The sequence below is a fragment of the Zea mays genome, chromosome 9, assembly GCF_902167145.1.
Source record: "Zea mays cultivar B73 chromosome 9, Zm-B73-REFERENCE-NAM-5.0, whole genome shotgun sequence".
NCBI lineage: Eukaryota > Viridiplantae > Streptophyta > Magnoliopsida > Poales > Poaceae > Zea > Zea mays.
Genome location: NC_050104.1, coordinates 110,619,576 through 110,691,280, shown reverse-complemented (window position 1 = coordinate 110,691,280; position 71,705 = coordinate 110,619,576). Strand labels below are relative to the sequence as shown.

The 71,705-nt window shown below is 46.4% G+C and overlaps 2 protein-coding genes, 1 long non-coding RNA gene and 1 pseudogene across 3 annotated transcripts in view; 1 reads left to right on the top strand and 3 right to left on the bottom strand.

Annotated features, from left to right (window-relative positions):
• LOC109942282 (uncharacterized) overlaps positions 1 to 936 on the bottom strand; it is an 11,360-nt gene extending 10,424 nt beyond the window's left edge. Inside the window, exon 1 of the long non-coding RNA XR_002265004.2 lies at positions 689 to 936. This is a non-coding gene — a long non-coding RNA (uncharacterized lncRNA). The remainder of the gene's footprint in view (positions 1 to 688) is intronic.
• Positions 937 to 33,687: 32,751 nt separating this feature from the next.
• Positions 33,688 to 35,888, top strand: LOC100280569 (diphthamide biosynthesis protein 3). Its single transcript, NM_001153488.1, has 2 exons — positions 33,688 to 34,074; positions 35,684 to 35,888. The coding sequence occupies exon 1, from the start codon at positions 33,806 to 33,808 to the stop codon at positions 34,049 to 34,051; it is 246 nt and encodes an 81-aa protein (NP_001146960.1). The 5' UTR covers positions 33,688 to 33,805; the 3' UTR covers positions 34,052 to 34,074; positions 35,684 to 35,888.
• Positions 35,889 to 36,522: 634 nt separating this feature from the next.
• Positions 36,523 to 41,209, bottom strand: LOC100279771 (Ypt/Rab-GAP domain of gyp1p superfamily protein). Its single transcript, NM_001152729.1, has 5 exons — positions 40,859 to 41,209; positions 40,232 to 40,335; positions 39,602 to 39,778; positions 37,507 to 39,158; positions 36,523 to 36,890 (listed from the first exon to the last, which is right to left on the bottom strand). The coding sequence occupies exons 1-5, from the start codon at positions 40,999 to 41,001 to the stop codon at positions 36,744 to 36,746; spliced, it is 2,223 nt and encodes a 740-aa protein (NP_001146201.1). The 5' UTR covers positions 41,002 to 41,209; the 3' UTR covers positions 36,523 to 36,743.
• Positions 41,210 to 41,904: 695 nt separating this feature from the next.
• LOC103638850 (probable RNA-dependent RNA polymerase SHL2) lies at positions 41,905 to 46,136 on the bottom strand (annotated as a pseudogene).
• Positions 46,137 to 71,705: the final 25,569 nt, after the last annotated feature.

Below are 71,705 nucleotides of genomic sequence, written 5' to 3'. Positions count from 1 at the left end.
TGTAATTTGATATCATTTCTATTCCGTCATCATAATAAAATAGAAATGAATTGTTAATAATTCATAGCTGTTCATGTTAACTTATATGATTCATATAATCCCTTCTTCATTATTATATTTTATGCTGATGAAGGTACGTCCTTCATAACCTTCGTCCGAAAATCATTATATCCTTAGGGAAATAATGCTTCGAAGGGCGAAGGATATTAACATTTAACATTTTATGTTGCCTTGTTCTTAATTCATAGCATTTGAGAACAAGTCCCCAATAGGTGGGAACAATTTGGTGGACGCTTAGAGTTCACATTGCGATGGACAAGAATGTCCTTGTGTTCGTCAATGGAGAAATCCACCCATATCAAAGCCCTAGGATGCTGCAGAAGCTTTTGGGGCAAAGCTGAGCAGAACAATCAGTATCATTTGCAAGCACTGACGAGTCTGATCAAGTACAGAATCAACGGGAAAAGTACAGGCAGTGCGAGCGCGAGGCGGAGGTTAGTGAGTGCGTCGACGAAAACATCTCCAAGGTAACGTGGGACTGGGAGCAAGCCCACGAGGAGGCGGAGGGACGCCCTCCTTAGGTCTTATAGAGTAGTAGAGAAGAGTAGTAGAGATTGAAGGAAAATAATAGACATGGGGAGTAATATTCATTAGACAGATAAAGAGGATTTGAACAAGCGATGCTGACCTTCTCCTTCTGAAGGGATTGCAGCTCTTTCGTTAGCTCCTCTAGCTTTCTTAAAGACAGATTAGACTGATCCATAGAAATTCTAAAGGGTACAAAATCTGCAGGCCTGATTTCAGATGCAACCTTCTTAATTTGCTCTATGACATCAACAAATTGGTCCCATCTTTCAACTTTCTTCTTTCTCATCTCCTCCAAGTATGGGACAATCGCATTCAATTCTTCCCTTAAACCTTGTAACTTCTGATTTGACTGCCATTTAAAAGAAAACAAATTACTGATGGAGTCACTACTGAAACATTCAGTCTTCATACCAGAATGCATGCAGTTCCTGACTTCAATACCGGACAATTTTGTTCGGTTACTCCCTTAAACCATTCACGTTCTTACTCTACTAACATTTTTCACTACAAAGGGTAAGAATTACCAGTAGATCACACTATAGTTATTTTTGTAAGCCTTCGATATAGCAGAGTACAAATAACCTGCATATCTAGACAATAGCTATCACACTATCACAGCCCTAAAGTTGCAATGACAAAAAAGATCGTGAGAGAAAATTCTGTAGAATATCTTTCTGCAGTACAGCAGTAGTACTCAAATGTTACTTGTTTCTTTCATGGTATATGGTACTTCAAAGCGCAGAAACTAGAGGGTCCAGCTACGACTACTGCTGACCTTGAGGAGCCACAGAGAGGTTGAGGGGCTCAGCTGTCTCCCTCTCCGGCTGCGGCTACTGCTGGGCCATAGAAGCCTTGAGCGGCAACACCAGAGGGTCCAGCGGTCCCTGAGGAGCCTAGATGTGGCCATCCCGATAGGGGCAGGGGCGGGTGAGGACGAGCTCCAGGAGGCGCTGGAGCGAAGGGAGGCGGCGGGAAGCCGCGAGGCGGGCGGCGACAAGGGATGTGAGGCTGTGGTCGGGTCGGAAAGTGGAGGACGCATCTGCGGCGGCCAACAGGATGTGGAGGTCGAGCGTCGCGAGTCGGGGGTGGTGGCGGGCTCGGCGGAGGAGACGAAAGAGAGAGGTGGGGGAGGAAGCATGAGCGGAGGGGAGCACCTGGAGCAGGTTAGGCGGCGCGCGGGGGGAGGAGCAGGGACCGGCGGCTCGCGCGTAGGCGGGATAGAAGAGAGAAGCGACCCACGCTAGGGATTTAGTTTGGGTTAAGTTCGACGGTATCGACGTGGCCCACGAACTTAAATTAAGAACGTGGGTACCCACGTTCCTAATAGGTTAAGTTTGACGGTTTTTGCTAGGGCCTACGAACTTAATTTCAGAACGTGGGTACCCACGTTTTTAAAAAAACCTATGAACTTACCTAATGTAAGAATGTCGGTACCCACGTTCTTAACAAAACCCACGAACTTTTATCAGTTTCTTGTAGTGTGAATGACATTTTTCCTAGGCATATCTCTACCATGCACATAGGAAGAACTTGAAGCAAACATGGCATTTGAATCATAAGCATTACAACTCCTATCATGATGAACATTTCTAGAAAATTTCCTATCATAAATAAATGCATGATTCTTTTGAGCACTATTAGCCATAGGGGCCTTCCCTTTCTCCTTTGTGAAAGTGGGAGTCCTTTGGCTTGTTAAGTTCTTGGCTCCCCTTTTGAAACCAAGTCCATCCTTGATTGAGGGGTGTCTACCAATAGTGTAGGCATCCCTTGCAAATTTTAGTTTGTCAAATTCATTCTTGCTAGTCTTAAGTTGGGCATTAAGACTAGCCACTTCATCATTTAATTTGGAAATGGAAATTAAGTGTTCGCTACAAGCATCAACATTAAAATCCTTACACCTATTGCAAATCACAACATGGTCTACACAAGAGCTTGATTTATTAGCTATTTCTAACTTATTATTTAAATCAACATTAATACTCTTTAAGCTAGAAATAGATTCATGGCAAGTAGATATTTCACATGAAAGCATTTCATTTCTTTTAACTTCTAAAACAAGAGAATTTTGTGCACTAACAAATTTATCATGCTCTTCATATAAAAGATCCTCTTGCTTCTCTAACAATCTATTCTTCTCATTCAAAGCATCAATTAATTCATTGATCTTGTCAATTTTAGTTCTATCTAAACCTTTGAATAAGCTAGCGTAGTCTACTTCATCATCACTAGACTCATCGTCACATGAAGAAGCATACGTAGTGGTACTTCGAGTACTTACCTTCTTCTCCTTTGCCATGAGGCAGGTGTGGTGCTCGTTGGGGAAGAGAGCCGACTTGTTGAAGGCTGAGGCGGCGAGCCCTTCGTTGTCGGAGTTGGAAGAGGAACAATCTAAATCCCACTCCTTTCCAAGGTGTGCCTCGCCCTTCGTCTTTTTGTAGGTCTTCTTCTTTTCCCACTTTCTGCTCTTTCCTTGCTCCTGGTCACTATCATTTTTGGGACAGTTAGCAATAAAGTGACCAATCTTACCACACTTGAAGCAGGAGCGTTTTCCCTTTGTCTTGCTCTTGTTGGGATGCTCCTTGCGACCTTTGAGCGTCGTCTTGAAGCACTTGATGATGAGGGCCATTTCGTCCTCATTTAGCCCGGCTGCCTCAACTTGCGCCACCTTGCTAGGTAGCGCCTCCCTGCTACTTGTTGCTTTGAGAGCAACGGTTTGAGGCTCGTAGATTGGGCCATTCAACGCCTCATCAACGTATCTCGCCTCCTTGATCATCATTCGCCCGCTTACAAACTTTTCGAGTATTTCCTCGGGCGTCATCTTGATGTACCTAGGATTCTCACGAATAGAGTTTACAAGATGAGGATCAAGGACAGTGAAGGACCTTAGCATGAGTTGGACTACGTCGTGGTCCGTCCATCTCGTGCTTCCATAGCTTCTTATCTTGTTGACCAGGGTCTTAAGCCTATTGTACGTTTGAGTTGGCTCCTCTCCCCTGATCATTGCAAACCTTCGAAGTTTGCCTTCCACCAACTCCATCTTGGTGAGCATGGTGACGTCGTTCCCCTCATGCGAGATCTTGAGGGTGTCCCAAATCTGCTTGGCGTTGTCCAAGCCGCTCACCTTATTGTACTCTTCCCTACACAAAGATGCTAAAAGAACAGTAGTAGCTTGTGCATTTTTATGGATTTGTTCATTGATAAACATGGAGTTATCCGAACTATCAAATCGCATCCCATTTTTTACTATCTCCCATATACTTGGATGAAGAGAAAAACAAGTGACTACGCATTTTGTGACTCCAAAATCCATAGTCCTCTCCATCAAAGTGTGGGGGTTTACCAAGTGGAATGGAAAGCAAATGAGCATTGGAATTATGCGGAATACGAGAATAATCAAAAGAAAAATTCGAGTTAACCGTTTTCTTTTTCTCCTCGTATTCGTCGTCCTTTTGAGAAGAGGAAGATTCATCACTGTCGTAGTAGACAACCTTCCTGATACGCCTCTTCTTCTTTTCGTCTTTCTTCTTTTGACTCGAGCCGGAGTCATTGACTTTGTCGTCCCTTGGCTCGTTGAAGATGGACTCCTCATTGTCGTTGACCACCATCCCCTTTCCCTTAGGATCCATCTCTTTGGGTGATTAGTCCCTTTCTTGAAGAGAACGGCTCTGATACCAATTGACAGCACCTAGAAGGGGGGGTGAATAGGTGATCCTACAAAAACTTAAAACTTAAAGCCACAAACTAGATTAAGTGTTAGAGCAATAAAGCCAAGTGGCTAGAGAGGAGTTCTTGCAAAACACAATAACCACAAAGATATCAACACAGAGAGGCACAGTGGTTTATCCCGTGGTTCGGCCAAGTTCAACACTTGCCTATTCCACGTTGTGGCGTCCCAACGGACGAGGGTTGCAATCAACCCCTCTCAAGTGATCCAAAGATCCACTTGAATACCACGGTGTTTCTCTTCCTTTCACTATATCCTGTTTGCGAGGAATCTCCACAACTTGGAGTCTCTCGCCCTTACAAAAGATGATCACAAATGAACACGGAAGTAAGGATGGGATGAGCAACACACACAAGTCCACAGCAATACGCACACACACATGGCCAAGACTTGAGCTCAAATGAATATCACAAAGTTCTCACTAGAACGGAGCTCAAATCACTAAGAATGTCAAACGAGTGCGCAAAGACGAAGTGTGAATGATCAAGAATGCTCAAAGTATGCTTGGTGTACTCTTTCATGCGCCTAGGGGTCCCTTTTATAGCCCCAAGGCAGCTAGGAGCCGTTAGCAATCCAGGAAGGCAAATCTTGCCTCCTGTCGACTGGTGCACCGGACAGTCCGGTGCACCACCGGACACTATCCGGTGCGGATTTCTTTCCTATTCTGGCGCAGCCGACCGTTGAAGAATTGGAGCCGTTGGCGCACCGGACACTGTCCGGTGCACACCGGATAGTCCGGTGCCCCCTTCAGACCGTTGGCCCGGCCACGCGTCACGCGCGGATTGCGCGGCCGACTGTTGGCTCGGCCGACCGTTGGCTCATCGGACAGTCCGGTGATTTTTAGCCGTACGCTGTTGACTTGATTCCTGAGGGCGGCGACTTCGCCGCAGCCGACTCACCGAACAGTCCGGTGCACCACCGGACAGTCCGGTGAATTATAGTCGTACGCCGCCGTCGAGATCCGAGAGCAGGCAGATCACCAGACGTCAGCCTGGCGCACCGGACACTGTCCGGTGCACCACCGGACAGTCCGGTGCACCCAGACTGAGCAGAGTCTTGGCTGCTCGAGCCAAGTCTTTTCCATTTGTCTTTTCTCTGATTCTAGCACTTAGACAAATATGTTAGTACACACAAACCAATGTACTAAGTCTAGAATCATACCTTTGTATTGATTTTCACTTTGTCCACCATTTGTCATAGTTTAAGTACATAACCATTTGTGTTGGACACTTAATCACCAAAATACTTAGAAATGGCCCAAGGGCACATTTCCCTTTCAGCGATCTAGTTTAATTAAACGGCACAATGAGCTCCACAGGATGACGTAGAGGCTATGTGAGCAGTGAATCGGAAAATGGCGCAGAGACTCACCCGGTCCACGTGCGCCGGCGGGGTTCCGAACTCCGGCGAGCGTGATTGCGCCTTTCCGGTGGCGGGGGTCCTTGGTTCAAGCTCTGGCAAGCTTCACGGCCTCCTAGGGAAGCTACCTAGGGGCATGGATCGAGCGGAGGAGGGCGGGAAATGGTTCGGCCACGGTGGTTGCCCTCGGGCGGCTCTGGCGGGTCGCGGAGAGGTCGCTGGAGCTATGGGCGAGCTCCGGGGAGTTTGGCGCGGGACAGAGGATGCAACGGGGAAGATAGTCGGGCACTGGTCGGGCTTTATAGCCGTGGCGCGGGCGTGGTCACGGGCGGCCGCGGGCGCACGGGGGTTCGCGCACGGGCGTGCTCTAAGTGCACCCCCGAGTGTCAGCCCGCGTTGAACACGTGTGTGCTTGCTTCTGCCATGGTTCAACGACCGATTTGAGCACCTTAGCGTGCAGATCTTGGCAATACCACTGTGTACGGTCTCTTCCCTGCACCATATCCTACATTTTTTATGTGAGTCCCAAGCCAAGATATGGTCGGGGTAGGGAGATATAGGGGTGAGAAGTTGCCTCTGTCCTAGCTGTCCAAACCGGGACAAAAGCTATGCCAAGTCATGTCAAACGACTTAGGGTGGGGTTCAACTTTCTCCAGGGTATTCTAGAGGTATTTTGGCGCCACTTTGTCAATTGGGTCAAATGGTTTTGAAGTTTGAATGAGGGTGAACATGTTTGATCTTTGGCCAAGGGTTGGTTTTGGACTTAGAAAAATTTTGATTTTTCTTTGGTGCTCAACCCTTTGGTGAACCTTTTGGGGTTTTTCTGAATTCTTTTTGGGGTCACTTTCTTACTATCATTTGTAGGGTATTAAGTGTACTATATCTTTTATAATTGGCCCAAGTCATGATCATGTGGTTTTCATACCCTTTTGTTCATACTTACTTCTAGTGCTCCACTTGCCCAAAGAGGTTTGAATTAGGGTTTAGGCAATTCTCCCCATTATATGTGCATGATAAGTTAAGGCATGACATCTAAGATGGGTTGCACTTACTTAGGGTCTTGAATTCCAAGTTTGGTGTACTTTGCTCCAGTTAAACCACATGTGATGATGGGCTTGGCTTGTGTAGTCTTGAGTGAAGACCCTAAGTAACACCTGGGGTGTTACAGCCCTCCCCCCTTAAAGGAATCTCGTCCCGAGATTTTAGGTAGAGTCCTTTGGAGGGGTGCCATGACTATTTGCTCTTGTAAGGTGGGCTCCACTGAGATATAACTCAAGGCACCAGAGGAAACAACCTCTAGGTTTAGCTTGCACAACTCATCACATAGGGTGGTGACTCTTGCATCCATGTTCATACAATTGCACTGGGCCTTCCTGCTTAAAGCATCTGCCACAACATTGGCTTTACCAGGGTGGTAATGCACCTCCAATTCATAGTCCTTGATAAGTTCTAACCATCTCCTCTGCCTCATATTAAGATCAGCCTAGGTGAAGATGTATTTGAGACTCTTATGATCAGTGTAAATATTACAGTGAGCTCCCATCAAATAATGTCTCCAAATCTTGAGAGCATGAACCACAGCTGCTAACTCCAGATCATGTGTGGGGTAGTTCTGCTCATGGGGTCTAAGTGCTCGGGAGGCATAAGCAATTACTCTGTTGTCTTGCATTAAGACACATCCCAATCCAGTACCGGAAGCATCACAATAAACCTCAAAGGGCTTGGTGTTGTCAGGTTGAGCTAGCACTGGTGCGGTTGTCAAATGCTGCCTTAGCGTATGAAAGGCATCCTCACACTTCTGGCTCCAATCATACTTGACTCCTTTCTTCAACAATTTAGTCATTGGCTTGGCAATTCTGGAGAAATCCGGAATGAATCGTCGATAATACCCTGCCAATCCCAGAAAACTCCGAATCTGCCGCACTGTGGTAGGAGGTTTCCAATCCATTACTTCTTGTACCTTCTTAGGATCAACTGATATCCCATCCTGAGAAATTGTGTGACCCAAAAATTTAATTTCCCTCAGCCAGAATTCACATTTAGACAACTTAGCATACAAACGATGATCGCGCAGTCACTGAAGCACGATGTGTAGATGCTCAGTATGCTCGTATTCATTCTTGGAATAGACCAGAATATCATCAATGAAAACCACCACAAATTTGTCCAGCTCTGGCATGAATACTGAGTTCATTAGATACATGAAATAAGCCGGGGCATTGGTCAGCCCAAAAGACATCACCAAAAACTCATAAAGCCCATATCTGGTAGAGAAAGCTGTCTTGGGAATATCGCTGGCACGGATCTTGATCTGATGGTAGCCTGAGCGAAGGTCTATCTTGGAGAACACTTTGGCTCCCACCAACTAATCAAACAAAACATCAATGCGGGGCAGTGGGTATTTGTTCTTGATGGTCACCGCATTGAGAGGGCGGTAATCGACACACATTCTCAGACTCTCGTCCTTCTTCTTTACAAACAAGGCTGGGCATCCCCATGGTGAAGTACTTGGGCGAATAAACCCTTTGTCCAACAACTCTTGCAGTTGCCTTTTCAATTCCGCCAGTTCTGCTGGAGGCATCCTATAGGGTCTCTTGGATATAGGTGCAGTTCTAGGTTGCAATTCTATTGCGAACTCTATGTCTCTATCGGGTGGCATCCCTGGCAATTCATCCGGAAAAACATCTAGGTAGTCACAGACCACAGGGATTCTCTCAACCGGGGACTCTATCATAGTGAATGCACAGGAGCGAGTACAACCCTGATCGGGCAAATATAACGTGGTTTCACCACAAGTCAGCGAGTGCACCTCAATGGCCCTAGCTGCAATATCAATTACTGTCTGATGTCTTGTTAACCAGTCAGTTCCCAATATGATATCCACACTATCCAAACCCAATATGAGGCGGGTGGTTTTAATTATCAGACTACCAAACCTTATAGGCACATGTCTGTTGATTTGATAGGTGGCAACCCTGCCTCCTGGTGTTGACATTGTAATACCCCCATTGGTGTGGTGAAAAGGTAATTGGCACTTGGCACTAAATTTGGCACTGATAAAACTATGTGATGCACCAGAATCAAAAAGAATAATAGCAGGATAATTCAAAACTGAAAAGATACCAGTCATGACGGGTGCTCCCTCTGGAATGTCAGCCATGGTGGTGAAGTTCAGTCTGCCTTACCTCACTTGCACCTTCTGCCTCTTGCCTTGGTTCTGGTTGGCATTCTGTCCCTGCCTCTGCTGGTTTCTGGAGCAATTCTTAGCATAATGTCCGGTGTTACCACAAGTAAAACACCTATTGTCATTGGCCTGATGGTACTGCTGCTGCTGATTGCTCCTCTGCACTGGGGGCTGAGGGCAGTTAGGTGCTTGCTGCTGTTGTTGGGGTCGAATCACCCAACGTCCTTGCTGTTGTTGAGGTCCCCTGTTCTGAGTGTCAGATACGATCCGGAAGCGCTGTGGCTGAGCTGAGGGTCCTGCCACAGGGGTCTTCCTCTTCTTCTCTGCCTGACGAGCTGTGATACAATCCTCCTGAGAAATGGCCATGTTGACTAACTCATTATAGTTGTTGGCCCTGACTGTGTTAAGACGGTCACAGAGCTTAGTGCTGAGCCCCCTCCTGAACCTGTCCCTCTTCTTCTCATCAGTGTCTGCATGATATTCGGCGTACTGGCACAGGTCATTGAAGGCCTGAGCATACTGTAACACTGTCCGGTTCCCCTGAGTGAGTGCCAGAAACTCGTTGAGCTTGCGGTCCATAATGCCTACTGGTATATGATGCCCCCTGAAAGCTGCCTTGAACTCTCTCCATTCCACCTCATGGTCAACTGGCTGCATAGCAAGAAAGTGGTCCCACCATGTCCGCGCGGGTCTGCGAAGCTGCTGGGTGGCGAACCTGACCTTAGTCACCTCTGAACAAACTCCATGGAGTAGCAGGAATTTGGATTCCACTACTCTCAGCCATACATCAGCATCAAGTGGGTCCTCTGCCCTGGTGAACAACGGTGGCTGGGTACTGAGGAACTCCTGATAAGTGGCTACTGCCGGGTGACGCTGATTATCACCACCACCATAATGCTGAGGTGGCGGTTGATGCTGCGCCAACTGTCGCAGAATCTCGTTCTGCTGAGCCATCAGCTCTTGCAGAGTAGGAGGCGGTGGCGGTGGTGGAGGAATGTGCTCATTCTGTCCACGACGCGCTCTTCCTGCCATCTGAAAAATCATGTATATTTTCAATATTATATTTCCGAGGTTCAATGTTAAATCGTGGTGAAAGAGTCAAAGGGGTAAAACCAATATATTCTTGCTTAATTTAGAAAGGATTTCACATGGCATAAACTTTCCTTCTTAAATTTAAGCTGGCATCATCCATCATCCATACTTCCAAAAGAGTTTATCATGATTACATCAGTAACTCAAAAGACTCAACTCTATCTAGCCTAGTACCCTAGGGGTGCAAAAGCTAAGCTAGCCTCGAGGAGTTCTACCGTCACAGACTTCTAACTCTATCCAAGCGACCTAGTGGGCAAACGAGGCGACGCTCGACTCGGGGGAAGGTGGTCTCCCTGAGCCAGCAGTGTCCAAGCTGGAGGCAGGCTCCTCTCCTCCCTCGATGTTGACATCCTCGTTGGCCTCCATGTCCTGGATCTCCTGGTGGTGCATATCCAGATGCTGGTTAGCCTCCGTGAGTTGCTGCTGAGTGTTGATAAGCTGATCCTCGAGAACCTCAATGGTGTTCTCCCTCGTTCCCACTAGCTCCTCAAGCTCTTGGATCTCATTTGACAATTGTTCCACTTGTAGGTCTTTTTCCACCATCTCAGTGGACAAGTCAACCACAAGTTCCTCTCTGTTATCCAAAGTGATCTTGGTCGCCTCCAACAATGCCATCAGATGGGACATTGCCTCTCCACGCATCACTTGCAGACGATACAAGGCATTCATGCACCGCACCGTCAAGTGGGCAGTCTGATCTGGGTAGATAGCCCAGATATCCTTGGCATGCTCCACTTGGTCCTTCCACATTGGGTTGTCCTCCTTCTCCGCGGGGAACAAACCAATGGGGTGAGTGGACAGCTCCAAGGGGTGGAATCCGCAGAAGGTGGTCAGTCCGTGAAGAGCAATTGCCTCCATAGTATCCTTAGCCATGTATCCAAAAGACTCTGAATCCAACGAACGCCATCCTGGCTGCAGGGGATGAGGCTCTAGGGTCATCCTCACCCTACAGCGGGGCACTCGGTGCTTCTCAAACAGTTGCACCGCGTACTAGGGAGGCGTCGTGTAACCAGCTCCCTGAAGGACCTCCCACAAGATACGGGGGAAACCCTCTCGTGCAAGCCCGTCAGTGTGGGACTATGCATTCCCTTCATCCGAGGATCCGTGAGAAGTCATCTGTGTACGGTTAAGCGTAAGTAAAAAGAAAAAGAATTATAAAATAAAAAGGGATCAAACTCAGCCTTTCCATGACTACGACAATGACACTGGGTGCACTTAATCTGTTATTATGGTGTATTAAAGTTCTTACCCAATCATCAAGTAGTTTAATTAAGGATGCATGCATGCTCGTCCTGGACGACCTCACATCAACTTAGAGGGAATAGGGAAGAACTCCCATCCCTTATAGTAGCCGGTAGGGCTTACTCAAATAGCCACCTAGCTACCCCTCTATTATCCTAAGGCTTCACGTCCTAGGTCTATCCTTATCGTCCTGATGATCTATCCAACATTTGTTTCTAACCAGTTTTACTTTGAAAAAGGATGGTATTTATAGTTTATTGATTCCTCTGTGGTGGTACGAGCTCCGATACCAGCTGTGGCGGAACCACCTGAATTATTCCAACTTAAGTGCCTAAGTCCCGCCTTAGAGGCTAGACCACACTTAAATAGAATAAACACGTCAGTCCCTCGGATCTAGTACGACGAGGCCACTAACAGGATCAAGTACCACATACTCACTCGATGGTGAGGCACAGAGCAAATACAATAAAACATAAAACCATACATTAAGGAGTATTAAATTTATTACATCATCATCGGAGTTTTTGCAAAAGTAGTCATCATTGTTCGGAATGCAGCGGAATAAAACTAACGATAAGTAAACGGAGGGATGGGGAAGCCTATACCATCACTCCTCGTGCTCCTCCTCAGCCGAGGTAGGGTCCCACTCGACTGTCCATCCCGGTGGCAAGATGGACGGCCAAGTCACTCCAGCAACCATGTCCTCCAGAGAACCTGTAAAATTATGCCACAAGCAAAGATGAGTATACTAATACTCAGCTAGACTTACCCGGTGTGAGGAGTCTACTCCTCTACCTCTAGACATGCAGCTGTTTGGCTGAGGGGTTTGGTTGCCAAAAGCACTAGCTGAGTCTAAAAATCAAGTTTTAGCTTTGTCAAGTTTTAGTGTAACTCTCTTAAGACTAAATGTGTACTATCTACTCATTCATGGTATCAAGCAATTTAGCAATCAACATCTTTTGCCACACCAACACATTTCTACTTGTTACTCAATGTAGTACAATGGATCAAGCAGTCTCATTAGCTGCGAGAAGCAGACGATTCGAATCGAGTTTTTATCCTTGCAAGGTAAACCTAAACACACGATGTGGCGAGGCACTCCGTCCCCACACACATCAACCGTCCCCATCAATTCCCCATCAGCAGATCAGGGCTCACCGCCTTGGCGTATAATGCCTCACTGACCTCGACTGCCGTCGTGCAGTGACCGCACTTGTACCCACCATAACCGGAATGGGAGACCACGTCTCAGGTCACGTGAGGGGTAAAGTCCACTGCCAGGTTCAATCAGGTACTAGGCTTATCGATTTACCATATTTCTCGGCATGTGCTTAGTACGTTCAAACGCTTGACACAGGTATCCTCACGTTAATCCTTATTCCAATTTCCATCTTGTAGCCCACGCATCCCCATGGATCTGTGTCTACCGACCAATATCAGTATGATATGAAAGTAGATGCAACCAAATTCCTGACCTCGTGCGAGTGCTAGAAAAATCACTCGACTTCTACCGAGATCCCTAATTAGCAGAGCAGCTACTCGACCTAGCATACTAGTATCCATCTCAAAGGAAATCCTGAGGTAATGCAACTAGGGTTTCAGGCAACTCCTACACCTAAGTGCACAATACAAGCCTACAATCATTAAGTGCAGTAAAATAATATATAGAACTGGTTATGCATAAACCGGGGCTTGCCTTCCAAAGCTGGGGCAGGCAGATCCTCTGTGGCAGGCTCTGGTGCTGGATTCGGGGTTACCTCCTGAGCAACTCCTTGCTCCGGCACGAGGATGTACTCTTCGTCCGCGAGGTTGCAATCTATCGAATGCAGTGAATAAGAATATGTATGCTATGATTATGCAGGATTTAGTAATTATTATGCTAAGTGAATAAAAACTAAGTTAGTTAGTAACTTAGGGTTTCCTGGTCATACGTGGCTCTTAGTGGTTTATGCTTATCAATTTAGGTTTGGGTTTTGTCTAGGGATAAGCATAGTGGATTGAAACTTGGATTGCCCCTTAGATGTTTTAGTAGGCATTTAAGGGGGGTTTTGCTGGTTTGGTTAGGGTAACATTAGTTTCCACCATTAATCCCCCTTTTCCTTTTCCATTTATGATTTTTGAGTGTGTTTAAACTACAACAGTGATTTAAGTTTTTCCAAAAATTCTATAAAAATTACAGTGGGTTACTAGTGGTTACTGTAGCCTGTCCTATAAATTTGGGGTCCAGAATAATTAGAATAATCCTGGGACAAAATAAAAAAAGTTGGGGCAAAGGGGGTCACTTTGCACTACAACTCTTATCTAGGGGTGGGTTCTATCCTAAGGGTCATTTTTGCTGGTATCTAAAGGTAATAACATGCTTCTGTGCCAAAAATCACAGAAGGTTATTTGGTGGTTATTTAGTTGTGATTTTCTAAGTTTAATGTTAAAAAGGCACTTACTACTAACTTGTTATTTGAGAAATGTCAAACAACAAAACTTATAATTTTTCTAGGTTTATAAATACAAAACATTTGTTATCCCAAGGTTTGGGGTGTTTTCTTCTCAGGGTTATTTTTCTAGGGTTTTTTCTAAGTTTTCCTTGTTTTCCTAAAATAAAAGGTATCTCATTTCTTTTGTACTAAACAAGGGTATAATAAAATTTTCTAGTGAACTATACTGAATAAGAAAGCTAACACAAATGTGGGTGCTCTCTGGTTCTTTATTTAAACCACCTTTTATATTTTTTCAACTTTAAGCAAAAAGTGATTTAAATGGCAAACTCTACCTTAATGGGGTGTACAGAGGGGTTTCTTATTTTTAAACAGGTTAGGAAGTGATTAAGTACTTCTCTAAATTTTCTTAACCCCAGTCTAATAGTGTATCTATTTTCCCTTATTTTCTTTAGCTTTTGACCAATTAATCAATTAAATCATAACTTTAAAGTTTTCTGCAACACTTAGGAGTTTTATATTTTTCCTAAGTAGTTTATATTATTTAGAATCTGGCAAAATTGATTTGACTTGATTTGGATGAACCAAACGGAAGTTATGAATTTTTCAAGTTCTGTTGTCATTTAAATCAGAATATTTAAAAAAAGTTTCCTCGAAATCCACTTTGCACCGAAGACCCTGGGTTCTTTCTAAATCAATCCCTTCATTTATACTCATGCGCTACTATTCCCCTGAGTCGCTGACAGCGCACAAAACCCCCTGACCTTTTCTTCTTCTCCCCCGAGGTCCCTCCCATTATATAAACAGTAACCGCGGAAAGGAATAGGGCGGTGCGGCTTACCGGCGTCGAGAGAGGTCCGGCGAGGGGCGGGGTTGACTTCGGGAGGTCCTGGCGGTCACAGCGAGGTACGGCTTGGCGACGGGGGTGGCCGGAATCGATCGGTCCACGCGCGCAGGCGGGTGAACTCGTCGGCGGCGAGAGCTCCGGCCTAACCACGACGATCTAGTTCAATTAAACGGCACGATGAGCTCCACAGGATGACGTAGAGGCTATGTGTGCAGTGAATCGGAAAATGGCGCAGAGACTCACCGCGGTCCACGTGCGCTGGCGGGGTTCCGAACTCCGGTGAGCGCGATTGCGCCTTTCCGGTGGAGGGTGTCCTTGGTTCAAGCTCTGGCAAGCTTCCGTTGTGAGATAGCTCACACTCCATTTAGGACTTTCAAGAATGAGATTGGATTTCTCACCAGACCTCTTACTCCTTTCCTAGATGATGAGGAAGAAGATGGAGATGATGAAGAAGTTGCTCCTGAGGCTGATGCAGCTGAGCAGATGCCTCCTCCTCCACCTCCTCCACAGCCTGAGCAGTTCTGGCAGCCTAGTCCAGGCTATTTTGATCCTTACTTCTAGCACATGCAGCAAGGGCTCCAGACACATATGGATGGCCGATTTTAGGGCATGTTGACCCATATGGACCAGCGCATGGATGCCATGCAGACTCACTTTGATGATAACTTTGATGGGCTGAACTCTGAGCTTACTGAGCTTCGCACTCACATCCAAGACACTGTTCATGATCCAATTATGACTAGAATGAACAACATGCAGCAGAGCAACAGCAGCTCCAGCATGACTTAGAGCAGTTCTCCTCTGTCTTCGACACTTTCAGCACCCATTACTACAGCATGTACCCTCCACCTAGTGATCAGTGAGACCCCTCCTTCATGGCAATTGATGCCAAAGGGGGAGAGAAGAAGCTCATAATCAGGGGGAGCTCATGTGGACATTGAGACTTTGCATATGCATGTTTAATATTTGAACTTTTTTGTCTTATGTATTTGTTGAACTATGACTTGTGTTTGTGGACAAATGTCTGGTGATATTTTGTGGATCAAACTATGTCTGTTAAATCTTATGTTTCTATTAGTTCGAATTATCCTGTGAATGGTTGATCGAGGAGTGATTAAATTTGTTGCGCTTATTTCACATAATACTTCTTGTATGCCTCGATAACCATGATTGTAGGAAGATCTCCATCAAAACTCCGATTGATTATGTGTGTCATATCTTCAACTAGAAATATCATGCACACATATAGGGGGAGCTATTCCTACACTCTGAGTTTTGTTGAGACTTATCTATCTCTCAGATGGAACTTCAAATCAAGATAAGTCTTTTGAAACTCATCTCTAAAATCCTTCTTATACCTAGGGTATGAGGAATATTTGAAAATCAAAAGCTCTCTTGGATAAAATGTGTAGTGTTGTCATATCAATTACCAAAAAGGGGGAGATTGTGAATCATCTAGGCCCCTTAGTGATGTTTTGGTAATTAATGACAACTATTTGTGGACTAACAGTTCTTAGAGAAATAAGAATGCAGGTTGGACCACAGAGAACAGAAAATCTTGGAGATTTATAAGCATTGGTTGTGGATCAAGTGAAGGCAAAGGTATAACATAGGTTTTTGTTTTTGCCGGTCTCCAGGAGTTTAGAGAAGACATTTGACCGGATTAGTAGGCTAGATGGTCATACTATTAAGAGGGGTCAATGACTCTGGTTTGTGTAAAACTTAATGCCTCATAGAGCATCAAGTGTTTGCATTTGCATGAGGTCTAACAACGCTTTTGGTTTTGAGAGTTAAAAATCTTTTCGAAAACGTGTTTGAAAAGTTGCTAAGTCATGGGGTTGGCGGACCGTCCGGGCCAAGTGGCCGGACCGTCTGCGATCTATCCAGAGGTGTCCAAAGTTTGTTCACTTCGGACTGGTCCTGTATGTTTGTACTGTGGACCGTCCGGGCCTTGGGGCCGGACCGTCCGTAGTCCTGACCAGAGAGGATCGCCCTCTGCACTGTCCCTGTATAATTGTGCGGACTGTTCGGCCGGGGTCGGCGGACCGTCCGCAGGTGCCAAATTAGTTTGGGCAGGGACTGTGTGTTTTTGGGTACTTGTACTACGGACTATCCGGGGCCTGAGCCCGATCAGTACTAACTCCCAGGTCGCGGACCGTCCGGCCTTGTATGGCGGACAGTCTGCGTGTGTTAGCTCATCGTGGTCAGAGCTCTCGTGCTCCATGTTGCCAGGTCTCGGACGGTCCGGCCAAGGTTGGCGGACTGTCCGGACTTCACCTTTTCAGACAGCTCTGACATATTTAAAACAGGAAATCTAGCGGACCATCCGGCCTAAGGGCGCGGACCATCCGCGTGTGCACAGAAGTTGTGCTAGTTGCACATAACGGTTAGAAATGTGAAGTGGACTATAAATAGAAGGGGAGCTCGTGTGTGAGGGCTCTCTTGGCCATTCCTTGCACACTTTGAGCTCATTTGTGATCCTCCTACTCATTCTCTCACACTCCTTGCTTGAGATTGCATTCTAGTGAGATATTGAGAGCTCCTAGTGCATTTGCATCCATTGGTGATTCTTGAGGCACTAGGTGGTATACCGGGAAAGCGTCATCAACTTGTTACTCTTGGAGGTTGCCGCCTCCTAGACGGCTCGGGTGTTGTCTCCATCGAGCTCTTCAAGAAGATTGTTGAGGAGCCGCAGTGTCAATTGTGAAGGGTTCACGCCTACCTCGCCGGAGCAGCAAAGGCGACTCTAGTGGAAACGAGGTATTGAGAGATTTCTTGTCCACTTGGCTCAAAGATCAAGCCGTGTCTTGGTAGAGGAGCAAGTGAGAGCTTGAAGTCCACCTCAACGGGGATTAGGGGTGATCGGTAAATCACCGATACCACGTGATAAAATCTGGTGTCTTTCTCTTCTTACATTACTTATTACCGTGCAAGTAATTAGTATTTCATGTATTGTCTCTCTTTTATACAATTACCATAGTTGTTTCTCATAGATTGCTTACTTGTTGTCACTAGAGAATTTGTACCTCTTGTCATATTGATTAAATTTCTCTAGTGTTTTTTATTTTAGTCAAAACCGTCTATTCACCCCCCTCTAGCCGGTGTCCTAGATCCTACATAAGATTAGTACCACATTGTGTGTTGTGGAGAAGCAAACATGGTTTATATGGTTGAGGGTGCAACCCCATAACGAGCTACCTTTTTTGGGGAGGAGTGTTGGCCCAAGAGACCTAAAGCCCATTGTTATGCGTTTAGGCGCGTGTGTCGGGCTCGACGGCCTGGGTGGGTGCGCCGTGTGTGCGGGTGACCCGATAGGCATGCCATGTGTCGGCGGCCCGGTCTCAACAGGGGTGTGGGCGATGAGCGCAATAGAGAAATAGGGTGACATACGTGGGCAGAGGAGCAAGAAAACGATTGAAGCAACAATTTGTCCTGATGAACCTCTATTTTCGCCTTAATAAGCCTTCAAATTTCGTTTTGACGGCTCAACTAGTTGTCTTACTAGAGTTAACTTAGGTACTGTTCTAAACCTCTAAAACTAATATTTAGCAGCTAAAATTAGCTGAGAGGTTTAGAACGAGTCAGTTAATAGACCAGCTAATTGTTAGTTATACCTCTTAGATAGCTATTAGTTGTTAGATGTTGCAACCCAGCTAAAGCCAGCTAGTAACTTATTAGCTAACTAATATTTAGCTCCAATGGAGGACGCAGGACGAGAATTCACGAGAGGCCAAGAAGACCGTATAACAAAATCAAGCAAACCCGTAAAGCAACTAGTGTTACATAGAATTAAAGTTTTATATCAATACGCGACAAGTTTAAAGAAGAAAACCATATGATCAAAAGAAGCAAACGTATCGCTAAGTTCTTGCTGACTAAATCGAAACTATATGTACCTTATCGAATGTCGATCTCCTCAAAGGGTGGGGCATTCGAAAGGGGCCAGGTCAGGCGACCCCTCCGTCAGAGAGCCAACGCTCACTAGTTCGCTAAGCTCACTAAGTGTTGGGGATGGGTCGTGATGAGCGAGATCGGGCCTATTGAGTGGGCCTGCATCGTGACAATGATGAGCAGGGTGGGGCATCGAGAAGGGGGTAGGGGACACCACGTAGGGTGTGGGGTTGGGGCATCAAGGTGGATTGGTTCGGGTGGTGTCGGGAAGAACGAGATCAAATATATAGATGCAAGGACTGGACCGAGGAGGAGGACGAGAATCAGGAGGACTAGACTGATCTAACTAGGAGGCCCTAGACGGAACTGGTTTAGTCAATCCAAAACTTTTATTTTTTATAATTAACAGTAAATGAACATTGAGTGTAAGAAGCATTAAAATTTGAGGCGGGCCATGACCCCCTTTGCCCCCCATGTGGATTCGCCCCTGATTAGCTCTAGAGGCTTGGCACAGGGCCTTGGTCTCTACTTCTCACGACTGGCAAGCTCAACCTCTGCTAGAAAGGGGTAGCTACAAAATGGTCTGATTATACCATTTTTTAGTGGTCAAGGCGGCCATTCCTAGATTTATTTAACCATTCTTGGTCAAAGAATTACATTTACATCTTTGCTAGATAAAATCTCAACTTAGACCCTAGGGCCTAGGGGTCGACGACTTAGGCCACGACGTGGAGATAAAACAACTTAGTGCCATGGTCTATGGTGACATGACAGTGATGTGGCAGCTAACCTAGTACATTGATCTTGGTGTCAAGGTGTGACATCCGCAACCAGCCACGACATCTTCTTTCTCTATCTCTCCCAACAGTACGCTCTCTGCCTCTCACTGATGCTCCTAGCCCCACCCCACACCAACATCGTATGTCGGTCCTATCCACGCCACTTAAGCCAGCAACATACACGCCATGGTAGATGACTGCCTGTCATGCCATAGGAGTCATCCGCCTGCCACCAGCTACGCCCACACAAGCACTCTTATGAGGATGAATGATCTGCTAAGTGTAGAGGAGGGTGAATAGGCTTGTCAAAGATGACACTTCAAAAAATATTAGCAATAGGATCAACATTGATGTGGCCTGGTACTCAGACTTGCACATGTTCACAATTCAAAAACTACCTAATGGAAATTAGATAAGGTAAATTTCTAAGCAATCTAGGGTAGAATATAGTCTAATACAATGGTAAAATGTAGTGGTAGAAGCATTAATAGAAAAGCCCCAAGGCCCCTCGCACACTAGGCACATTGCAACTAAGCTCCTAGGATTTCTTATGCCCTGAGACACTTAACAGATAAGCCCCTGGTGTACTAAGGTGCCTAGCAATAAGCCCCTAAGGCCTTCACACCCTAGAGCACCTCACATATAAGCCCTCAAGCCTCTTGCGCCCTGGGCATTTAATAGATAAGCCCTTAAGGCATCTGATGGATAAGCCCCTAGGGCCCTCGTGTCGTGGGGCACCTAATAGATAATCCCCTAACCCCATGCCCTAGGACACCCAGCAGATAAGCCCCTAGGGCCACTGATGCCCCAGTGTGCCTAATGGATAAGCCCTCAAGGCCTCTTGTGCCTCGGAGCTTCTAGCGGATAAGCACCTAAGGTCCCTCGTTCTCTAGACATTTAATAGATAAGCGCCTCGGCCCCTCACACCCCAGAAGGCTTGGGTTGGAAGCGCACTCGGGCTCATAATGGGTCATAAGAGTACTAGGGCCTTGCTTAATGAAATCTCAAAAAATGTTTTGATACTGTAAGGAAAATGGACCCCGGGCCATTTGGCTCAAAAGGTTTTGGTGTTTGATGATCAACATAACCTGTGGACTAATGTGTTTGCTAGTTTTTATGTTTGTAGTTCACAGGATGCGAAGAGGATTGGACTAAGGCACTGAGGATGAAACACCTCAAAAGAAGACATAAAAGGAGCATAGAAGTCCAAGACTCAAGAACAAAAGAAGCCTAAGGAATCAGCAAAGAAATCCATGAAGTGGGCAGTCAGCCAGCGCCCTGGTGGCGCACCGGACAGTGAACAGTACCTGTCCGGTGGGACACCCAGACAGTCTGCGCTGAGAGGCCCACAATAGGCACTCTTGGGCTATAGCACCGGACTATCCAGTGTGCACCGAACAGTCTGGGTAACGGTCAGATCCAATGGTCGACTGCTACAGACCCAACGATCGGCTGACGTGGCAGGCACCGGACAATGAACAGTGCATGTCTGGTGCGCACCGGATTGTCCAGTGTACCCATCGACAGAAAGTTGCTGCTTTTTTCCAACGACTATATTTGGAGGAGGAGGCTATAAATACCCCCAACCGACCATTTGGAGGCGTGGGAGCCCAAGCAACATACCAAGGCATAGTATAGACATTTCCAAGTGCTCAAACACCCAAGTGCTTAATAGAGTCACTTGGTGATTAGCGTAGGTGCTTTGCGTAGTGCTTAGGTTAGTTAGACCGCATTAGCGCTTGCTCTAGGTGAATCCTAGTTAGTTGAGTGAGTTTAGAAAAACCACACAACCCCTCGGGTCTTGCATGAGCCGTTGTAATTGTACCGAGTGGGGTGAGAGTCTTGCAAGATTGTGACAACCACGTTTGTGTCACGATCGCCAGAGTGTACCAGAGGGAACGAGGCCCACGACGTTTTCGACCGGAAGCTCGATAGTGGAGACGGCGAGGAGCGTCCGAGAGGATCCAGAAGTAGAGCACCACTTGCGCGTGGAGAAGGCCCACGGCTCTCTACGGAGTTACTCGACCGTGGTGCTTGGCCCTCACGTGGGCTACCCTTTGCGTAGGGGCACCAATGAGGATTAGTCGGAACCTGTGTGGTTCCGGATACCTTGGTAAAAATACCGGTGTCATCCAAGAGAGTTTTCATCTCTACCTTGCTCTTTAGCTTCCGCATTTTTATTAAACATTTAAGTATCAATCTTCTCTTTATACTTAAATTGTTTAGGATTGAAACTTATACATTGCGGTAGAGATAGCAACACTTAGACAAAACCTAGTTTGCACATTCTAGATTGTTTATTTGCATAGGTTTTGCTCTAGGGATTTATTTGTGGCCTAGTTTAGAGAAATTTTAGAAGTCCTAATTCACCCCCTCTTATGCATCACTTGTTTCCTTCAATTGCTATCAGAGCTTGGTTTGGCTCATTTGAATCGCTTTAGCTTCACCGCTAAAAGAGCCGACACTTTTTAGAGGAATGGATGGATACCCATAGGCCACCACAATTCGATGGCACTAACTTCCCATATTATAGTGCTAGAATGGCTTGTTATGTAGAGGCTGTTGATCTAGATGTTTGGAGAGTCACTCGTGAAAGGATGAAACCACCCAAGAATCTCGAGAAACCCACCACGAGTAAAGAAAAAGAAATTCATTTAAAAGCTAGAGCCAAAAAATTGCTTGTATGAATCTCTTAGCATGGATATTTTATCAAGTTTTTACATTAAAAACTGTTACTGAAATTTGGCTAAAAAATTATTTTGTCATGAAACATAGGTTAAAAAAGTATGCACTCAATTTATTCTATATACAACACTTAAACTTCGGAAAATCATAACTCTTTAACCGTAACTCGAATTTAGTGGTTCTCGAACCCACGATCTCGTTACGATGTGTAGATCATTATTATTTGATATGTTCTCATGATTGGTGTGATGTTAATTTTTGCATGTTAGTTTGTATTGCTACGAGTAGTAGCGAGGTTACGAGTCACTTGAATACCTAGTTTGGTGAAGTACCTAGGAATCTCAAGTCACAGGCAAGTTGTGCCCTTGATCACTTTTCTCTCTACCTAATAATGTCCATGTTAATCACTGTCACATGCTCAGGTTAATTTGATGGGACCTAATAGGTATTGTTGGGACCATGCTTCGTCGCCGAAGGTCCTACAAAGAGATACAGCTTCGACTGAAGCTGCTCGTACGTGACACCGAAGGCATCATTCATGAAGCTTTGATAATACAACATATCCGAAGGAGAAGGGACGAACCGACTTAAAGATAAAATGACCTTTTAGTCCATAAAGGTCTGAGTCAATGTTGTAAATTTTTATGAGGGGCATGATTGTAATTCCTCACAGGCTGTGTCCTGTGCCTATAAATAGTGAACAGTATTCCTTTACTATTCACGCATTCCTGCAATTGTAATCGCATCACTTGGAAATTATTCTTCGCCAAGACAGAGGTACAAATGTATCTAACATTTGAATACATCAAATTTGTTTAATATGAAAATGATGATTATTTATAATTTACTTCTTATTAATGCTTCATATCTCGAATTATTTTATACAACCTCTGGGAGTTCAATTACGAAGATCCAACCTTCGTAATTGTTTCATCTTTGACCTTCGTCCGAAGTTCATTAAATCCGTAAGGAGATAATGCTTCAGCGGACGAAGGGCATGAACATTTAACATTTTATGTTGCCTTGTTCTTAATTCATAGCATTTGAGAACGAGTCCCCAACATTGGCGCCCACCTCCGGTGAACTCACTTCCACTTTTCTGAGCTGATGGCTTCGTTCAATATTCAAGCTGGAGCTGCTTCGGTTCCGAAGCTGGTACTCCCGATAACAGGCGGTTCATGTTCAGAACCAGCCAACAAGAAGCAGAAGAAGGAAGTACAGAGAAGGGTACAACATGTCGGGGTGCAAGGACCCTTCATCAAGTCAAGATGGTCTCACATTCCTATTACCTTCTCCCAAGAGGACCTTCAACTCAAGGATTACCCACACAATGATGCTATGGTTATCTCTTGTGTTATCAAAGGATTTCTGGTCCATAATGTTTTAGTTGATACAGGCAGCGCAGCTGATATCATATTTGCTAAGGCCTTCAGACAGATGCAAGAGCCCGAAGATAAAATTCTTGATGCCACACATCCCCTCTGCGGCTTCGGAGGAAGGCAGATTGTAGCACTCGGCAAAATCTCAATGTCAGTGGCCTTTGGATTCATCAACAACACAAGGACTGAACAAGTTATGTTTGATATTGTTGACATGGAGTACCCTTACAATGCAATCATTGGTCGTGGCACTCTTAATGCCTTCGAAGCAATTCTGCATCCTGCTTATCTTTGCATGAAGATACCTTCGGACCAAGGGCCCATTGCTATTCATGGAAGTCAAGAAGCTGCCAGAAGGGCCGAAGGAAATTGGACAGACTCAAAAGCAATCCATAATATAGATGGAACTGAAGCTTGTGAACAATACAAGTTCAGAAGGGAAAAAGTTGCTTCAGCTGACCAGCCGAAACCCATGCTCCTATGTGAGGATATAGCAGAGCAGAAGGTGCTATTGGGATCTCAATTGTCCGAAGAGCAGGAGAAAACCTTGATAAGGTTTCTGTTCAACAATAAAGATGTTTTTGCTTGGTCAGCTAATGATCTTTGTGGAGTTAACAGGGATGTTATCGAGCATTCGCTCAATGTTGATCCATCCTTCAGGCCCAGAAAGCAGAGGCTTCGGAAAATGTCTGAAGACAAGGCCGAAGGTGCTCGAAATGAAGTAAAAAGACTCCTCAGTGCCGGAGTTATTAGAGAGGTAAAATACCCAGAATGGTTGGCTAACACTGTTATGGTGAAGAAGGCCAATGGTAAATGGAGAATGTGTATCGATTTTACTGACCTCAATAAAGCCTGTCTGAAGGACGAATTTCCATTGCCAAGGATAGATTCCTTAGTTGATGCAGCAGCTTCATCAGAGCTTATGAGTTTGCTGGATTGCTATTCAGGCTATCATCAAATATGGATGAAGAAGGAAGATGAACCAAAAACCAGCTTCATAACCCCTAGTGGGACATATTGCTACCTTCGGATGCCTGAGAGGCTTAAAAATGCTAGAGGAAGTTTCAGCAGAATGACAGCGAAGGTCCTTCACTCTCAGATAGGAAGGAATGTGCTAACTTATGTTGATGATATCATTGTAAAAAGCACGAAGCAAGATAACCACATTGCTGATTTGCAGGAGACCTTCGCTAATTTTAGACAGGCTGGTCTAAAATTGAACCCAGAAAAATGTGTCTTCAGAGTAAAGAAGGGGAAATTTCTCGGTTGCCTAGTCTCAACAAAGGGAATCGAGGCTAATCCAAGCAAAATCGAAGCAATACTTCGAATGGAACCACCAAGTACAAAAAAGGGGGCTCAGAGATTGACGGGAAGGTTGGCGTCTCTCAACAGATTCATATCTAGATCAGCAGAGAGAAACTTACCATTCTTCGAAGTGCTGAAGACAGCCGAAGTCTTTCAATGGGGACCAATCCAGCAGAAGGCCTTCGAAGAGCTGAAGCAGTATTTGATAGATCTCACAACATTAACTCCACCTACGCCAGGGGCTCCTTTGTTATTATATGTGGCAGCTTCACACTCAGCGGTAAGTGCAGCACTTGTTCAGGAGAAGCTTGAAGGCCAAGTTAAGAGGCAGGCCCCAATATATTTTGTATCCGAGGTTCTTAGTTTATCAAAGAAAAATTATACAGAGTTGGAGAAGGTACTGTATGCTGTCTTGATGGCCTCCAGGAAGCTTCGGCACTATTTTCAAGCCTACAACATAATTGTTCCCTCTTCACAACCTCTGAAGGATATTATGAGGAACCAAGAAGCTACTGGAAGGATTGGAAAATGGGCTGCAGAGCTCAATGAATTTTGTATTGATTATGTTCATAGATCTTCGATTCAGTCCCAGGCGTTAGCAGACTTCATTGCTGACTGGACGCCAGGGGCTCAGGAGGAAGAAACAAATAAAGACGCCGAAGCATGGACAGTGTTTTGCGATGGGTCTTGGGGAACCTTTGGAGCAGGAGCGGCTGCTGTGTTGGTTTCACCTTCCAAAGTTAAAACTTGTTATGCGGCAAGACTTGATTTTAGCTGCACAAATAACATCGCCGAGTATGAAGCTCTGTTTTTGGGTCTTCGGAAATTAAAGGCAATGGGAATCAGAAGGGCCATTCTTAAAACTGATTCTCAAGTTATTTCTGGTCATATTGACAAAAGTTACAAAGCAAGAGACCCGAAGCTTGAAAAGTATCTAGATACAGTCTGAAGGATTGAGGCTTCCTTCGAAGGTTTCTCTGTCAAAAATATTCCTCGTGGAGAGAATGAATACGCTGATCTATTGGCTAAGTCAGCAGCCCAGGGGCTGCCTATGCCTTCGGAAGTATTTTTTGAAACAATAAAAGCACCTTCGGTTGAGCTTCTTGAAAGAGCAATCCTTAACATATCCCCTGTTTATAGTGAAGATTGGAGAACTGAGATCATCTCTTTCCTTCAGGGTAATTTTCTTTCAGACGACGAAGCTTATAACAGGAGAATAGAAGCAAGAGCTCGACCATATGTCATAATAGAAGGGGAGTTATACAAGCGCGGGGTCTGTTCCCCATTGCTCAAGTGCTTATCCAGATCTGAAGGTATAGAATTAATGAAGGACATACATGCAGGTCTGTGTGGATCTCACATTGGATCTAGGCCCTTGCTTGGGAAAGTTTTTCGCCAAGGATTTTATTGGCCAAAGGCAGCTTCGGATGCAGCGGATTTAGTTCAAAAGTGTGAAGGTTGTCAGAAATGTGCAAGAGATCAAAAACAACCTTCGTCTTTAACTCAATTAATACAACCCACTTGGGCGTTGCAAAGGTGGGTTCTGGATTTGCTAGGTCCATTACCACCAGCACAGGGGAACTTAAGATATGTGGTGGTGGCAGTGGAATATTTTTCCAAATGGATTGAGGCGAAGCCCTTAACCACAATAACTTCATTTACTATTCAAAAGTTTTTTTGGCAAAACATTGTTTGTCGCTTCGGAGTGCCGAAGGCTATCACTGTGGATAATGGGACACAGTTTGACTCTGAAGCCTTCAGAGAATTTTGTAATCAAATTGGTACGAAGATCCATTTTGCATCAGTCCGGCACCCAGAGTCAAATGGACTTGTCGAAAGAGCCAATGGGATCATAATGATAGGAATAATGAAGTCAATCTTCAATCAGCCCAGGGGAAAGTGGCGAGATGGGTTAATCAAAGTGGTGTGGAGTCATAACACAACCATGTCAAGATCAACAGGCTTTACACCCTTTAAACTATTGTTTGGTGACGAAGCAATAACCCCAGAAGAGGCCAAAACAGGATCAATAAGGACAGTAGCTTCGGCAGAGGGCGAAAACGAAGCTGATTGCTCTGTAGAAAAAGATGCTATTGAAGGGATCAGACTTCAAGCTGTGGAAAACATCAATAAATATCAAGCTGAAACAATAAAATGGCGTGATAGGAAAGTCAAGCTGAAGAACATTGAACCAGGACATTTGGTACTTCGAAGAGTAGCTAACCCTGAAATAATAGGCAAATTACAGCTGAAGTGGGAGGGCCCCTTTTTGGTAGTATCTTCGTCAAGACCCGGTTCTTACAGATTGAAGGATATGGACGGCAATGACATTTCTAGATCGTGGAATGCGGATGAGCTTCGGCGATATTATGTTTAGTTCGATGTAATTTTTTATATTCTTTTTTGTGGCACCCTTTTCCTTTCCAAATGGGGAGAAAGGTTTTTAATGGGGCCACAACATTTAATTTTTATTTTTCTTATTTCAATTCTATAAGAGCGATATCCCCCAAAAATGTAAATGTAAAAGCTGAAAACGCACCTTCGAGTGCAAAGGAAAAAGAAAAGAAAACAGGGAGAAGCTCAAAAGTCGTTCCTAAGGGAATGTAGAGCTTACAGCGAAAAATAAACGCTGATTCCGCCGAAAGTAAAAGGCGAAGAAGCTCCTAAGGGAGGCTTGCAGCGAAAAATAAACGCTGATTCCGCCGAAAGTAAAAGGCGAAGAAGCTCCTAAGGGAGGCTTGCAGCGAAAAATAAACGCTGATTCCGCCGAAAGTAAAAGGCGAAGAAGCTCCTAAGGGAGGCTTACAGCGAAAAGTCAACGCCGATACACCGAAAAGTAAACGGTGAAGCCGAAAAGTAAACGGCAAAAAGATTTGTATCATTCTTGAGGGGATGAAGGGTCGTGCTTATGGTTTCTGAACATGTGTCCTAATATTCATTTGCACATTACATGTCATCATGTCATTTGCATTCATAAACATCTATTTAGACATATATAGAATCATCATCATGCTACACAAAGAAGACAGGTGCTTCAGAAAATAAGGAAAAGATTCAAAGAAAAATTTTTATGCTTCGGTGTGTATGAAAAGAAGGGAAGGTGTTTTTCGCCTTCGGCTCAAAAGAGAAGTTTCGTCCACAACAAAGCAGACTGAACACGGATAAGAGAGACAAAATATATTACAAGGTATGTACAAATTTACATGAGTTGTTCCATATCTATATTACAAGAGTTTCTCCAAGAATTTTTGCAGGAAAGCACATTATAAGCAACTTTAAGCTCCAGCTAAGGCTTTGTTTTCAATTTTGTTAAACATCAGCATTGTCAATCTTCAGCTTCGTCATCCTGTATATACCAAACAGCAGAGTAAGAAAGGTACAAATTTCACAGGAGAAGGTAAAAGTAACAAACATAAGTTTCTTACCGGCTTAAGATGGCTTCGAGCTTCGTCGCCTGCCATTTTCCGCCCGCCACTTACCCAGATCTGGGTCATGAATCTATTTCCGATGCTTCTGGCTAAGCTTGGGATATCTATCAAATCTGAAGCTGACAAGCTGAAGTTTGGTCTGTTCACAATGTTTCCATGCGTGCAGCCAGTCTTCAAAAAAGCAGTAGCCGTGCCCCGAGAAGCTACCAGGGCGCAGAAGTCCACGTGCCCACCAATAACTTCGTCGAGGGCATCAACTTCGCCTTCAATATATTCTAATGTTCTTGGCAGATTTTCAGCTGAAGGTGTAAATTTCGAAGAGCTAGCTCCGACAGAGTGAAACACGTCCTTCAGCCGCTGCACGCATCGGCTGCCGAAGCTTAAGCATTTCTCCTGAAGATCTTTAAAGGATTTCTGCAAATTTGAGTATTTATCCACTTCAGCTTTCAGGCTTGCTTCAAGATATTTCTTTTCTTGCTCGAATTTTTCTGATTGTCGGAGCAATTCATTCTTTAATTTGTCATTCTCAGTTTGGACTTCAGCCAAAGAGCCCTCCATGGTCTGAATAACAAAATCCTTCTTTTCTAGTGCACCTTCGTGCTCTTTGACCATGATTCCAAGGTCTTGGATTATGAGGTCTTTCTTTTTCAGATTGGCTTCGTGATTTTCAACTTTTTCAGCCAAATCTTGAAAGACGGCTTTGTTTTTCTCTTCTTCCAGATCTTGTTGCATTTTTAGAACCTTGCTTAATAATATGCTCTGTCGAAACGATCTTCGTTAAAATGTGACCTAAAAGATAGTAATAATAGTAATAAAATAACAAAAATATCCGTTACCTTAAAGTTAGCATAAAGCAAGCTTCCGGCGATGTGGTGTCGTTGATAACGGCACAAGTCAGTCTCCAGCTTCGGCAAGCCAATGCTTTTGGAGAGGGTTCTAACAATTTTGGCCTCAGTACGGTTCCGAAGGCATCTTAGTTTCCCTTCGTTCACCCCACCAAATAGCATAGCCCCTGATTTATATCCGCAAGATAGGGCATATTTTTTCAACTCCTCTTTCTCAGCGTCTGTTAACTCTTGTCCAAGCAAATCTTGAAAGTTAAAATCTTCTTCTTCCGAAATTTCATCAATTTGCTCTTTCCCCTTTTCAGTTGCCGTGCTCACCGTAGCTGCAGTAGTTTCTTCTTCTGCCATTTTCAGGAGTATATTGTCAATAACCTCAAGTGTGGTTTCCAGGTTCGACTCTTCGGTGGTCCCAGCTTCGGCCCCGGTAGCTTTGGCTTCGCCGGTCTCAGCTTCAGTGGTTTCCACTCCAGTAGCTTCGGCTGCGGCGCCTTCGGCTTCGGCAGTCTCGGCAAAGACAATTTTTGACACCGTCGCCGGTGGCGGTGTCTGATGGATCACATCTGTCACTTGAATAATTCTCCGTTTCTTCGGCTTCACAGGACTTTTTGCTGCCAAAGCTGCCTTGTTCCTCTGAAAAAACTTCGTCAGTTCCAGTGCCAGCAGACTTAGCCTGATAGGCAGGGGTTCAGTCATTACCTTCATAATCTCTTCTACTTCAACAGCAGAAGGAGAAGCAGGAGTATCTTCTTCTCGGACCGGCGTTTCCGGCTCTGGGGATGCACTTTTTCTCTTTCTTGTAGTAGCCACCTTCGGCTCAGGTTTTAACTCTTCAGCGCTGACATTTTCAGAATCTTTCTTTTTCTTTTTGGTTACCTTGACGGCTTCTTCGTCAGTAGCGCTGGCAATCCTTTTTCGCTTCGGGCCTTCAGCATCTCCGCCCAGTCGGCCGTAGTCAGCATATTCAAATCCTATGGCATCAAACACCCTGTTCAGCCTTCGTTTCGGCCGAGTGCCGAAAGCCGCTGTCATCAGTTGGTCCTCTTTTTTAGAGTAATTCCCAAGAATTTCATTACTCATTATTTCAATTGTATCAAGCCATTCTTGGCAGGGTACTTTAAAATATTTCTTGAACTTATAATAGTAGGGCAGTCGGACGAGTTCCCCCTCTTTCTTTTCCCCTTTAAGCTTCGGCATTGTCCACTCTTTCATAGTTGGAAAAACCCTGAAGGCCAGGAATTCCTGCACTAAATCTCTAGTGCCAATATGTTCTGCAATAATTTTGAATTCGCCCAGTGCAGCCCAAGTTGGACCGTCTACTGCCATCTTGCATCGGGGTCTTGTTTCTCCGAAGATTAGTTCAAGAGGGCTCTGAACCAGCTTCTCTTTATCTTCGTCAACTTTGACATAAAACCATTCTGATTTCCAGCCTGCCAACCATTTGCTTCGGTAGCTGATCACGGGAAACTTCGTGGTTTTCCGATAAGCAAAATTATAACAACCAAAATTTTCATGCAATCCATCTTTTCTGGCCTTAGTTTGGTAATGCAGCTCATGAACTCGACAGAAGCTGTCGGCAAACGGCTCCACCGCCTGGCTTCGAAGAGCCCAGATATAAACGCTGAGCCTGACAATCGCGTTGGGAGTCAGTTGGTGAAAATAGATACCAAATCTTTGCAGCACATCAGAGATCATCCTATTTAAGGGGAATCTCAACCCAGCTTTTAGAAAGCTCTTGAAAATAACTATTTCATCCTTTTCTGGCTTCGGGGTAGTTTCTTCCCCCCCCCTCCCCCCCCCGAAGCGAAGCAGCTTCTTCTCATTCTCACTGAAATAGCCCGACTTCACCATTTTGGAGAAATCGGCCTTAGAGACAGACGACTTTCCGAAGTCCAAATGGCTGGGCTTGCTTGGAACGGCAATATGGTAATCATCATCGGAATCAGCTTCCTCAATATCTCCTTCCTCCGCTTCGGCAGCAACTTGTTCTGTATCGGCAACAGTCTGCTCTGTCTCGGCAGTGCGGATTCCTCCCGAGGTCATCCGTCCGGATCGTTGCATCGCTTCGGAGATTGGAACAGTCTCCGCTCCTTCGGCTTCGCCTCCCTCACGCTCAACTTTAGCGGTAGAGCGCACTCTGGCCATTTAATTCTGAATTTCTTGGGAACTAAAAAACTTTCTCTCCCGAAGCTTTTTCTTCTGACGAAGTAGGCTTTAAACTGGAGCTTCGTCTGATTGCGAGACTCAAGCTTCGGCTATGGTTAAAAATTTTGGCAGCAAAACAGTGCAATAGCAATGAATGCTGTGGTAACTTCACACCTACCCGTCTGTTTATATAGTACTGCAGGTAAGAAGGTGAATCGTCAGGATTTTTGCACCAGGCAAACAGCTGCTCACACCCACTGCGCGGTGGACCGCAAAGACCAAATAGTAACCCTGCAGGGTGGGACCGCTATCATTTCTCGACAACGAGCTCAGGGAAGGTGTTTTTCGGACCTTCGGCTTCCTGAAGCCTAAGAGACTTTTTTCACGGATCAAGCTCGTTACGAAAAACGATCTAGCACCGCGAAGGGGCTACTGTTGGGACCATGCTTCGTCGCCGAAGGTCCTGCAGAGAGATACAGCTTCGGCTGAAGCTGCTCGTACGTGACGCCGAAGGCATCATTCATGAAGCTTTGATAATACAACATATCCGAAGGAGAAGGGACGAACCGACTTAAAGATAAAATGACCTTTTAGTCCATAAAGGTCTGAGTCAATGTTGTAAATTTTTATGAGGGGCATGATTGTAATTCCTCACAGGCTGTGTCCTGTGCCTATAAATAGTGAACAGTATTCCTTTACTATTCACGCATTCCTGCAATTGTAATCGCATCACTTGGAAATTATTCTTCGCCAAGACAGAGGTACAAATGTATCTAACATTTGAATACATCAAATTTGTTTAATATGAAAATGATGATTATTTATAATTTACTTCTTATTAATGCTTCATATCTCGAATTATTTTATACAACCTCTGGGAGTTCAATTACGAAGATCCAACCTTCATAATTGTTTCATCTTTGACCTTCGTCCGAAGTTCATTAAATCCGTAAGGAGATAATGCTTCAGCGGACGAAGGGCGTGAACATTTAACATTTTATGTTGCCTTGTTCTTAATTCATAGCATTTGAGAACGAGTCCCCAACAGGTATCCCTAGTATTGTCTATCCCACACCTTGCAAACATATGAACTATTGGGTAGTTTTGCTATTGCTCTACCTGGTTTTTGGAAATTAATGTTACATTATGATCATGTTCCAGTTATGTTGTTGTTTTAATTATTGTTTATGACAAGATCATTGTGTTAATTGGAACATGGAGCTTAACTTGAGATATTCGTGCCACCACAAGGGTGGAATGGGACGCCCTTGGCTAGCTAATTAGAAAAGCTAGTGGAGGACTACCTTACTCGAAAGGGGCAAGGGTGGTAGAGGAGCTGCGTATAGGGAGGTTCTCGGGTCGATCATGCTGCGATGGCTTTTCGGACGAGGGATTCCTATATTTCCCTTCTCATAAACCGTAGCGGGTTTTCTGAAGCTAATGGAACTTTGTAAAGGCCTCGTAGTGGATCCCTAGCCATTCACTTCGGAAGTGTCTATGGGCCTTGCAAACCCTGGCTAGACGAGATACACGACTTGTGGGTAAAGGGCTAAACCTCTGCAGAGTGTAAAACTGGTATATCAGCCGTGCTCACGGTTAAGAGCAACTCAGGACTCTGATTAATTATGGAACTAAATTTAATCTGTCATATGCACTGCATCGCGGGTGTTATTAGCAATTGTGATCTCTTATTTAATTGGATTGGTATGTACTTATACTTAGTAACTGCTAATAAAACTTTAACCAACTTTAAAAGCAAATGCTCAGCTTTAACCATTCTTCTTTGGTAAGTCTTACATTTCACATGAGCCCCACTGTAAGTGAGCTCATGCACATTATTCCCCACAACTTGTTAAGCGATGAACGTATGTAAGCTCACCCTTGTTGTACCCACATCCCCCAGGTCAAGAACAGGTATCATAGGACGAGGCACATGAAGGATGTTGTGATGAGTTCGTGAGTGGTCTAGGCTGTCGTCTCCCAGTCAACTGTGGTTGATGGATCCTTGTCTTCGTATGATGCAATTATTTAACTATTTTGTACAGAACTATATTATATAGTAAAGATGTGACATTTGTTTTTGTATCATAAGTCATCATATGTGTGAGACTTGATCACAACACACATGTAAATCGCGTCTGGATTTGGCCCCCTAAATCCAGGTGTGACAGTGTTGTTCTCCCTTGCCATTACATCCTCCATTCCTTTCATGGATCCCTGTCCAAGATCTAATCGCACATGGTCTAGGGATTGAGTGTGGAGCGGGCGCCGTCGTAGTCTAGGGTTTCAGAAGGGAAGAACGCGGGTTCAGAGAAGAGGAGTGGGGAGAACTGAGGGGAGGGGAGAGCGGAGGTGAGGGGAGGAGAGAATTGACTTGTGTTTAAGTCACAGGGGCAAAATCGCCATTTAGGCCCACTTACACGACACCTTGGGTAACCAAGCTAACGGCAGTGATGTTTAAGGATAAAAAAATTGCTTTCTAATGGCACTGGAGCAGTGACAAAATTTTAAGGGAACAATTGGATCTATACCATTAAAAAATCCAAACTTTAGATATATACCATGGACCCCACATGTCATTGACTCATGTGGACCCACATGTAAGTGAGATAGAAATGGTATGGATCTAAAGTGGTGATCTTTTAATGGTATGGATCCAAATTTCCCAATTTTAAGTGGTTCGTGCAATTCAGATCTTTATAATGGCTTCAAGGGAATTGTCTCTTTTTTTACTACACCCCACCAAAGGGTTTTTGAGTTTTGACAATCAGAACAATAGCCTCCACCGTCCACCCTCACGCAACTGCCTCTTCGCGGCGGCGCAAAACACCAACACGTCTTCTCTCCGGTTGCGAGGAGGGTATAGGATTTCGCCGCGGCGAGATGTCGGCGTACGACGAGGTGGAGATCGAGGACATGGAGTGGAACGCGGAGCTGAAGGCGTACACGTACCCGTGCCCCTGCGGCGACCTCTTCCAGATCACGCTCGACGACCTCCGCATCGGGGAGGAGATTGCGCGCTGCCCGTCGTGTTCTCTCTTCCTCACCGTCGTTTACAACGCCGAGGACTTTGCTGACGCCAAGGAGCCGACCCACAAGCCGTCCCCGAGCCCAGTCGCCGTCGCCTGATGTGGCCCGTGCCCGGCGAGATGGTGAGGCTCCAGTTTCCTGGGAGTTTCTGTAGCCGCTCTGCAATTTTGCCTTTTGAAGCCTTCCGTTACATGTCTCGTTTGGACTAATCAGTACCTATGAAATGTTTAGCTCAGCAAGATTGGGGATTAAACTTCAGCTAGGAAATTTGTTGTAAGCCTAGTGCCGTTGTTGGATTATCGCTCTTCTTGTGGAATTGAGAACTGAGGGGCAAGCCCGGTGCAGTCTTGAGAGCAGTCTCACAGAGTCCCACCGAGTCATTAGGTCGCGGTTGAAGCAGTCCCTCCGCATTTGCAGCGTGAAAGCTTGTCTTGGTTTCCCTTTCTACGGCACTACTCATGTTGGACTTCGGCACTGGGTCTGCCCTGCGGAATTGAGAACTAGTGATTGCTGCTGGAAGGAATGTGCATTATTTATTCTATTGATGTTGTGCAAAACACACAAGTTTGATTTTTTTTTGTGTATATCTTTATTAGTTCCGGGGTAACAAATCTTTCTGCAAAAAAAGAAAAAAAAATGATTAAGTTGGTCAAGGATTGGTGAGAAGGTGCATAAGATCTGACTTAGGGGGTGTTTGGTTCCCACCCCCGACTAAAGTTTAGTCATTTTTAGTCCCTAAAATATCAAACGGAATGACTAAAATAGGTATTTCAAATAGAATTTCTAGGGTGACTGAAGAAACCAAACACCCCCTTAATTGCTATTTGCACAAGATTTATGAGGACAGTAAGCTGAATGTTGGCAAACTTAAAGAATTGCATCAGTTGACTGGCTGATTTGAGCTTTGTGATGTTGTTTTGCTTGGGTGACTTGTGAAGTTTTGCTTGGTTGACTTATGAAGTCTGCTAGTTGATCATCCTGCTGGGCTATGCATTGATGCAACAACATTTGCTCTGTTTACTGGTTATGCTGCCGAGGCAAATACAATTGGAATCAAAATAGGGTATGCAAGTCCACAATATTCTGTTTTTGTTTGTCCAGGATGATGGGGTTAAGCCCACAACATTTATACCTTGTACAACATAGTTCAAGTTCGAGTAATCAAGTTTCGATTTTTGTGTGGTAAGGACATGAAGATCGTTCAGTTAAGCTGTTTTAGACTTTAGACATCCCAAATTTCCAAGACACAAGTAAAATCTGTATAGCTAGATTCATGTTGTGTCTAGTAGTATTTTCTCAATCAGTTTGGTTCACACCAAACTCTACAGTGTAATCGCATCTCATCATGATGCAGGGGTGGAGCCTCCTGGAGGCCAAACTGGGCTCCTTTTGTCCATGATGTTCTACTATCCACTTCTTGTTGTCATGCATACTTGCCAGAACATATGTATAATACCATGTTTTTTTTCCAAGCGACACACCGGCTTTTGTCTCGTTAAATTAGCATCTGGTCATATTCTTTTTGTTTTTACTCTCTATTACCTTTAGGTGCTTGCATTAGCAGCTACTCTGTGTGAAAGCTTAAATTAGTGACCAATTTACACTTATGTTAGTGTAACACTAAATTGCCTCCCCTTGATTTCATCTCACCCTCCGCCACTTCCATGTTGTATAAGGGTCGCTGATTCTTCACATTTGAATCATGTTGACATTATTTTATATTGCTTGCAGGACGCATGGAAATGGATCTCAGAGCAGGATAACGAATGAGTTTTTGTTTGGCACACACCACTACGGGAGCATTTGTACTACTCTTAGATGAGTCAACCCACTGCATATTTTCAGAGCTCAGGTTGTTGAACTATCTTTTTTTTGTGCTTGACATTGTAAGGTGACATGGACAGAACATGCTATGAAAAAAATTGTTTAGTCACTACTTATCGTTGATCGTTGTCTTACCAAGTTTGAGACCCGATCGATCTTCGGTGAATATTCATCATTGGGTCGTGCAGAAATTCTCTGCATGAATCTAACTTCGGTCCTTGTCTGTTTCACATAGATATACCATACTGTATTTTCCCATCCAGCGTATTCTGTCCAGTATAATTCACTTTCCGCAATACATCGTGCACCTTTTTGTTCCGTTCAGTTTATATGAATTCGAATAGGAGCCATCTAGCCATATTTAGAGTCTGACTGATGACTACAGCAAACTACAATGTTTCGTTACCACGCTTACTAGCATGGTAAAGATAATGTATCTTAAAAGCAAAAATCAATCGTAGGAGTATTTTTCCCCTATGCCTTAACCTTGTAAAAAAAAATATCACAACCTGCCCAGCTTTGAAGCATAGGATCGGAACAATATTAAATCCAGCTCTTTCGGTATATATCGACAAATTGCAGGTTTTGAATCAAGCCTCAGTGCACTTTCATCTGATGATGTAGGTGGTCACTGTATCCACATCTCACAGGGGCAACAATCAGCTATCTGACTTTGGTTGCCACCGTTCTCAAAATAAGAGGGCGTTAAGAACGCAGAAACCTTGAATATTTATTGTTGGGTCACAAGCCAAAAAAAAATGTTTGCCGCCTTCACTTCACAACCAGCAGGCAGCCGTTCAGATGTACATTTACAATGTATCAGCTTGCAGGGAGCATACAAATTACTATTTACCGATCAATCAGATGGTTATATACTGTTAGCATGTTACATCACATCCATTGTCCAATGGAGATACGTATAAAAACTACAACACCATATGTATAGAAGAATCCGTAGTTGTACCGGTTAGATTTGGCGTAAAAGGTCACTGATCTTCCTGAGTTCTTTTAGAGCTGCTACTGCCTTAGCTTGCTCTGTGCTTCCAGGAATTGCTTCCTCAAGTTTCTCCACTGAAGTCGAGAGTGAATTTGGTTTTAACAGCAATTCGATATCCTGTGATATACACTACAAATTAGCCAAGGGCAAAGACAAGAAAAGGTATCTCGTGATCTGAGCTTAAGGTGCATATATCCGACAGTGGGGGCATTATCTGCTTGTTCCAATTTATAATTTGTTTGACATTTTTACATCAAATTTGACCAGCTCGTCTTATTAAAAAAATTCATAATTATTATTAGGATATTGTTTAGCATATAAGTATGGCTTTGAATTTTTCATTTTTTCGCAAAAAAAAAATCAATAAGACGAGCCGGTCAAACTTGGGACAAAAAAGGTCAAACGAATTATAAATTAGGATGGAGGTAGTATTTGATAAAACTGTCTAGTGTCCGACTATTGGAATAGTATGAGTCCTAAAACAGAAATATAAACTAAGAGGTATTGACAAGATAAAATATAATGACAACAATCAAGCCTTTTAGTCCCAAACAAGTTGAAGTAGACTAGTCACTAGTGTTCAAACCCAACAGAAACCAGAAGTCAAGGTTCAAGCACAACAATATAAAATACAAACTTCACAGAAAAACAAAAGATGAATCAGGTAAATATATATATGCATGGCATCTATTTGGCAACATGTTTCTTTTTAGTTTTTGTCAAGTAAGGTTACCTGTATGTTCTCAACCATAGATTCACCAAGAGATCTTAATGTTCTGCTCAACTCTTTATCAGCCACATTTGAAATTGAACATATTGCCAATGTTTCTTTTTCGTCACCTTTAGCACTAGTGGCATTTCGGGTTTTTATTTTCAGCTTCCCATCAACAGAACACAGTCTACGCTGTCGAACAGGATAAGTATCCACTATTCCAGATGTTCGATCTGTTGTTGCTGCTTCATCAGTTCCAGTATTGTGCACAGAGAGTGGATCAGGTTCATTAACCACTCTGTCATCACAGGGATCACATGGTTCTTCCAGATGATGGGTATCATGATCATATTCAGTACCACATGACAAAGTGATACTGCTACTCCTCGATAAATACCCGCTAGCTGCTCCAAGAGGATCTCTAATTTCACCTGAAGTTGAGCAGTAACCATCATGCTGTCCTGTCTCACATCCATTCTTTGAATTACTCCCAATAGTCTCTGCAGTACCTTTACCAACATGATGCTTTTGTTTTTCTATAAGCATGTGTGGCACACTAGTTATCAGCTCCGCAGGAACTACATCAGCATTGTGAAATTCATCGGTAGTGGACTGCCTAGTTGAAGTCATATCGTTGTTTTCAAAATTAGCAGCCTTGCTTCTGGAAACATTCGACTCAGTGCTAGACAAGCTTCTTCTCAAGAAGCCCCTTCCCTTCATCTTGAGGACACCACCACCCTTTTGGTCCATTGATGGCTGGAGAATCTTCCATGTCTCTTCCCAATAGTTGGGTGTAGACAAGAGAGAATTTCCTCTCGATGAGGATGAAGGAAGATTTGCTTCAAGGGCAAAAGATTGCAGTAACTTGGCTTTCTCAATTAAGCTCTTTAAGTCAATATCTTCTGGAAAATTTAACAACCTCACTAGGCAAGAAGTCGCATGTTCACTCCCTAATAAGGAGGATCTGAGATGGAGCATCATTGATACTGCCATCGACAAAATCAGTGCACCACGAGGAGAACATAACACTTTAAATTGATAATCTGCCCTACTCCTGATGTCAGTACAATAAGAATGGTTAGGAGAAGAGAAGATCTCATCCCAAATAAACAGAAGGCTGTCAAGTGAAAATTCACGACCAAATAGGACACGGAGCCATCGTAATGCGAAGTACTGAGGTTCGACTCCTAACTCCACAAGGTGACTATGAAGAGAGGAATCAACACTAGCAAGCAAATGATATATTGCAGACGATGCCTCTCTTACTGGTGTTAAACCCATACTTGATTCTGGGGCAGAACTCAGAGAATAGAAGTCAGTGATAGCAACCACTCCTTGTGCACCATTCATCAAATTCTCAAACATAGAGTAAGCATCATGCTCCATGAACTTTTCTGATAAAATAATACCCAGTTCACCCTCTGCTCCGTATGCATCATTGATCAAGAAAAGATCTCTAGTATCAGGATCAAGGTCAGCCAAACTTCTAATTTTACCTGTTCTACCCTCAACACTGTTTTTCCTGTCACTTCTGTTCAGCTTTGAACGATCTGGAAAAGTTTGACCATCAAAATCATCACCCAAAAGCTCTTCATGAAGGTCCCTGACTTGTCTGAAGTGCTGCACATCAGCGTGAAGTACATAGAGAAGAGGAGCTAAGAGTTCATGCATTCCTGTAGGAGGAAAGTGATTTATGTTGACAAATGCATACGATGAGGACAGATGAATGGTTATTCTCATCAGAAAACAGAAGTTATACACCTACTGATTTGGACCCTTGTTAAGTTGTTCAAAAAGGTTTTGGCATGTTGTTACAAATTTTGGCAGAAAATAATGTTTAGTCACCTAAAATAGGCCAGACAAATTTTGCTTCAATATGCAATGTAGAAGTACTCAACTAAAGTTAGGTTAATAATTACACAAAGAACTAGGTAGCCATTTTAGAAGTAAAGTTTTGGTTCCACATAGTGACAAACATTGAATAGGCATAAGATTAGGAACCACTTGGTTGATGTGCACTTAGGCATATCATGTTGTGGCTATACGTAGTTGGTATCAACCATTTTTTCAGGAGATAAATAGCTTGCAGCGACTGAAAAAGACGACAATAATTTACCTTGTCTGTAACCAAACTCTGGGTATCTGAGGCTCCATACTAACAATACACGTCCAAGCATAGACTGACATGTGCTTGTTTGGAAGAAGTCCCCCAATTCAGGGTATAGGCGGGACAGATCTTGGTTAAGCATTTTCTCAAGCTCCGCATTCCTGAAATATTGGCCCCATGTGCTCCCTGCATTGACAATGTAGATGTCACTAATGGTGACTTTGTGGGAGATGTCACTTTCTTACATTGCTATAGGATTGAGAAATGATTCAAGATAATATATGACTGGTGAGAAAATAATAGCATATCTTGCCCTCCCATTGTGTACTCTCTTCTCTCTTAATGAATGATGCACAAGTCTCTTGTGTATTTGAGAAGAAAAAAAAAGAATATAATAACACGGTCTGCAGGATGCACCTAGTGAGAGATAACAGAGCAACAAAAAAGGTTTCTCTCTGCATTCCCTCCCGTTCCTTTGAAGTAACAAAAGACTTTATTCAACATTTGACTACCTTCTTGGACACATGTACTGCAACTCATATGTTTATCTAGCACAAATCATCTCCTATCCAAGCATAACCTTAGTGGTGTAGTAAATCATAGGTAACACAACAGTTTGAAGGCAAAAGCTAGTGCTACCTGGGCTCTGCGATAGTGGATTCTCCACAATCAAGTCAGGGGCACCTTCTTCATCCTTGGAGAGATGGGGATCTATTAGCAGCCTTCGCCGGAGATTAGCATATCTGCAGCAATCAACAATTAAAATTCTAGACTCAAAGCCTTGAGATCCAACAAAATTTGCATCTTTAATTATGTACTAACAAGTAGTAGTAACAAAGATCATGTGCTTAGCAATATGCCAATATTCTGCATTTTGATTATTAGCAGGAATTTGCCCTAATTACAATCCAGTGTTCTCAATTTCCATTCCCTTCTAGCTTGTTTCCATGGACTCAAAGCAAACAATAAAGGTCTTTAGAACAATCAATGACCATTACAGCATTTGAAGAAGCTAGATATTTTTTATGAGGAGCTGTGGCAGGCGCAATGCTAACATGAACATTATATTAGCATATGCAAGGATCTTTGGCATACAAGATTTGAGAGAAACTCAACAAAAAAATAAACAACCATCTTGGTATGAAAGCCTAAGATAGCTTGATCTACGACCGCGAAATGAGCTCAATCTTGGTATCAAATCATTTCAAGAAATGTAAGAAGCTTCTGCAGGGTCAAACGCAACATGATTCCCCGAGACGATCAGACCTCCGGCGGGAGTCAGCGGCGGCGCGGCGGAGCTCGTCGGTGGAGACGGCGGCGAAGCCGGGGATGACGCCAAGATAGGCCCGCCACCGGGCACCGCGGAGGGCCGAGAAACTCGGCCTCGCCGGAGAGCCCGGCATTGTCATCTCGGCTCCAGCCTTCGCTGCGGGAGCACGAACCAGACACACCCTCACCGAAGGAAGCAGATGCAAACTGGCGATGCGGAGCCGATCGGACGGGTCAATATCTGTTTGCGATCGTGACGAAGAGAGATTGAGATCGACGACGAGGAGGACGGATGGTCGCAGCGTGGTTTCTTGGCGTGGGAAAAGGGGGAGGACGGAAAGGAGGGAGAGAATGGGGGAAAGCGAGGAAGGAGGATGTGGAGCCGGACTTGTATCGCAACTCTCGATGGCAGGAAGCGCCCTGTTTGCTCCTCGGCTCCATCAACATTATTTATTTTTCGCCTAGCCATTTTGTCAATCGATGAAATTTAAGGTACTCAAGATATTTATATAAACTTGTTACCAAGATATTAATAATAGAAAATTCGGTGCTAAATTATAAAATGATTGTTGCAAATTTTTATATGAACATCTTATTATGATTGTACCGAGTGTCCAGTTAAAGAAGAGGGGTGGTCGGATTCACCTATCTATCTATAGAAGTTGTGGTAATCGGGTGGTCTGTGTCACCTAATAGCTTGGAAGGTTTGTTTATTAAGGTGCTTGGAACTTTAGGACCGATTTGTTTAGGTTTCATATCTAGCTTCTAGATCATAGAAGCTGTATCAAGCTAATGCATTACTTCTTGCCAGGTTCTCCTAGAAAATGTAGGATGGTCTTCCCTCTTCAACTTCCATTTCTACGTGGCGCTTCTTCTTTATTTGTGCCAAGTAATCAACTGCGATCCATGAAAAGCTAAGTCTCGCCGGTGCATCCTCATCACGAGGCTCCCTTAATCGGATGATTTCAGGGTGATACATTACTTGGTGACATCACAGCGGAAGATGTCAGCTCACATCTAGGCTTGTGAACACACGTGCACCATACAGGTTCTAATAATTACACTAGATAAATTATACATTCTAAAAATCAAAATGGTAGTGGTTGTGCTTTAAATATACAGTCGTACGTATCAAGCCAATGCATTGCTGCTTGCTAGGTTCTCCTAGAAAATGTAGGATGACCTTCCCTCTTCAACTTCCATTTCCAAGTGGCGCTTCATCTTTATTTGTGCCAAGTAATCAACTGCAATCCATGCAAAGCTAAGTCTCGTAGGTGCATCCTCATCACCAGGCTCCCTTGATCGGATGATTTCAGGGTGATACGTTACTTGGTACCACGCGGACGCCTTCATCTCATATATACGCCAGGTTTTTGTTGTCAGTAGAGGCATCAATGCTCTCAAAGATGCTCCGGAACTCTTGGTGGAGTTTGGAGTACGCATAGTTGATCCTCTCTTTTAATTGATGCAGATACTTCTTGCTACATCCAGCAAGTGACCATATCTCCCCTGTCACGAGCTCAGCCTCACTGCGCACATCGTATTGATCGAGCAGGGCATTCAGTCGGGCTTCGTACAGGCACCTGCATCGCCAAGCATCCTGAAGAAAGTCTGAGGCGCCAAGGACTTCTAGGTCGGCGTCGTATCGAATCTCATCTGAAATGCATGCGTCTCGTGACAGAAAATCGTCGTCATTTTCCCCTAGGACTGACCGGTAGAGCCTCCCAAGGATCTTTTCGGATCTGTAAGAGATGGTGTCCTCCTTCCCCATGAAGTCGGGGTACTCTTTTGGCGAAAGGGCTGGTGGCATTCTCACAATTTCCCCGGTCTTGGCGGAGTCCACGGCGATAGATGCGAGCCGAGCCAACTCGATGCACTTGGGATCCATCGCTCCGTCGTCGCTCCGATCAGCATGAGCAGCATGGGCGTTGCATATCCGACCAAGGTTGTCGTATACCATGCTCTCCAAGTAGAAATCAATGGTATCCTGTTACAACACGAGCACGCGAGAAATCCATTAACTTGATGAATTATGGCAGCAAGCTAAACCAATGGAAGAAGCAAAGTAGTATTTTGTACTTACTTGTTGGTGTACGTCGCGTGGAAGTTGCTTTGTTTTAGCCGAGGAGTAGTCCATCGGGGTGCAGCTCTTCCTCCCGGGAGGTACAAGGCTCTCGTCCCACGTCACGAAGTAGACGTCGCCGTCGAGGTCGCTCCCGGAAGCTTTGTCGGCGTGTGGCCTCTCACCTTTCTTGGGGAAGACGAAGCAGTCGACAATGTGATACAGATCAGGGACATCCACAGCTTCAAGGATACGGACGTCCCCTGGATGAAGGCATGGGTTCTTCGCCATCACAACCGTACCAGTAATCACCTGTGCATCGGCATCGCCCTTATACTCCGAGGGAAATATCGGAGAACGGTTCACGCAGCGGCTGCCGACTGATGGCGTCGAGACCCGGAGAAAGCACTGCCCCTGCTCAAGGGATCCCAAACTCGTCGAGACAGCCCATCAGCCACCTTCCCTTGGGCACAAAGATCCACATTTTGTTGAGAAGGCCCTGCATCTGCGAGGTGCAGATGGCCAGTAGCCAGCGCCCAGCATCAGCCCTGCGGTGCTTCCTTGCTCAGGGCAAGAGTTGGTCACGACCTCGTACGCCACATCGCTGTCCGACAAAACCCGCCTGAGCTTGCCTAGCATCGCTTCCTGCAGCTGCCAGAAGGCGTCGTCGGGAACGCCTTGGGTGGTGAGCAGCGTTATGATCTGGCGGTTCAAGAACGCTGGCTGGAACTTGGTCCAGGACACCACTTCCAGCACGGTGTGCGTGGACTGGAACTTCCTCATGCTGGGCCGAAGCGACATCCTCCGCGTCCCACGGTCTTCTTGTCCCGGCCCCGGCGGCCAGACAGCCACGACGCCCTTGAACCCCGCGTACCTGATCTGGTACGCGGACGGGGCGAACCTGTCCGCCAGCGGCAGCATCTCGGCGACCTCCAGCGCGAGGTCCTCCGTGATCACCCCGATCCCGTCGGAGAAGTTGTACCCGTTGCGCGTAACGTCCTCGAGGTCCTCGTCCACCTCGCCGGGCTGCATCGTCACCGTCGCGTAGGAAGACGTGAAGCACAGCCCCATCCGAGCGGCGTGCTTCGCGGGGTTCCTGATCGGGAACTGCCCCATCCACTCCTTTATGCCTGCCACCGTTGTCGCTCCGTCCTCCGCGAAGAACCAGGCCGACTTCTGCTTCAGCTGGCTGGCTGAGAACGCGAGGAACGAGTACCTCCTGCCACACATGATGAGCCCCTCCGTCAGGGCCGTCTGGACACGCCTGTAGACGCTTGTCATCTGCCGGGATGTGCTGGGCGTCGACGTCGAGGGCACCGCACGGAGGGTCAGCGCGTTAGGGTTCAGCGGCAGCATACCCTCGTCCGTAAAAGTAACCCTCAAGAAGCGATCTGACAGCTCGTGGTAATGCCGGATGACGCGGTTGGAGCGCTCCACCGGCATACAGTATTCCCTGGTTGGAGACTTGGAGTGACGATCAGCCTTCGCACCTCAGCATCGCAATCACTAGCCTTTCTTCTTCTGCTGCGACAGACAAGATCGAGATTCTTGGCAGCCCTGTCCTGCGCGTTCTTCAACCTCCAGCATGGATTATCACAGACTCCAAGCTTTGCACCGAACAGTTCCGTCAGCGCAGCAACGTTCACATCTTCGCGTGTCCTCATCAGCAAACCGAAGAACTCCGGTGTCATCTGGTGCGGATTGACTACCCCGTTGTGCATCAGCACGTTGACCAAGTACAGCACCGGGAACCGTAGCCCTGCCCCTGCGTCGTCGTCGTGCCGCGGGGAGAAGAACGCGTCCCGCATCGGCTGCACCAAGCCTGCCTCCTCGAGCACGGTGAAGCCCCGGCACCGTCTGTCGCGTACGTGGACGGGGACCCCCTGCCTCTGCATGCACTCCAGCGCGACCCTCATCGTCGGCCAGAACTGCACCGCGAAGGAGACCCTGTACGCCAAGCACCGGCCGATGGCGCCGCTCCGGGTCACGTCGGTGGTCCGTATCCACGGGTCGTCGTCGGCGTCGACGAGTTGGAAGGGCACGCGGCCGTGGACGTCGTCGCCCGACGTGCGGTAGTACACGAGGGGCGCGGCGGAGAGCCGGAGGACCAGCGAGTCGTCGGCCTGGAACGCCAGGGCCTCGGCGACGTGGGCGAGCGCGAACTCGAGCTTCACGTCGCAGCACAGCAGCGCCGCGGGCCGGCGCCTGTCGGGGCACGTGAAGGCGGTGTAGCGGGCGAACAGCAGCCGGCAGCTGCCGCCAGACGGGTCCACCACGAAGTCGAGCGCCGAGGCGCTGTCGTCGGTCCCGCGCCACGCGACGAGGAAGGTGTCCGGCGCCACGACGTCGCCGATCTCGATGCACGAGTTGGGGAAGAGCATCGGTTTGGCGGCGTCGGTGACACCATCCCGCCGGCGCGCCGCATGGCCATGTAGCATGTGTCTGCTCTGCGCTAGGATGCGCGTCGTGAAGAAGTCGCCAGCGCGGTCCGCGGCATTGCGGTGCTCGAAGTGGACGAAGGCATGAGGGGCCACGCGACCGTCCCGCGGCGGCTCGTCCTGGTCCTGGTGGAATACGGCGGCGGCGGCGGTGTGGACTGAGAGCTGGAAGTCCGGGTAGGACTCGGGCGGTGTGACGGAAGTCTTGATCCTGCAGCGCCAGACGGTGCCTGCCACGCGCTCCAACTCGTCGGCGAGGCCACGCGCCGAGAGGCCGGCGTCGAAGCCGGTCAGGATCGCCCGCGTCGCCGGCCCCGTCGGCCACTCGGCGAAGTTGTGTCCCGGCGGACGGAGTCCGGCAGTCCGCCGCCGTTCGTGATGGGGATGCTGTTGGTTGGACTTGGATGGCTTGATAGCACGATGGCGATGAGCAAGACGGCGAGTCGACTCGGGGCTGCGAGTACGGCTGCGCGCCATCGCTACTCTCGTCTCCTCGAATACCTCTCTTCTGCAGGGAGAAAACTGCTTGGCGATATTTATACAAGATATGGTGCAGATCGATGTCCAGACTCGGAGTTGATCTGAGGATACTAGATACGGTGCAGATCGATCACCAGACTCGGAGTTGATCTGGTGAGTCAGGGTCCGAACTTTCAGGGGAGGATCACCAGACTCGGAGTTAAACTAACGGCGACGCCGCTTGCCCTGCGCCCAGCGACGAGCGCGTCGGCTCTGTGCGTGCACCGCTGCGCGGCCCGCATACCCCTCCTCCACGGCGGCCGCGGCGAAGCTCGCCCTGCAGGCGATGTCCGAGTGCGCGAACAGCACCGGCGCGAGCCACCCAACGGGCGCCACCGACCTGGACGCCGTCAGGAGGCCGGTGGCCGCGGCGCCCAGGAAAGCCCTGAGCGTGAGCAGGAGCGACGCCATGGTCGTCGCGAGGAGCTCGATGTACAGTGCCGTCGCCGCGGGGCACCCTCACGTGCGCGGCGCGCGAGGAGACCCCTTCCGTGGCCGCCGCGCACGCGGTCGAGGCCACGACGCCACGTACGCCGCGAAGACCGTGGAAGCCAGGGTACCTCACGGGCACGACGCTGCGCGCTGCTGCCGGGTCGTCGTCGTGCGGCGCGGAGTGGCTGGAGAGCGCGAGAACCACGAGGCAGCACGCTAGGACCCTGCAGCGCAACGGTGACCGTGGAGCCCTTCGTTTCGTCGCCCATGGCATTCTTGACGGACGACGAACATGGGTCTGGAACTGTGGAACAGCGTAGGAGGCGCTCGCCATGGCCTTCTTGACGCGCTGAGCTCGCTCGTGTTGAGTGGTAGAGGTAGTGGACGGCAGGGCGGGCGCAAAGAGATGCGCGCCTCGTAACTGTTTGTCGCACCAAACTGTTTTGACTGCAACGAGCCCACGACTGCACATGTTGAGCCAGGCTTTAGGATCACACACGTACAAGTCAGAATTAACTCAGTACTGGTGAGTGGTGAACTGGTGACCATCATGGCTGGTTTGAATAATTCAGAGCCATACGTGTATTACCATGGAACGATAAGCACAGGGTGCTTTCTAAAATTCAGATATAGTGAGTGTTCCTTGGTGTTGAGTACCAAATCTACCAACTGTATGCTTAAAAATTGTAATACCCACTTTGTAAGAAAATCGAAAAGGAGAAAAATTACATCCCTTTGTATACATGAGTGTGTCATCTCTATCTATCATTTCATGTGAACACCATATAAAAAAACAATTAATAAAAATATATATACCACTAAGTTGTGCATCATGGTGGATATTATTTTTGTGTGTGAATTCTGTGACAATATAAAAAAATAAATAATAATATGACAGGAAATATATTAAAGTCCAAAAGGGAATTTAGAATCTAAAGGAAATTCTAGAAATTTAGAAAAGAAAAGAAAAGGAATACCACATAAAACATAGGGAATGAATATATACATAAATATATTCTCTTCATCCCCAAATATAATTTGGCACATTTGATATAAGTACAAATCCATAACTTACATTCAAATATAAATTTGAAATCTAAAACGAGAAATAAAAATCTAAATCTGAAAAAGAAAAGAGAAAGAATAAAGAAAAGAAAAAAATGGCATTGGGCCTAATTCCACGCTGCAGGCCCACTGGTGAAACCACACACGCGCGGCCACTCCGTTCTTCCCACCTCTGCAACGCGACACACCCCGACGTGTGGGCCCTGGCTATCAGTCACGCGCTTCAATCTTGTAAGCGGGCCCAGGCGGTCAGCTCCGTCCCCTCCTGCGTAACAGGTCCCGCGCGCGCTGGGGCGGTCAACGCCATGGTATGCGCACGGAGTTCGTGGGCTGATCCGAATTCCTCGTCGGGATCTCCTCTCCTCCGCGCACGAAGCCGCTTCGAGTCGCTGTCTTGGGGACCCACGCGCCAGCTGCACTGTAGATCTTCCTACTGCCGCGGTCGTGGGCGGAATACTGACATTGCCGAGATTCTCGCATGAGCTAGCTATCGCGCTGCGTGACCGCCTTAACTACAAATAGCGGACCCCTCTCCCCTCGGCCTTGCCGCTGGTACCCCTTTTTGTTTCCGCCGCTGCTCCATCGCCATCTATTGCGCCTCCGCACGCCACGTGGAAGGATATAGCCGCCACCGCGGAATCCACACCTCGGGGTCAATCTAGTGTCCTGCGTGGCGTCGGGCGACTTGGCCGAGTCTGGTGATTGACGCTACGGAAGAATTGGATTGGGAAAGCCGGGAGTGGCGAGTTAATTTCTCGCCAGAGCCACCAGTCCACCGTGAATCCGCCTATCGCCGTGGGCGCTGGTTATCGACGCTCCTTTCTCGGGTATGTAACTACAATCGAGGTTGTCGTATTCCGTACTACGCGTACCCGTCGCCGATTGAGTTTTGGCCGACGTATGGTGTTTGGGTGATGTCTCCGGCGATGGTCCGCCATGACCCTCTGGCGGCGCCACCGTAGACCGATGGGGAATTGGGGGAAGTGCCACAGCCGTTAGATGTGTAGCCAACGTCTGGGATCGGCGGCGGAATACCGATTCGCGGTGTCTTGATCTAGTACGTCCGTTTCGGATCGGGCGGTTGCGATTGCATACCGATTCAGATAGAATTGTTTTATTGAGTTAGACCCCGGGTTCATTGTTATTGTGTGCGCAGCCCAGAACTCAGGAAAATAGGAGAAATTAATTTAGAAAATGATTTTTAATGAGAAAATAAATGCTAGAAACTTGTAAAATTCATAGAAAATTTATATTAAGTCCAAATTAATCCATTCCAGTTCCTATAATTTTGTAGTACTATTGTTTATCATTTTTGTGTCACTGTTTTGACATGAAAGCCATATTAAAATTGATATCCTAATTAATTTTGTGCTAAACACCTAAAACCTCATAAAACTGTATCTTTTGAACTGTAGCACCGAATTTAGTGGTTCTTGATCCCACGATCTCGTAGTGACACGTAGATTATTATTACGCAGTTTATTCTTATGTTTGGTGTAATGTTAATTTTGCCTATGCCGTGTTTGTTTGTATTGCTACGACTAGCAAGAGGTTACGAGCCATCCGAAGAGCAAGTGGTGCCTGGAATCTCAAGTCCCAGGCAAGTTGTGCCCTTGATCACTTCTTTTACCCACTCATGTTCTAATTAATCATAATGATCTGCATAGGTTAATTTTGATGGGACCTAATAGGTTACCTTTGTTTGTCTATCTTTATACCTTGTTTTACCACTCAATATTTTTGGGTAGTACTTGCTAGTGCTATATGTGGTTTTGGGTATGGAGATACATTATTCATGATTACACTTTTATTATCAGTTGTTATTTACTATTCATGATAAGATCATTATGTTAATTGGAATATGGAGCGACCACCCGGGAAAACAGTGCTACCACAAGGGTTTATGGATGCCCTTGGCTAATTAATTAGGAAAGCTAGTGGAGGACTACCTTACCCAAAAGGGGCAAGGGCAGTAAGGGAGTGGTCAGTGTAGGGAGGTCCTTGGTTGATTTTGCTGCGATGGCGGTCAGGCAAGAACCCTGCATTGGAGCTTCCTATAAACTGTAGCGGGTTTTCTGAAGCTAGTGGAACTTTGTAAAGGCCTCGTAGTGTTACCCTGCCTCGCCTCCTCGGTAGAGGTGTATGGGAAGTCATGATCCCTTGGCAGATGGGTAACATGACTGGTGGGTAAAGATGCGCAACCTCTGCAGAGTGTAAAACTGGTATACTAGCCGTGCTCACGGTCATGAGCAGCTCGGACCCTCACATGATTAATTTATGGAACTAAATTCAATTTGTCATATGCATTGCATCGCAGGTGATGTTGTTACTTTTGTTCTACTACTTAATTGGGTTGGTATTTACTTATACTTAGTAACCGCTAATAAAATTTTGACCAACTTTAAAAGCAATGCTCAGCTCTAACCATCCTCTTTGGTAAGCCTTACACTTCACGTGAGCTCCCACCTTTGGCGAGTTCATGCACATTATTCCCCATAACTTGTTGAGCGATGAACGTATGTGAGCGCACTCTTGCTGTCTCACACCCCCCCACAGGTCAAGAACAGGTACCACAGGATAAGGCGCATGGAGGATGCTGTGCGAGTTCGTGAGAGGTCTAGGCCGTTGTCTCCCAGTCAACTTTGGGTTGCTGGACCGTTGTCTCCTTATATGTAATTAATTATTTATTTTGTATAGAACTATTATTATATAGTAAAGATGTGACATTCGATCCAGTGCCATGATTCATCATATGTGTGAGACTTGGTCCCAGCACACCTGGTGATTATGTTTGCGTCCGGGTTTTGGACCCCTAAAATCCGGGTGTGACAGAAGTGGTATCAGAGGAATGTTGACTGTAGGACGAAACCTAGATAGAACTGGACAACCATTATCTACTTACCTTTGCTACTCTGATTCTTTTCTAAACTTTTCTTAATCTATTCTCATCTATTTCCGCTTTACTCTGAATATTCTTATCTTTTCATTCTAAAGACAAATATGGATTTCACACTTTGAAATCATGTGCCTAAAGTGACCTTTAGGAATAGGAGACCTACTCTTAGGGAAAAAAATAAAACTATTTTTATAGATATCTATGAACTTGAATGTTTGTTCTTATGATATTTGTATGATTTGGATCTTTGATTGAGTGTGATGAATTGTGGAGTAATGTCTACAATTGCATCTGCATATACATCTAGGCATAAGGGAGAATATTTATAAAATAGACAACACAGATTATCCCCCATCAAAGTATATCTAGCTTCATAAGATCCAACTTATCTTAAAAGATTCTCTCTTATCTTAATAGATTCATCTTATCTTGAAGGATTCATCTTATCCTAACCACTTTACTTATGTCATCCTAAAGTAACAACTAGGATCTAATCCAAAATAATGATATCAGATCTAAGTTATATCCCACCATGATCATGAGCTAACCCAACCAATAGAGTCTTGATGGATTGTATAATCTATCAACCCCCACCTGACATCAAACTAGATTTTGACCTACATCATATAGTCCATTTCACCTATAACTGTTTCAACCATATGCCCCATCTCTACTGATATACATTAACCCCGATGCAATGAGGCCAAGACCGGAGAAGGAAAGGATCAACCTCGTAAAAAAAGAAAGAGAGGAAGACGAACTCGATCTTCAGATGCATTACCACCCAACAAGGATTCACCATAAACCTTCTTACTCCAGGCTATTCTTGCCCTAACCTACCTATCCTTTTATCCTACATAATAAGTAGCTAGGTATAAAAGATACCCATGCATTCCTAATCAACTCCTTAAAACTTATGGCTTTCTACATCCCTTTTCTTACAAATCTCGAGGACGAGATTTCTGTTAAGGGGGTAGGATTTGTAATACCCACTTTGTAAGAAAATCGAAAAGGAGAAAAATTACATCCCTTTGTATACATGAGTGCGTCATCTCTATCTATCATTTCATGTGAACACCATATAAAAAAATAATTAATAAAAATATATATACCACTAAGTTGTGCATCATGGTGGATATTATTTTTGTGTGTGAATTCTGTGACAATATAAAAAAATAAATAATAATATGACAGGAAATATATTAAAGTCCAAAAGGGAATTTAGAATCTAAAGGAAATTCTAGAAATTTAGAAAAGAAAAGAAAAGGAATACCACATAAAACATAGGGAATGAATATATACATAAATATATTCTCTTTATCCCCAAATATAATTTGGCACATTTGATATAAGTACAAATCCATAACTTACATTCAAATTTAAATTTGAAATCTAAAAGGAGAAATAAAAATCTAAATCTGAAAAAGAAAAGAGAAAGAATAAAGAAAAGAAAAAAATGGCATTGGGCCTAATTCCACGCTGCAGGCCCACTGGTGAAACCACACACGCGCGGCCACTCCATTCTTCCCACCTCTGCAACGCAACACACCCCGACGTGTGGGCCCTGGCTATCAGTCACACGCTTCACTCTTGTAAGCGGGCCCAGGCGGTCAGCTCCGTCCCCTCCTGCGTAACAGGTCCCGCGCGCGCTGGGGCGGTCAACGCCATGGTATGCGCACGGAGTTCGTGGGCTGATCTGAATTCCTCGCCGGGATCTCCTCTCATCCGCACACGAAGCCGCTTCGAGTCGCTGTCTTGGGGACCCACGCGCCAGCTGCACTGTAGATCTTCCTACCGACGCGGTCGTGGGCGGAATACTGACATCACCGAGATTCTCGCATGAGCTAGCTATCGCGCTGCGTGACCGCCTTAACTACAAATAGCGGACCCCTCTCCCCTCGGTCTTGCCGCTGGTACCCCTTTTTGTTTCCGCCGCTGCTCCATCGCCATCTATTGCGCCACCGCACGCCGTGTGGAAGGATATAGCCGCCACAGCGGAATCCACACCTCGGGGTCAATCAAGTGTCCTGCATGGCGTCGGGCGACTTGGCCGAGTCTGGTGATTGACGCTACGGAAGAATTGGATCGGGAAAGCCGGGAGTGGCGAGTTAATTTCTCGCCAGAGCCACCAGTCCACCGTGAATCCGCCTATCGCCGTGGGCGCTGGTTATCGACGCTCCTTTCTCGGGTATGTAACTACAATCGAGGTTGTCATATTCCGTACTACGCGTACTCGTCGCCGATTGAGTTTTGGCCGACGTATGGTGTTTGGGTGATGTCTCTGGCGATGGTCCGCCATGACCCTCTGGCGGCGCCACCGTAGACCGATGGGGAATTGGGGGAAGTGCCACAGCCGTTAGATGTGTAGCCAACGTCTGGGATCGGCGGCGGAATACCGATTCGCGGTGTCTTGATCTAGTACGTCCGTTTCGGATCGGGCGGTTGCGATTGCATACCGATTCAGATAGAATTGTTTTAATCCCGGCCGTTCCGATCTAATCCAACAGCCGTAGCGTCCCCGTACCCCTTCGGCCAGCACAATTCCTAAAGAGCTCCTCGGAAACCCTATAATTGACCCGCCGTCCAGTGCGGGGGAAAATGAGTCTTAAGAAATTTTATGAGTTAGACCCCGGGTTCATTGTTATTGTGTGTGCAGCCCAGAACTCAGGAAAATAGGAGAAATTAATTTAGAAAATGATTTTTAATGAGAAAATAAATGCTAGAAACTTGTATAATTCATATAAAATTTATATTAAGTCCAAATTGATCCATTCCAGTTCCTATAATTTTGTAGTACTATTGTTTATCATTTTGTGTCACTGTTTTGACATGAAAGCCATATTAAAATTGATATCCTAATTAATTTTGTGCTAAACACCTAAAACCTCATAAAACTGTATCTTTTGAACTGTAGCTCCGAATTTAGTGGTTCTTGATCCCACGATCTCATAACGACACGTAGATTATTATTACGCAGTTTATTCTTATGTTTGGTGTAATGTTAATTTTGCCTATGCCGTGTTTGTTTGTATTGCTACGACTAGCGAGAGGTTACGAGCCATCCGAAGAGCAAGTGGTACCTGGAATCTCAAGTCCCAGGCAAGTTGTGCCCTTGATCACTTCTTTTACCCACTCATGTTCTAATTAATCATAATGATCTGCATAGGTTAATTTTGATGGGACCTAATAGGTTACCTTTGTTTGTCTATCTTTATACCTTGTTTTACCACTCAATATTTTTGGGTAGTACTTGCTAGTGCTATATGTGGTTTTGGGTATGGAGATACATTATTCATGATTACACTTTTATTATCAGTTGTTATTTACTATTCATGATAAGATCATTATGTTAATTGGAACATGGAGCGACCACCCGGGAAAACAGTGCTACCACAAGGGTTTATGGACGCCCTTGGCTGATTAATTAGGAAAGCTAGTGGAGGACTACCTTACCCGAAAGGGGCAAGGGCAGTAAGGGAGTGGTCAGTGTAGGGAGGTCCTTGGTTGATTTTGCTGCGATGGCGGTCAGGCAAGAACCCTGCATTAGAGCTTCCTATAAACCGTAGCGGGTTTTCTGAAGCTAGTGGAACTTTGTAAAGGCCTCGTAGTGTTACCCTGCCTTGCCTCCTCGGTAGAGGTGTATGGGAAGTCACGATCCCTTGGCAGATGGGTAACATGACTGGTGGGTAAAGATGTGCAACCTCTGCAGAGTGTAAAACTGGTATACTAGCCGTGCTCACGGTCATGAGCAGCTCGGACCCTCACATGATTAATTTATGGAACTAAATTCAATTTGTCATATGCATTGCATCGCAGGTGATGTTGTTACTTTTGTTCTACTACTTAATTGGGTTGGTATTTACTTATACTTAGTAACTGCTAATAAAATTTTGACCAACTTTAAAAGCAATGCTCAGCTCTAACCATCCTCTTTGGTAAGCCTTACACTTCACATGAGCTCCCACCTTTGGTGAGTTCATGCACATTATTCCCCATAACTTGTTGAGCGATGAACGTATGTGAGCTCACTCTTGCTGTCTCACACCCCCCCACAGGTCAAGAACAGGTACCACAGGATAAGGCGCATGGAGGATGCTGTGCGAGTTCGTGAGAGGTCTAGGCCGTCGTCTCCCAGTCAACTTTGGGTTGCTGGACCGTTGTCTCCTTATATGTAATTAATTATTTATTTTGTATAGAACTCCTATTATATAGTAAAGATGTGACATTAGATCCTGTGCCATGATTCATCATATGTGTGAGACTTGGTCCCAGCACACCTGGTGATTATGTTTGCGCCAGGTTTTGGACCCCTAAAATCCGGGTGTGACAAATATCACACAGTCTGATATGATAGTTTGGACGGTCCACAATTAGATTAATTTCAACTACAATCTTTTATCTTTTGTAGGATTATCCTAATATCTCACTAGATTTTGTTATGTTCCATCTAAGAACAGATGCAAACCTTTGCGACCAATTCTTTGGAGTATGCATGACTTGATCATTGCTCTTCTTCAAAGTCGGTGCAGGCCGTAACAGGTCATCAGAATTAACGCGACACTTGTCCTTTGGGGGAGGCATGAAGTCATTGTCGTCGTTTGGATTCGAAGAGTCATCCAGCGATTTGCATCCCCGGCCAACAGAGCTCTTGATGCCTTTGCGAATATTTATAGACACTGACAGACCGATATTTTGTTCATGCTGAGTGGAATTACAATGTTGCGGCTGCTGTGATTATCCATCGGTAGCATCTATTGATGTGTTTTGGTTTGTAACATTTGCAGCGGTCCGTGGTATATCCATACTAAAAACCTCTTGGCTTGATTCAGTTATGATACATTTAGGATTGATGGGTGGTCGGTCAACAGACTTCATCTGTGAGTGTTATGATATACCAAAATGATCGTGGTAAATTTAGACATAAAGATATGGAAAAGGGATTAACCAAAAAAATTGTGTGTTATTGAGTGCACACATACATATTATATTTATCATAGATTTCAGCACATATAGTCATACAAAATATCCTTTAAGCAATTATAATGAATAGATTGATATTAATAACATCAGGAAACTCATTAAACTAAAAAATTAACATTAAAAGCAAAGGTATGCCTCGGTCACGAAAATGCATAAAAACATCAGAAAAACTATATATGTAGTGAAAATTCCCTGCTATGTACAAAAAATGATTGTAACCATATAATATTGCCATTATACCATATTTTTGCATATATACTCATAAACCTTAACTTTCAAACACAAAAAACAAACAAAACAATGACAATGTTTAGGGAAAAAATGTGTGTCATCATATAATAGTATCATTTTTTTCATAAATTTTACATCTGTAAGTATAACTAAATGCACAAATAGCTGGTATAAATTTAACATCGATAAACATTATAAATTTTACATATGTAAATCATAAATTTACCTTCTATTCCAGAGCTGACTATGAGTATAGGCATTACAAAAACGACCCGTCGAGACCTAGTAAAAAATGGTATAAAACCTGGTTTTCGATGTTTTGTAATTTGAATATTGGTGAAGGCTAATCGGAAAAATTGAGGGAATAGACCGATTTTGACCGACACCAATGTGTTATTGGGAACAAACAAAAAAAATACCCTAGAATCCAGCACCAATATCTATATTATGTGCTCTGCGAGTCTCGGATTTGGCCTGCTCATCGGTGAATCGCGACATTCGACGTCTGAGGGGGGTGTTGAGCAGAAGGGGTGGAAAAATAATGAGCAGAGAACTAAAATGATCTCTCAATGCCACCTTGTCCTCACCCACAGGGAATTAAGCTAGCGGCGACGGTGACGAATGCATCTTGTTGACCACAGGTGTAGCTATTAGACAATATATGGGTTTGATATATGAATATGTATGGTGTTTAGTTGCTTCTTCTACTTTGTTCTAATTGATGAATAAAAAATGAATGGGTCTTTCCTCCTTTTCCTCCTGTCGGGAGAGCACATCTCACGAAAGATCCAAAATTGATTACTATTAATGCTCTTATCAGCAGTATTCGTGTACCGTCACAACGCACGGGCAACTAACTAGTATATATATATACACACACACAACTCTATAAGCCTACGGTGTGGGCGTACACACTGCTACACCATGCCCCCGCCCCTGTGGTTCGCGTCCCCGCTCTGTTGTCAGTCGTCGAGGACGCAATCCTCGCTGCTTCGTCCGTGATTCGCGCCCTCACCCGCTGACAGCTATCGGCAATCCCATCCATGCACCGCGCCCCATCCATGCCCCTCCATCGGCGCTACACCCCAAACCACATGTTTCGTCGCTCACCTCGGCCTCCAAATTCGAGCCACCACTGTCCGCCGCTCTTCATCATCCTCCAGACGCCCATGCCGCCGCCCTCTCCCCAACGCTGTCGCTCTCTCCCCAACGACGTCGCCCCGCTTAGCTCCCTAAACCCCATCCCTTACGGTGTCCGTCGCCCCACCCCACTGGAGATCCCAGCCGTGGTCCGTGGAGGACGTGCAACGTGACGTGGAGGTCCTGCAATGGGCCGGTGTTGTCGTGCGCGGGGACGAGGTGACGGCGGCGTTCTACATGCATCGATAATGGCTTCTTCGCCCTGTTCAGCGGAGGGCGCGTTTAGCTTTGCGGCAGGAGTGTACGCATGGCTGCTAGGCTGGTTTGCCCAGCACTTCAATAGAGGGCACGTCGCCTGGTGGCGTGAGTCCAAATCCTAGTCCTAGGTTCGCCATGGATGCTACGGAGGTGGCGGGGAACTTTGAGCCGCTAGGTCTACTACGCAACAAGGCGGGCTCTATCGCTGGTGGCATTCCCACGCCAGGAGAGCAGCGACCGACGGCGGGCTCCTGCCATGCCCCTACTCGGCCCCTGCACGCATAGCCAGCCGCATACCGTGCCATCCACACCCGTGCTCGTGCGTCCTGTCGCATGGTGGACCCGCCTCTCCCTCCGCGCAAGAGCACGTGCCAGCAGATGTTCCGCGCTCGACAAGCTGCATGCCGCACCATCCGCACCTATGCTCTGCCTCCCCCTCCACCGGTTGCACCGATCCGTGCAGCCCAGCCGAATGCCGCGCAAGCCGCGACATCCTCATCCGTGTGGCGCCAGCAACCACCCCCGCCATGTGCGGCAAGCGACGGATGCGCGCGGATGGTTGGTGACGTCCTGTATAATATGCCTACCTCCGACGCTTGCCGGATGCACGATCAAGGAGGACCAAGCCCCGCCGCCGGCGGTGAAGATAGAAGAGGCCATCCTACCCCCGCCCGCCCCATCTCCCACCTTGCATGATGCCCGGTGCCTCGGTCTCATGCCCTTCCCGCATCACATCGCTGAGGACCGCCATCTCCGCCCCCTCCCGTCAGCAACGCAATGTCCCCATCGTGGTTGTCGCCCAACATCGCCCCAACATTGGTGTTGCCCCATCACCCTCGTCGTCGATGCCCCCATCATCCGTGCCCACCTTTCAGCCTTCTCCCCACGTCGCCATCTGCACCCCCTTCCATCCTCGAGCCCACACCCACGATCCACAGGTGTTGTGCCTGCCATCCATGCTACCAAATAAACTCTGTATGTCGCACCCATCGTCGGCGCCCCCTTCCATCCACACCGCCGCTGTCTGAGAGGAAAAGGGAGGAGCCGTAGAGCAGCTACGCCGCCGCGGTAGACGCAAGACCAGGGCCAAAGCTACACCGGGCCCTACGCGAGGACACTACCAAGAAGAACCGCGTCCAACATACGCCACCGTTCGTCGTCATCGCAGTTCCCTGCCGTCTACCTCGAGACATGAACCTCTACTCGATGGTGAGCCACCCTCGGTTAGCCTCCACTTCCCCCTCACTAGGAGAGCACGCGAGAGGTGTGCCACGACGCTCTGGGTAGGATCGGGCCTGCGCAAGCGGCTATCGGGTTGGCCACGAACGCGCGCAAGTGGGTCTTCGAGGTTGTCGTCGAGTTCTCGAGGACGAGGATAATTGGCTGCAACTTCATCTTGCCGGAGCACAATTCTCTCGGCGTCTTCGACCTAGACGATCCCACCACCAGCAGAATCCTCAAGAGGTTGGTGGTAATCTTCTATTACATACTCTGCTATTTTCCATCATGTTTGGTCAATGGTATATAAATCACAATAATATGGCTAATTAGCAACAAGACACCAACCTTTTTTAGTCTCTAATAACTTGATAAGTAAGCAATCAGACTCCTTTGGAATGTGACAACTGACAACAAATGCATTTAGTTACTTGCAACTAGAGCAATCAGGTAATAAGCTCTGTAGGCAACAAGCGACATATCAAATTCAGCAGCCTGGCAGTTGTAAATGTAACAGCTAGCAACCAGTAGCAATAACTGGATGTAGTTGATTAAACTCTCAAAAGAAACTTGTGTTTGTTGTAGAGAAAAGTAGATGAAACTTTCCTATTTTGCTTTTCATTATTAGTGTGTTTTACCGGTCCACTGCATCCTTGTAGCTTAGGAGCATATCCAAGTCAGTTCAAAAAACAGACACTTAACTAAATCCAAGGAGAGCTTGCTAAAGATGGTAGAGAGCTCGTGGGGTTATCTCCTTCCAAAGTACGTGAGAGGTCTGCCGCAAGAGCTGGTAAGTCTGCAATTGTCAAGTATTCAAATAAAAAGAAAGGTAAGAGGTTGAACTTATTGGTGTTTATTCCACTATTCTTGGTGATAGAGTTGATTGTAAAAATTGACTTGTTTTATTTGTCATTTTAGAGAAGAGTTCACTAGCTCAGTTTTGTGTGGATTTGACTATGCGAGCAAGTGGAGGATTAATTGATCCTATTATTGGTCACAAGGAGATCGAAAGAGTAGTTCAGATTATATGCCGACGAACAAAGAAATCCAATTCTGTTGGGTGAAGCATGTGTTGGTAAAACAACTATTATTGAGGGCTTGGCTCTTAAAATTGCTAATGGAGACGTTCATATCTTCCTTGTGGTAAGATCCATTGATGGATAACTAGAATCCCAATCATGCTGTAAAGTATTGAGCAACAATTGTGGTTAATAGTTACCACTCATTTACATTATTTTACAGGGAAAATGTGACATCCCTCCCAAGTTATCAGGCCCACATGCACCAATCTTTGCCATTAACGACATCAGATGACTGTGCACGTGTATCGGGTAACTTAGCAAGGCTATCGAGTTCATCAACTTGAACTCATCATCCCAAGGATCTCCCACATAACATGTACATTACAGTAATCACATTTGATACATACACACTTTGAAGATAGAGCGGAAGACTTTACAAAACATATTTTACAATTCCAAATCTCAAGTTTTACATCATAGAAAGAGTTGTAATTATGACAAGTCCTGATAGTGCCCAAAGTGCATGACTTAATACACAATTGGGAAAGGTGAAGCCTTTCCATAAGAAATACACTAAGCATTAAAATCTTCAAGGCCTCCTCACGAAGCAACTATTAGGAGCTAAAGATAACAAGAATCCTCCCTGCAACAACATAGGGAATAAAACCCTGAGTATGCAATTACTTAGCAAGACTTACCCGACTAAAGAAAAGACTCTCAAGGGTATGCTGGATTTTGGGACTCAAGGTAAAGCTTATCAATTATCGAAGACCCTTTTTGGCAGAAAATCTTACTACCAGTTGATCCCTAAGCCAAGTTTTATTTCACAAGTTAGATATTTATCTGAATCTAGATTTGCCTAATCAAGTTCAAGCACTTGACTTATACTAGCTGCATTTTATCCATACTCTTATTTCACTTGCTAACTACAATGATGGTCACCGGGATGAGTCTCCATAACCGAGGAGCAACGACGATTCGAACCGATTATACCTAGCTAGGGATCTCTAACCACACGACATATGTAGCACTTAACCCTTGCATATGTCAACCGTTCTCACGGAGTCTTCCACTACATGAACAGGTCCGTGCCACCCGAGAGCACATTACCCTACCAGGCGTGCTACTATGCTAGGAGGATACATGCTACTTGAAAGTCGCCTAGAGGGGGGTGAATAGGCAAATCTGAAATTTATAAACTTAAGCACACACTACAAGCCGGAGTTAGCATTAGAATTAAATTCGAGTCCGAAACAGAGGGCGAAAACAAATCACAAGCAAATAAGGCGGATGACACGGTGATTTGTTTTACCGAGGTTCGGTTCTTGCAAACCTACTCCCCGTTGAGGTGATCACAAAGACCGGGTCTCTTTCAACCCTTTCCCTCTCTCAAACGGTCACCTAGACCGAGTGAGCTTCTCTTCTCAATCAATCGGGACACTAAGTCCCCACAAGGACCACCACACAATTGTGTCTCTTGCCTTGATTACAATTGAGTTGGAAACAAGAAAGAAGGAAGAAGAAAAGCAATCCAAGCACAAGAACTCAAATGAACACAATTGTCTCTCTCACTAGTCACTAATTAATTGGAATGATCTTTGGACATGGGAGAGGATTTGATTTCTTGTTTGTGTCTTTGAATGAAGTCTAGAGCTCTTGTATGAGGTTTGAAGGCTGAAAACTTGGATGCATTGAAGTGTGGTGGTTGGGGGTATTTATAGCCCCAACCACCAAAAGAACCGTTGGTGAGGGCTTCTGTCGTATGGCGCACCGGACAGTCCGGTGCGCTAGCCACGTCACCAGGCCGTTGGGTTCCGACTGTTGGAGCTTCTGAAAACTGGGTCACCGGACAGTCCGGTGGTGCACCGGACACGTTCTGTTCACTGTCCAGTGCACCTTCTGGCGCTGCTCTGACTTCTGCGCGCGCAGGCGCACACTGTTCACTTTCATTGTTCCTTTGCAGACGACCGTTGGCGCGAAGTAGCCGTTGCTCCGCTGGCACACCGGACAGTCCGGTGAATTATAGCGGAGCGGCCTCCCAAATTCCCGAAGGTGGCAAGTTTGAAGTTGGGTTCCCTGGTGCACCGGACACTGTTCGGTGGCACACCGGACAGTCCGGTGCGCCAGACCAGGGCTGCCTTTGGGTTGTCTTTTGCTCCTTTGTTTTGAACCCTTTCTTATATCTTTGTATTGGTTTGTTGTGAACCTTTGGCACCTGTAGAACTCATAATCTAGAGCAAACTAGTTAGTTCAATTATTTGTGTTGGGCAATTCAACCACCAAAATTCATATAGGAGAAGGTGTAAGCCTATTTCCCTTTCACTACTCCCGCCATCTCTCCACTCCTAGTGTGTGATTGTCTCTTCACATATGGAATAGCTGGGTTCAAGCTTACCCTGTCCGATACCAGGATATGTGGCGCCTGTAGAACTCATAATCTAGAGCAAACTAGTTAGTTCAATTATTTGTGTTGGGCAATTCAACCACCAAAATTCATATAGGAAAAGGTGTAAGCCTATTTCCCTTTCAATCTCCCCCTTTTTGGTGATTGATGCCAACACAAACCAAAGCAAATATAAAAGTGCATAATTGAACTAGTTTGCATGAGGTAAGTGCAAAGGTTGCTTGGAATTAAACCAATATTTATTTCTACTAGATATGCATGGATGGCTTTCTTCTTATTTAAAATTTTGGACCACGCTTGCACCACTTGTTGAGTTTTGCAAATGTTTTGGAAATTCTTTTCAAAGTCTTCTGCAAATAGTCAAAGGTAAATGAGTAAGGTTTTGAGAAGCATTTTCAAGATTTGAAATTTTCTCCCCCTGTTTCAAATGCTTTTCCTTTGACTAAACAAGATTCCCCCTCAAAGAATTTCTCCTCTTAGTGTTCAAGAGGGTTTTAGATATTAATTTTGAAGAGGGTATACCAATTTGAAATTATATAAAAAATAAGATACCAATTTGAAAATCAAAAACTTCTTTAGTAATTGAAAGACTACAAATTTGAAATTGGTGGTGGTGCGGTCCTTTTGCTTTGGGCTAATACTTTCTCCCCCTTTGGCATGAATCGCCAAAAACGGATACTTGTGAGTGAAATATAAGCCCTTTCTCAAACTTTCTCCCCCTTTGGTAAATAATATAGGAGTGAAGATTATACCAAAATGGAGAGCGTTGTGGAGCAATGGCGAAGGATGAATAATTCGGTGGAGTAGAGTGGAAGCCTTTTGTCTTCGCCGAGGACTTCATTTCCCTTTCAATCTATGACTTAGCATAATATTCACTTGAAAACACATTAGTCATAGCATTTGAAAGAGATATGATCAAGGGTATATAAATGAGCTATGTGTGCAAAATATCAGTCAAAATTCCTAGAATCAAGAATATTTAGCTCATGCCTAAGTTTGATAAAAGATTTCTCATCTAATGGCTTGGTAAAGATATCGGCTAATTGATCTTTGGTGTTAATGTAAGCAATCTCGATATCTCCCCGTTGTTGGTGATCCCTCAAAAAGTGATACCGAATGACTATGTGCTTAGTGCGGCTGTGCTCAATGGGATTATCCGCCATAGGGATTGCACTCTCATTATCACATAGCAGAGGGACTTTGCTAAATTTGTAGCCATAGTCCCTAAGGGTTTTCCTCATCCAAAGTAATTGTGCGCAACAATGGCCTGCGGCAATATACTCGGCTTCGGCGGTAGAAAGAGCTACAAAATTTTGTTTCTTAGAAGCCTAAGACACTAGAGATCTTCCCAAGAACTGGCAAGTCCCTGATGTGCTCTTTCTATCAATCTTACACCCTGCCCAATCAACATCTGAATAACCAATTAAATCAAAAGTGGATCCCCTGGGGTACAAAAGGCCAAACTTAGGAGTATAAACTAAATATCTCAAGATTCGTTTTACGGCCCTAAGGTGAACTTCCTTAGGATCGGCTTGGAATCTTGCACACATGCATACGGAAAGCATAATATCTGGTCGTGAAGCACATAAATAGAGTAAAGAACCTATCATCGACCGGTATACCTTTTGATCTACGGATTTACCTCTCGTGTCGAGGTTGAGATGCCCATTGGTTCCCATGGGTGTCTTGATGGGCTTGGCATCCTTCATCCCAAACTTTGCAAGAATGTCTTAAATGTACTTCGTTTGGCTAATGAAGGTGTCCTCTTGGAGTTGCTTGACTTGAAAGCCTAGAAAATACTTCAACTCCCCCATCATTGACATCTCGAATTTTTGAACCATAATCCTACTAAACTCTTCACAAGTAGATTTGTTAGTAGACCCAAATATGATATCATCAACATAAATTTGGCATACAAACAAATCATTTGCAATTGTTTTAGTGAAGAGAGTAGGATCGACTTTTCCGACTTTGAAGCCATTAGCGATAAGAAAATCTCTTAGGCATTCATACCATGCTCTTGGGGCTTGCTTGAGCCCATAAAGCACCTTAGAGAGTTTATAGACATGGTTAGGGTACTCACTATCTTCAAAGCTAGGAGGTTGCTCAACATAGACCTCCTCCTTGATTGGTCCATTGAGGAAGGCACTCTTCACGTCCATTTGATAAAGCTTGAAGCCATGGTAAGTAGCATAGGCAAGTAAAATGCGAATTGACTCAAGCCTAGCTACGGGTGCATAGGTTTCACCAAAATCCAAACCTTCAACTTGTGAATATCCCTTGTCCACAAGTCGGGCTTTGTTCTTTGTCACCACACCATGCTCATCTTGCTTGTTGTGGAAGACCCACTTGGTTCCTACAACATTTTGGTTAGGACGTAGAACTAAATGCCATACCTCATTCCTCGTGAAGTTGTTGAGCTCCTCTTGCATCGCCAACACCCAATCCGAATCTTGAAGTGCTTCCTCTACCCTGTGAGGCTCAATAGAGGAAATAAAAGAGTAATGTTCACAAAAATGAGCAACACGAGATCGAGTAGTTACCCCCTTATGAATATCGCCGAGGATGGTGTTCACGGGGTGTTCTCGTTGAATTGCTTGGTGGACTCTTGGGTGAGGCGGTCTTGGATCTTGTTCATCTTCCTTGTCTTGATTATGGGCATCTCCCCCTTGATCATTGTCCTCCTCTTGAGGTGGCTCATCTTCTTGATCGTCTCCTTCATCATCTTGAGCCTCATCCTCATCTTGTGTTGGTGGAGATGCTTGTATGGAGAAAGATGGTTGATCTTGTGCTTGTGGAGGCTCTTCGGATTCCTTAGGACACACATCCCCAATGGACATGTTCCTTAGCGCGATGCACGGAGCCTCTTCATCATCTAGCTCATCAAGATCAACTTGCTCTACTTGAGAGCCGTTAGTCTCATCAAACACAATGTCACAAGAGACTTCAACTAGTCTAGTGGACTTGTTAAAGACCCTATATGCCCTTGTGTTTGAGTCATAACCAAGTAAAAAGCCTTCTACAGCCTTAGGAGCAAATTTAGATTTTCTACCTCTTTTAACAAGAATAAAGCATTTGCTACCAAAGACTCTAAAATATGAAACATTGGGCTTTTTACCGGTGAGGAGTTCATATGATATCTTCTTGAGGATTCGGTGAAGATATAACCGGTTGATGGCGTAGCAAGCGGTGTTGACCGCCTCGGCCCAAAACCGATCCGAAGTCTTGTACTCATCAAGCTTGGTTCTTGCCATGTCCAATAGAGTTCTATTCTTCCTCTCCACTACACCATTTTGTTGTGGCGTGTAGGGAGAAGAGAACTCATGCTTGATTCCTTCCTCCTCAAGAAAGCCTTCTATTTGTGAGTTCTTGAACTCCGTCCCATTGTCGCTTCTAATCTTTTTGATCCTTAAGCCGAACTCATTTTGAGCCCGTCTCAAGAATCCCTTTAAGGTCTCTTGGGTTTGTGATTTATCCTGCAAAAAGAACACCCAAGTGAAGCGAGAATAATCATCCACAATAATTAGACAGTACTTACTCCCGCCGATGCTTATGTAAGCTATCGGACCGAATAGATCCATGTGGAGTAGCTCCAGTGGCCTGTCAGTCGTCATGATGTTCTTGTGAGGATGATGAACACCAACTTGCTTCCCTGCTTGACATGCGCTACAAATCCTGTCTTTCTCAAAATGAACATTTGTTAGTCCCAAAATGTGCTCTCCCTTTAGAAGCTTATGAAGATTCTTCATCCCAACGTGGGCTAGTCGGTGATGCTAGAGCCAACCCATGTTAGTCTTAGCAATTAAGCAAGTATCGAGTTCAGCTCTATTAAAATCAACTAAGTATAGCTGACCCTCTAACACTCCCTTAAATGCTATTGAATCATCACTTCTTCTAAAGACAGTAACACCTAAATCCATAAAAAGACAGTTGTAGCCCATTTTGCATAATTGAGAAACAGAAAGCAAATTGTAATCTAAAGAATCTACAAGAAAAACATTGGAAATGGAATGGTCAGGAGATATAGCAATTTTACCCAATCCTTTGACCAAACCTTGATTTCCATCCCCGAATGTGATGGCTCGTTGGGGATCTTGGTTTTTCTCATAGGAGGAGAACATCCTTTTCTCCACAGTCATGTGGTTTATGCACCCGCTATCGATGATCCAACTTGAGCCCCCGGATGCATAAACCTACAAAACAAGTTTAGGCCTTGTTCTTAGGTACCCAAACGGTCTTGGGTCCTTTGACATTAGAAACAAGTACCTTGGGTACCCAAACACAAGTCTTTGACCCCTTGTGTTTGCCCCCAACATATTTGGCAACTACTTTGCCTGATTTGTTAGTTAAAACATATGATGCATCAAAAGTCTTAAATAAAACATTAGGTTCATTTGATGTAATAGGAATTTTCGTCTTAGGCATTTTAACATGTGTAGAACGCCTAGAGCTAGAAGCCTCATTCTTATAAATAAAAGCATGATGAGAATGAGTCTTCTTTGCATGAATTCTCCTAATCTTATCCTCGGGATAACCAGCAGGATATAAAATATAGCCCTCGTTATCGTGAGGCATGGGAGCCTTGCCCTTAACAAAATTAGACAATCTTTTAGGAGGGGCATTAAGTTTGACATTGTCTCATTGTTGGAAGCCAATGCCATCCTTAATGCCAGGGCGTCTCCCACTATAAAGCATACTACGAGCAAATTTAAATTTTTCATTTTCTAGTTCATGCTCGGCAATTTTAGCATCTAGTTTAGCTATATGATCATTTTGTTGTTTAATCATAGCAAGGTGATCATGAATAGCATCTACATTAATATCTCTACATCTAGTGCAAATAGTAACATGCTCAACGGTAGATGTAGAGGGTTTGCAAGTATTTAATTCAACAATCTTAGCATGTAAACTAGCATTTTCATCTCTAAGATTGGAAATAGAAACATTGCAAACGTTTAGATCTTTAGCCTTAGCAATTAATTTTTCATTCTCAAATTTAAGGCTAGAGAGGGATGCATTCAATTTGTCAATCTTAGCAATTAATTTAGCATTATCATTCTTAAGACTAACAATTGAATCATCACAAACATTTAAACTCTCAACCTTAGCAATTAATTCCTCATTTTCATTTCTAAGGTTGGCAATAGTATCATGGCAAGAACTTAGCTCACTAGTTAATTTTTCACATTTTTCTACCTCTAAAGCATAAGCATTTTTAACTTTAACATGCTTCTTATTTTCTTTAATTAGGAAGTCCTCTTGGCTATCCAAGAGTTCATCCTTCTCATGATAACACTAATCAATTCATTTAATTTTTTTATTGCATGTTAAGATGGCAAAAAGAGTAAGCAAGTTATCCTCATCATCACTAGAATTATCCTCATCACTAGAAGTTGCATACTGTCGGCGTTTCGAGACAGGGGGGTCCCTAAGCCGACGAGTGAGTGTGCTGCGTGCCCCAGCCCAGATGGGTCGAGCGCGTGGGCGAGCGCGGAGGGGGGAGAGGCGAGGCGGCCGGAGCCGAGCGTGAGAGAGGTGGAAGTCCCGCGGCCTTCGTGTTCGTCCCGCGCCCAGGTCAGGTGCGCTTGCAGTAGGGGGGTTACAAGCGTCCACGCGGGTGAGGGAAGCGAGCGGCCCCAAGAGAGCGCCTGTCCCGTCCTCGGTCCCGCGCGGCCAACCTTCTCTGAGAAGGCCCTGGTCCTTCCTTTTATAGTTGTAAGGAGAGGATCCAGGTGTACAATAGGGATGTAGCAGAGTGCTACGTGTCTAGCGGAGGGAGAGCTAGTGCCCTAGGTACATGCCGATGTGGCAGCCGGAGAGATCTGGGTATCCTGCTGGCGTGATGTCGTGGCTATCGGAGGTGCGACGGAGCCTGATGGAGGGACAGCTGTTGGAGCGGTCGAGTCCCTGCTGACGTTGTCCTGCTGCCGTAAGAGAGCTGGGGGTCGCCGTCGTCATAGAGCTCGTGGAGCGCCATCATTGCCCCTCTGGCGGAGCTGGCCGGACGAGACGCCGGTCTTGTTCTCCGTGACCCGAGTCGATTCGGGGTAGGATGATGATGACGTTTCCTGTTGACGTGGCGGTCTGTGCTCTAGGCAGGGCGACGTGGGGTTTCATCCGAAGCCGAGGTTGAGTCTTGCCTTCAGTTGCCGTGGCCGAGCCCGAGCCAGGGGGTCGGGCGAGGCGGAAGTCGTCCGGCCGAGGCCAGGGCGGAGTCCGAGCCCTGGGGTCGGGCGAGGCGGAGTTTCGTCGTCTTCCGGGTCTTAGCCCGAGTCCGAGCCCTGGGGTCGGGCGGAGCGGAGTTCGCCGTCTTCCGGGTCTTAGCCCGAGTCCGAGCCCTGGGGTCGGGCGGAGCGGAGTTCGCCGTCTTCCGGGTCTTAGCCCGAGTCCGAGCCCTGGGGTCGGGCGGAGCGGAGTTCGCCGTCTTCCGGGTCTTAGCCCGAGTCCGAGCCCTGGGGTCGGGCGGAGCGGAGTTCGCCGTCTTCCGGGTCTTAGCCCGAGTCCGAGCCCTGGGGTCGGGCGGAGCGGAGTTCGCCGTCTTCCGGGTCTTAGCCCGAGTCCGAGCCCTGGGGTCGGGCGGAGCGGAGTTCGCCGTGGCGCCGTTGGCAAGGCCTAATTGCCTGTCAGACTCACTCTGTCGAGTGGCACTGCAGTCGGAGTGGCGCAGGCGGCGGTGTCCTTCTGTCAGACTGGCCAGTGGAGCGGTGGAGTGACGGCGGTCACCTTGGCTCTGCCGGGGGCGCGTGTCAGGATAGAGGTGTCAGGCCACCTTTGCGTTAAATGCCCCTGCAATTTGGTCAGTCGGTGTGGTGATTTAGTCAAGGTTGCTTCTGAGCGAAGCCAAGGCCTTGGGCGAGCCGGTGATGTGTCCGCCATAAAAAGGGGGCCTCGGGCGAGACGGAAGTCTCTCGAGGTCGGCTGCCTTCGGCCGAGGCTAGGCTCGGGTGAAGCGTGATCGAGTCACTCGTGTGGACTGATCCCTGACTTAATCGTGCCCATCAGGCCTTTGCAGCTTTATGCTGATGGGGGTTACCAGCTGAGAATTAGGCGTCTTGAGGGTACCCCTAATTATGGTCCCCGACAGTAGCCCCCGAGCCTCGAAGGGAGTGTTAGCACTCGCTTGGAGGCTTTTGTCGCACTTTTTTGCAAGGGGACCAGCCTTTCTCGGTTGCATTTCGTTCCGGTGGGTGCGCGCGAGCGCACCCGCCGGGTGTAGCCCCCGAGGCCTCGGAGGAGTGGTTACACTCCTTCGAGGTCTTAATACTTCGCTTAACGCTTCGGCCGGTCTGGTCGTTCCCTCATGCGAACTGGCCGTAGCCCGGGTGCACGGTCGGGGCCCAAGCTCTCGGGCTGGTATGTTGACGCTGTCAACGATTTGGCCGGAGCCGGTTTTTGCGAGAGCAGCCCCCGAGCCTCTGCACAGGGCGAGAGGACGATCAGGGACAGACTCGGCTTTTTACATACGCCCCTACGTCGCCTTTCCGCAAGGAGGAGGGGGGGAGTGCGCCATGTTACCCTCGATGGGCACCGAACATGGTGTCTCCGGTGAGCTGCAAGCGGGTAATCCGAGTGGACGTCCGTGCCCCGTTCGTTGGGGGTCGGCTAGGGGCCCAGAGGCACGCCCAAAAGTACCTGCGGGTGACTTGCCGGACCCGGTCCCCTGGCGACGGGGTCCGAGGGCTCGATGCCTCCCTCCGATGGGATTCCGTTACAAGATCGTTCCCGCTGGTCTCGGATATGTCCTAGGGTACCTCGGGAGCGCAGCCCGAGCCTCGGTTATGTATCGAACGTACCCCTGGTCATCCCTCGCTCGGTGTCTGAGGCGACTGTGAACCCTTCGGGGGCCAGCCTTCGAACCCCTGATCAGTAATGGGCGCGGAGCCCGAGTAGCCTGAGGCGGCCATGGAGCCCTTCGGGGGGCTGGCCTTCGAACCCCTGACCAGTAGTGGGTGTCGGGCCCACGCGATCTGAGGCGGCTGTTGAACCCTCGGGGGGCCAGCCTTCGAACCCCTGATCAGTAATGGGGGGCGCGGAGCCCGGTTCCTTCGCGGAGAAGGATCCCTCTCGGGGTATCCCTCTTCCCCGGTCCCTGTTGCAAGAGATAGAGAAAGAGGAAAACGGAAAAGGATACGAAATCTGACGACGTGGCGTACCTTTTCTGACGCGGTTATTAAGGCGAAGGTGAAGCGTCGCGCGCTCCTCCTGCCAGAAGCGCCGCGTGTCCCGTCGCGGAGTTAATGCGACGGGGCGAGTGGTTGGCGGGGCGGCCGTTGCGCGCGGGTGATCCGTTCGAGGAACGGGTCACGGGTGCACCGTCTTCACGCCGTGAGAGGAGGCTCTCTTGCTGTCTCAGGATGGGACGTGAGCCTGGCTGACGACGTGACCGCTGCGCCCGCCCGCCTGCCACCGCTATTACTGCCGGCCCACTTTCGGTCGCTTTGACCGACGCGCCAGTCTGGCGCTGTTGGGTCGCCTCGAGTCGTGGCATAGGCTTCGCAACCGAAGAGGCGCGATGGTGGCACAAGTGGCGGTGCGGTTGCTTGCATGCAGCAACTGGCGTGCCATTTGCTCGACGCGTGGGCCTGGGCCCCAGGCTGGCGTGTCAGAAGTTGGAGAAGCGCGTCCATCTGGCGCGGTTGCATGCCGCCTGCATGGCTGCTCGCCCCTTCTGCCCGTTGGTCTGGGCGAAAATGGGGGGTCGCCTGTAACCGCTGGACGGTCGTGCGCACCATGCGCGGCGGTTTGGCTTCTTCTGCCCTGAGCCGGCTTGTATGACATGCGGGACCCAGCCCCCGAGTCGCAGGGGAGGGCCTTGGAGCGTGTTGGAGAAGACTCGGCCCGCGACGCTTGGGGGCGCACGTAGGGGGAGTTGCCTTTAAAAGGAGGGAGGCTCCTTTCGTAAGGCGACCATGTCTTCTTCCTCCCTTAAGCGCCGAGTCTTCCCGTCTTCCAAGCCCCCGGATGGGGGATATCCGCCGCCTTTCCGCCTCCTCGTTGGAAGAACGCAACTCCATGGGAGTTGGTACCTCTCAGCCATCGTTCGGCTTCAAGGATTTTCATCATCCAGCCTGGCCATACCCCGCCACCGGCGGTCACCCAAGATGGTGACCTCCAGTTCGACGGTGGGGAAAACGGGCCAGGCTGCGGCCTCTACTCCTCCCTTGGCCTCAAGGATTTTCGTCATCCAGGCCAAGATGGAAGATGAGGCGAGTCGGGGAGCCGCCTCCGCGTGGGTCGGCTGCCCCTTTCTTCCCCCTGCGCCCGGGGGTGAAGGGCGTCCTTGAGCCCCACGGAGACTTCCTCCAGCCATGCCAGGATATGCGGGGCGCTAGGGGCCCTGGGCCCCCGTTTCCTTGCCTGAATGGCTGGTTCTCGTCCTCAGTGGGGGGGAGCCCTTCCGCCGTGACACCTCCCCTAAAGCTGCTGCCTAAGCTGCTTCGCTGTCTGGGGCAGGGGTGGTGGCCATCGCGGTTGGAACGGGCGGCAGCGAGCCGCCCATCGTTCTTCAGTTACTCCGCAGGCCTTCCCCCCCGGAGGGGGTTGTTCGTACCTGCGGAGGAGGGAACCGGAGTTCCGTTGGTAATGGCACTTCGGATGCCAGTGAGTTCGTTCATTGTGGCTGTCGAGGCCTGAACGTGTATGTAAGTTTGGCACGGAGCCGTGTTTTTTCCTCATTTCCGAGCACTAGGTCTCGCCTGTTTTATTATCTGAACCGCTTTACCAAGCATGAGTTGCCCCGTGTCAAGGTGACGGGTGAGGTTTCCGTATCCCGGAGGCGTAGGAATCCCTCGGCCCGTTCGGCCTTGTTACGTGAGGCTCCTCTAGCTTAGCTGAAGGGACCCCTCGGCCGCCCTTTGGTGGATCGAGGCCGGGGGTAGCGATATCAGTATGAACAGAGGCGGAGTTGGCTCGAGAATGGGGAACCTGGTCGGCCGGAGCCTAGCCGTGTCGCCCGTCAGCGGTGCCGACGCCCAAGTCGGTCAGTCGAGGCCTCGGATCGGGCTAGCGCCCTTGGAAGCCGGTTGCCCGAGGCCCCAGGGGTAACCGGTTGAGCCGCCTGCTCGGGCCGGATTCCTGGAGGAGCCCCTGGACCTCGGTGCCGCCCGAGGCTGGGTCGGGCTTTGCTGTAGACGTCGTCGATGCCGAGGGTGCTACGGCTCCCTTCGGCGTGAAGACCCG

Coding starts and splice junctions, on each gene's coding strand:
- LOC100280569 (NM_001153488.1), top strand. CDS start 33,806: ATGTCGGCGTACGACGAGGTGGAGATCGAGGACATGGAGTGGAACGCG.
- LOC100279771 (NM_001152729.1), bottom strand. CDS start 41,001: ATGACAATGCCGGGCTCTCCGGCGAGGCCGAGTTTCTCGGCCCTCCGC. Junction 40,336..40,858: donor GCCGCTGACTCCCGCCGGAG/GTCTGATCGTCT, acceptor TGATTGCTGCAG/ATATGCTAATCTCCGGCGAA. Junction 39,779..40,231: donor TCCACTATCGCAGAGCCCAG/GTAGCACTAGCT, acceptor TTGTCAATGCAG/GGAGCACATGGGGCCAATAT.